The 72,089-nt window shown below is 32.6% G+C and overlaps 2 protein-coding genes and 2 pseudogenes across 2 annotated transcripts; 3 read left to right on the top strand and 1 right to left on the bottom strand.

The window, feature by feature from the left end:
* Positions 1–3,401: 3,401 nt before the first annotated feature.
* LOC124913748 lies at positions 3,402–5,601 on the bottom strand (annotated as a pseudogene).
* A 16,830-nt stretch (positions 5,602–22,431) lies between these two features.
* LOC124914229 (guanine nucleotide exchange factor SPIKE 1) lies at positions 22,432–44,260 on the top strand. Its single transcript, XM_047454738.1, has 31 exons — positions 22,432–22,959; positions 23,814–23,899; positions 24,765–24,927; positions 25,065–25,192; positions 25,323–25,435; positions 25,533–25,588; positions 25,689–25,786; positions 25,955–26,092; positions 26,647–26,958; positions 27,482–27,763; positions 27,914–28,075; positions 28,171–28,362; positions 28,506–28,549; positions 28,989–29,058; positions 29,325–29,486; positions 30,958–31,065; positions 31,248–31,285; positions 32,590–32,734; positions 33,077–33,203; positions 33,707–33,900; positions 34,550–34,680; positions 36,201–36,276; positions 36,399–36,509; positions 37,155–37,337; positions 38,983–39,126; positions 39,275–39,448; positions 40,087–40,434; positions 40,694–41,026; positions 41,120–41,305; positions 41,867–42,841; positions 43,783–44,260. Exons 2-31 carry the CDS (start codon positions 23,816–23,818, stop codon positions 44,035–44,037), a joined length of 5,532 nt encoding a protein of 1,843 aa, XP_047310694.1. The 5' UTR covers positions 22,432–22,959; positions 23,814–23,815; the 3' UTR covers positions 44,038–44,260.
* Positions 44,261–44,944: 684 nt separating this feature from the next.
* LOC124915234 (dihydroorotate dehydrogenase (quinone), mitochondrial) lies at positions 44,945–50,711 on the top strand. Its single transcript, XM_047455911.1, has 11 exons — positions 44,945–45,325; positions 45,634–45,716; positions 46,891–47,214; positions 47,564–47,816; positions 48,294–48,374; positions 48,820–48,927; positions 49,062–49,091; positions 49,156–49,293; positions 49,681–49,718; positions 49,805–49,904; positions 50,269–50,711. Exons 1-11 carry the CDS (start codon positions 45,164–45,166, stop codon positions 50,341–50,343), a joined length of 1,392 nt encoding a protein of 463 aa, XP_047311867.1. The 5' UTR covers positions 44,945–45,163; the 3' UTR covers positions 50,344–50,711.
* Positions 50,712–50,980: 269 nt separating this feature from the next.
* On the top strand, positions 50,981–52,643 carry LOC124916777 (annotated as a pseudogene).
* The last annotated feature ends 19,446 nt before the right edge of the window (positions 52,644–72,089 follow it).

The following is a 72,089-nucleotide window of genomic DNA, read 5'->3' as shown; positions in this document are numbered from 1 at the left end:
AACACCAATTTCAATCAGATTTAAACACCTCTTATTCCTCGTAAAACCAACTACCAATTTCAATCACAGTTTTACATACCTCTTATCTTTCAACAAACTAACCACCAATCTCAATCGACATTTAATCTCGTGACCTCAAGATCATTTGTTACCGACCTCTTATCTATTTATAAACCACATCACAATCACATTTTCACACATCTCTTATCTCAATGAACACAAACCACCAATCTCAGTCGATATTTAATCACGTAACTTTACAATTCTTTGTTACCGACATATTTATCCAATGGAAAATCAACCACCAATCCTAATGTAACCGACCTCTTATTCCTTAGAAAACCAACAACGAATCAAAATCACACTTTCACACGCCTCTTATTCTCTGGCAACCCAATCACCAATCTGAATCACACATTCACACACCTCTTATCCATCGAGAAACTAACTATTAATCTCAATTGACCTCTAATCTCGTCACCTCGTGCTCATTTATCCCTTGGTAAACCACATCTCAATCACACTTTCACAAGCCTCTTATCCCTTGACAAACCAACCATCAATTTCAATCACACTTTTACAAATTTCTTATCTGTCGGTAAATCAACCACCAAATCCAATCATATTTTCATACGCCTCTTAACCCTCGGCAAACCAACTACCAATCATAATCACATTTTCAAACACCTCTTGTTCCTCGGAAAATTAACCACCAATCTCAATCACAATTTTGTATGCCTCTTATATTTCTACAAACCAACCACCAATCTCAATTGACCTCTAATCTCGTGACCTCACGATCAATTGTTACCAACCTCTTATCTCTCGACAAACCACAACAAAGTCACAATTTCACACGTCTCTTATACCTAAGAAAACAAACCACCAAACTCAATTGACATTTAACCTCGTGACGTCAATCAAATATTTGATTCATATTTTTTAACCACTCTCAATTGTTACAAGTCTATTATCCCTCAGCAAACCACATCTCAATCACACTTGATTAAAGGGATATACTTATTTTGTTAGGTTGCAAATTCAAAACATACATATATATAACAATTTTAATTTTAATTTTTAACCGTTCAAGTTTATGGGCAGGTTCACTCACGATCCGACCAAATATTCATTTACTATCACAAATATATCCAAATTAACCACAACTCTCGACCTAGCAAATCAAGAAAATTCAAATTAAGCATTATTATTATTATATATATATATATATATAGATTAGTCATTTAAAAACTGAACTTATATTGTTAAGAATGTCTCACGTTTATCAAATTTGATGTTGAATTTAAAATGTAAAGTCTTATTAACTTAGTTGGTTAAAAGATTATACTTATTTTATTACGTTGCAAATTCAAAATATACCGATAACATTTTTTTTTATTTTTAACCGTTTCAAATTTATGGGAGGGTCGACCCACGATCCGACCCAAGTATCTATTTACTCTCACATATATATTCAAATTAACCATAACTCTCGACCCGACAAACCAAACAAATTCAAATTAAGCATTATTATATATATATATTTAAATTATTATGTTCGAAAAATAAAATATAATAAATATTTTACCTACTCAATATATAAATTTTAAAATAATTATTTTGAATAAATAAAATCAAAATAATTAAAAGTATAACCAAAACATGATAAATAATTGGGATAATTGTTGTAATTAAATCTCAATTAATTAAAATGATGGCGAAGAAAAATAAATAAAATAATTTAGAATAAATGTTTATACTCAATTTATCTTAATTTTTTTTAAATAAATGTTATTAAAAAATAATTTAGGATAAACGTTGTATCCATTTTATCACAAATATATTATTTATTAAACCCTAAAAATATAAATAAAATATTTTTTAGAACCCGATTATAACGTTTCTGTTATTCATGAATCGATTTCTCTTGTTCGATTAGTCCTTACCTTTCTAATTATCTCGACCTATTCCTCTCTCTTCAAGGCATTTTGGTACTCATACCTAATTTTTCTCTCTATATATATTAAAAAGGAAACAAAAGAAATAAAAAAGATTTAACCTTTTTGTTGAATTTCAAGGAAAGAAAACTATGGGTATCTTGAATTCTTGCAATTTCATGTGTTTTTATTGACGTTGAAGATGTGAACATAATACCTTTCTTCCGTTGATATGCATATTTGCATTCTATGGTATATGAGAAGGGGGTTAAATGAGATTATATGTTTGATTATCAAGAGAGATTCCTGATCTAGCCATCTTAGAGAAGTGAAATGGTCAAGAGAATGTTGAAATTATCATTGAAATTTTGCTTGAAAAGTGTTTCATGAATTTTGAAGAAACTAATGAACATGAGAGGCGTCACTAATAATCATTCCTATTGAGATTTTCATATGGACATTGTTTGATGATGATATACATAAATATTTACTTTTAATTTTATTTTTGTAATGATAAGTACGTTTTAAAATGAAATATTTGATTATAAATATAAAGTATAAAAATAATAGGTGGATATGATACGTGAATGTGAATGACATTTGTATTATATTTCAAGAGGTTTTCGTTAGATTCAATAAATTTAACATTTTTTTCACAAGTTTGTATAGATAAATTGTTTTTTTCACCTTTTGATATTTTCACTTCTGATCGTACTCTTCACTTACCTCTAAAATTACTTATTTATCCTATCACTTTTATATATTTATCTTTTTTATTTTATTTATTTTATTTAATTATTAAGTTTTTTTATCATTAAATATAATTAATTAATTAATTTTTAATATATTTTTTCTAATTTATTTATTTAATTAAAAATACAAAATATTATTATTTTTATATTATAATTGTTTAAAATATATAAAATATTGAAGTGTGTACTAATTTAATAAAATATAAATATTTAATATTTTATTATATTAATTATATTTATATATTAAAATACTTATACAAAAATGATTCAAATTTTTTTTTAAATTAATTTTAAATATTATATATTAATAATAAAATCATAATAAATTAATTAAAATAAAATAACAATTTTATATAAAATAAATATTTAAAAAATATTTAAAAAAAATAAATATGAAATATATTAATAAAAAATATTATGAAGTAAAATAAATATATAAAAGTGATATGAATAAATAAGTAATTTTGAAGGTAATAGAGAAGTGGACCTAATGGAAATATTGGAAAAAGTACCTAATCCTGTATATAGGATATATATATATAAATAAAATTTTACAACTTAATAAATATTTTCAAAATCTTTCAAAACTTATTAATAAAATACAATTTTTTTTCCAAAATATGAAGGGATAGCTCAAGACAAAAATAAGAAGAGGAGAAGGCGAAAGGAATTAATGATATTAAAATAGTAAGATTTATAAAGTATTTTATTTTATTTTATTTTATTTGATTGTATTGAATGTTTTCTTAATAATGTCATCTACAAAACGGCCAACCGCAATGTAAGACGAACCGCCTTCCACCACAGCTTTCCTACTTTTCTCACTCATCTCTTTCATCCTCTTCCTCATCTCCAAACACTCCTCACTACTCCTATCCATCAACCGCCTTATCGCGCTTTCAATTACCACCGCCGGCACAATCGTATCTTCTCCAAATCTATTCAACCGGCCTTGCCTATAATCCATCTTAACATCCACAGACAATCCCACCTCCTTCACCATAAAAAAAGCATTCATATTCTGCTCCGCCTGAATCGGCCAAGTCGCCGTTGGTACTCCGCACCACACTGCTTCCAGCGTCGAGTTCCAACCGCAATGAGACACGAAACCCCCAACCGCCTCGTGAGACAATACCTCCACCTGCGGGGCCCAACCGATCACTCTTCCAATCTCGGCCGTTCGTTCTAGGAAACTGTTAGGGTCTAAAATCAAGGCCTCGGTCCTAAAATAAATTTCAGCAACCTTTCTCGGCACCCGGTCTCGGTCCTAGTGTGCACATGAGCCAGATTTCTGTTTTGTTGTTTTATTATTTTGTTTTGCTTTCTTTTTCTATTTTACAAACCGAATTCTGTTATTCTTTTAAAGTTGTTGTAACCGAATATTATGGGGCAAGACATCACCTATATAAGGCTGAGCTTTCTTCCCCAAGGACCCATGAATAGAATAATGAAGATATGAACTTCTGTCATATTCATCTATTATTATTTACTATGGACTGTTTGGTATAGACCAACAGTATTTCTCTTCGCACCCTTGATTCTTCTATTCCCTCCCCCCAAATATTCTATTAAAAACCTTCCGCTGCCCTTTGATTGTAGAATTTCACCGGTCTTATAGATCAAGAACGTGATTCTTGAACCCAAAACACACCTTACGAAACAAGTCGTAACAGAAACCTTCCGGCAAGACCTGACCCGGGTCTTCGTAATCGCTCGTTACCCACGACATCTTCTTGTCGGTAGACGTCGGCCGCCTAAGCGACCAGATAAATCGGTTTCCTATGTTCTCTAGCGCGTAGGCGATCTCTTTCACTTGTGCCTCCGTGAAGGATCCCATGCTCCCAAAACAAAGAAAAATAACTGACGACGTAGGTTGACCGTCTAACCATCGTTTAATGTCGGTATCGCTTTCTTTCTTTAGCTTCAGGATCGGACCCACTGGGAAAATCGGTGGATTCTTATCGTCATTGGATAAGATTCTGATGGCGTGTGATTCTAGCTCCACGAAAGTATTAACTGCAATACCGTCCACCTGTAATCGGAAATATCTCAATAGAATGACAGTAAATTTGGGAGAGTGAATGGGACAGTGAATGACTTCACTGGTTAGAAAATAGGTAAAGTGCGAAAAAAGAAAAAATTTGTTAATTTTTCAACGAATAAAATTAGTATTCACTCTCCCAAATTCACCCTATTTATCGTTTCTCTATCTCAATAATTCAGTATATATTAATTATATATAGAAATTTTCATTTTAATTAAAACTACCTCTCTTAACATCTTAGCTAGTTGGTGAATAATCATTGAGCCGCCTTCCTTATCCATAGCGAGCGGCGGAATGACTTTAGCCGGATAACGGTTCTTGAAAACCGGCACATCTAGTTCCACGTCGGTGCCATCAAAATCGACCACATTCTGGTGATGCTCATCTTGAAGGGTCTGCAAATGCCACATGAGACCGATGATGAACATTAAACTCTTTCGCCACGTCTACCATTCCAAAGCAGAACATGTCCAAGATGAACCCTCCGAGCCGACCTGAACCGGAACGGCTTATAATTTCGCGTTGGACGGTTTCCTTGACAATAGGCTTATGGAGATCCAAGAAATTGAGGATGGCACGAGGATCCGCCACCGAATCTTGGTCTTCGTTACTGATTTCGAGGAAGCGAATACGGGTGGAGTCGTAGCTATCGTCGGAACACAGGGAGGTGATTATAGAGGGAAGGTCGACGGTGAGACCGCCCTTCATCTTGATGACGATGAAAGTGGTTGATAGATTTGGGTATCGAGATAGAAGAAGATTTCCCATCTCAACCATGGATATCAAATGGCCTACTCCAAAGAAAGGGATGAAAACCAACTCAATATTCTCCATTACTCTCTTATGTCGAGTAATGACTTATCTTGCCTTGCTTATATAAATAAACAAACAATTGAATAAAGTTCTAGAAATTCCAAGCCTTGTTTTATTGTTTTTTTTATTTATTTGTATTAGAGAAATAAAAATATGTGGTGTTTTGAATCAAGGCATGTCAAATATGCTATTAGTTAATTAATATAATTAACGCCTACTACGGTTGGCCAATAGAGAACCACATAACATTTTTACTACTAATAATGAAAATATCAGATTTATGCTCACTATTTTGTATTTTTATTTATTTATTTATTTTTAGTGTAAATTAACAAGACTTTCTCTTATTTATTTATATTATTTTGTAATGATAATTGAATTTATAATATTTAATATCTTAGAAAAATCTCTTGAATTACTCTGTTGTTTGTCAAGAGAGTATTATTTTAAACATATTTTCTAGTCAATTTTAGTGTGTAAGTCCATTTTAGTCTATGTTCGTTTTCTAAACTTGCACTAAGGCTAGCTTGTCTACTAGTTGACAAACTAGTTTGGGTTTATTAACTTTTAAAAATAATATATTATTATTCATCATTGTTTTGTTAATACTTTTAGAAAATAAATAAATAAAATTGATTTATTTAGAAACTTTTATTTTGTCTAATATTCTTGTACACGTGCACGAATAAAAATATAAACAAAATAAATTCAATAAAAAAATTATATGCTTGTATGCTTGCTATTTATGATATTTTATGGTTGAAAATTCATCCTTAGATGATTTATAAACCATCTACATAGGAAAAAACATATCAATCGATCTAAATAACAAAAACCCAAATTTGAATTTTTTTTAAAAAAATGTTTATGTTCTTGGGTTAATTCGGTTGAATCACAACCCAAAAAGTTTCCCAACATGATTGTAATGATGTTGGACAACTATTTGGATTTTGTTTGATCAATCCCGATCATGTTTGATCAAAATCAAAAGTTTCAAAATAAATTGAAAATTTTGAGTTCTTGAATTGGTAAAAACGAACTGCTAGTGTTCTTGTTTTGGTACCAATCAAGTATATGTGATATAAGTAAGCTATTGGATAGCTCCTTTCACTTCAAAACAATTTTAAAATCAAAAACCCGATTTTGATCTTAAACTGTTTTGAAAAATTGATCATCATCTAGGTCGATCCATAACTTGAGATGATGATCAACGTTCTTGGGAACTTTGTGAAGCTACCTAAGATCTTAGTTCAAAGAATTAGAGCTAAAAAAACTAATTTAAAAAACCTGCACTTTGGAGTTCTCGAGGATCGAGTCTCTTAGCATAGGACCAAGAGATCCGACCGATGATCCTCGGTCCGAACCAAATCCTAGAACCGAGAAAATAGATCTAGGAACGAGACTCCTAGACCTAAGACTAAGAGTTCTAATATTGAGACTGAGAATCCCAAACCTAGGACTAAGAAACCCGACCAAGGATTCTCACTTAAGATCGAAAAGTATGACCTGGGACCGAGACTCCCAAGATTGATGACCTAAAATCCCAGGACCTATGATCGAAAGGTTTGAGTCTAGGACAAAGACTCCCGAGACTAAGGACCGAGAGGCCTAACCTTGGGACCGAGAGTTTCCGAACATAGGACCAAGGGACTTAGCCCAAAACTAGCCCTAGACCGAGAGTTTTATACACATCGATCGAGAAACCTAGCCTCAGGCTAATCTAGGACCGATAAGTTCTTACACCTAGACCGATAAGATTAGCCAATGACCGAGAGTCCTTAGCACCTTGACCAAGGGACTTCGGCACTCAAAATGAGAACTATCAAACCTAGACCAAGGGTGTCCAGACCCCGACCGACAAAAACGAACCCTAAACCTAAAACTCTGATTTTAGGGCCCGTTTGGTTCTATTTTTCAAAATCTATTTTTTTTGTAATTTTGGATTTCAAATCATTTTCTAAAAATCCCAAAAATTTAGTAAATGCATTTTAAATATATTTGAGATATTTCCACAAAAATATTTTGACAAAGACTCGTTTAATCTTTATTTCTAAACCCTAATGACTTTAAAAATTATTGATATTCTTCAAGTATTTCCACCCTAGTTATCATCCACAATAGGTACCAGAATTTTAAATATTGTTGTTTTAATATTTTAAATAATGCTAAAATCTAGAAACATGACTAGGACCGGAAGAATAATCGGTTAAAATTGAAACGTTGTACAACCAATTTTGAAAAAAAAAACTTTATAAGTAGAGACCGTTTTTAAAGAGTATAGAGAATGAAGTGTGAAAGCTCTCTTTCTCGAATATCACCAAACTACTAACTAAAAAATCTTTGGGCAATACGTTTGTATACATAACAACTTTGATTGATTTTCAAAAAAAAATCAATTGGCGACTATTTTTCCATATAAATAATCTTTTAAATTAATTATGTTTAATTAATTTAAACTAAAGAATTTTCTAAAAAAATTAAACTATTATTTGATTATAATAAATTCCAGAATTATTTAAAATTTAACCTCCGAAGTTAATTATTTTTTATTAATTTGGAAAGGCTGTCAGGAATAATTGACATTTTTTAAAATAAAGTCTTATTTTAAAAAAATCCTGAAATGCAAACCAAGGTTGAACTTCTCGAACCTCGAGATTTTCACCGAGACCCATTTTAAAGGTGGATTTTTTCGAGGGGGTTACAAGTACAAAATATTCTAAAATGAGGTAACGAAATTAATAAGTTGAGGTCAATTGTAGAAAATTAGCAGTTTCAAACTTAATTTGGGTGAAAAATTTTTTATTAATTAATTTTTAAATACAAATGATTATTAGTTTTTTTAAAATTATAATTTAACTTTTTTTTATTTAATCATTATTAATATTTTTTTCTATTATAATAAAAATCTAATAATTAAAAGACATTTTAAAAGACCCAAAGATTAATAATAAGCGATGATAATAGTTCAGGTCGAAAAAAGATAATTATATTATTAATGTGAGGTCAATCGGGATTGGTTGTAGTTAAAATTAATAAGTCTAAATTTACTTTTTGGTGAAAACAAAACAATATTAATTTTTAATAAAATATTAGATTTTTAATAAGAAAAAAAATCAATATTAATTTTTAAAAAAATATTAGATTTTTAATAAACTTTTTTAAAAATTAAAAACTGGTTTTTTTGGTTTAAACATTATTTTCTTTATTTCTCTATAGCACAACTTAATGAGATATTTTATAATAAAAATAAAATTGCATTTTAAAGAATAATATTAATATTTAATTATATATATATAATTAATTAATACATAAAATATAATAAATAGAATTTATATATATATATATTCAAATAATAAAAAAATATATTTAAATTTATATATTGACATTTTTTAAATAATTTATAAATATTTGTTATTTTAATTTATAATATTATTATAAATATCTACTTTTTACACAAAATATTATAAAATTGAATTATTTTTATTTTTAATAAAAATATTAATTAACGTTGTTGTTTAAAAAAATAACAATTATATATATAATAACACTTATTTATGTATAGTATATGTAGTTTTGAAACAAAAATTTTATGTTGTTGATATAAAAAAAGATATTTAAGTATTATTTTTTAGACATTGCACATTGTGATCCCCAGAAATATAGGCTCTCCATACGTAGCATATCACACGTCGTAAATGACACGTGGCAATACGGGGAATACATCACAAGGTGACTCGATGTTCAATGTGTTTCGACCTTAGTTTGCGTGCTAAGCATCTTTTAAAATGAAACATTTAGTTTTTACAAGATTTTGATAATGCCTGAAACTTTAAAGATTAATTATATAAAAATAATTAAATTTCATTCAAATTTTAATAATTTGGGGGATAAATAACAATTTAACCCGAACCCGGTTTAAATTAATTAAACAGAGCTAATTTAAAAGATTATTTATTTGAAAATCAGATTCGCTAAGTGATTTTATGAAAATCAATAAAATGATACGTGTATAAACATATTTATACTAGAGTTTCTATAAGGAGTTTAAATTTTAGTTACGCATGAGAAAGGTCTATCGCGTTATGTCTTCTACGCCCGTCAAATGACGATTTTATTATTCAAAATATTCTGTATATTCTAAAGATTTATTTATAACATTTTATTCCATGTTAGTAGTCCAAGGGTCCTAAACAAGGGTAAGTTTAGATTAGGTAAATAATTGTACAAAATTATTAAAAAGGGTATGTACCTGCTGCATTAGTATCAAGTTAACAAAACTTGAAAATGTCAGAGGAAGGTATTAGAATTTAAAAATAAATTCAAATAGGGCCTTAGCTGAAATTTTTGTTTTCGGAGACATCCTTAAAATATTTTATTTTATGACCTCGAGAAACCATTTAAAAATGAAGCGGAAATTCCAAAATTATAAAAAATAATTTTGGATTTAAAAAAGTAGAACCAAATAGGACTTAGGATCAGAATTCTAGGACTTGGGTCCATTTAAATCGATCTAGGCTCGGTCGGACTCGAGAAGCTCGGTTTCGGACTTGGGCTACTTAGTTATGGTCCTAGGTCTTAGGTTAGGTTCCTAGGTCTTGAGTCAAGAGAAGGTTTGGTCCTAGGTCTAAGGTTAGGGTTAAGTCTACATGTCCTAGGCTAAGATGGCGCTCGGTCATATGTCTATGGTTATGGTTAATTTTATCGGTCCTAGGTCATGTTAGGGCTCGGTCTTAAGGTTAGAAACATCAGTTCCAGGATAAGAGGAGGGCTCAGTCCTAATTTTAAAAACTCGATCGGAATCCTCGGTCATAGGTTCGAAAAATCGGTACTAGGTTGGGGGGACTTGGTCCTACGTTAGAAAACTCGGTCCTTGGTCTTGGTCCTAGGTTAAGATTTCTCAGTCGGAATCTTCGGTCCCTACTCAAGAACACCGATCTTGGAATCAAGATCATCGGTCCTTAGTTTCGGACTCGATTTTCTTAATCGAGATCCTCGATCCGGACTAAGTTCCTCGTTCCTTACTCTCGGTCCTAAGCTAAGATATCCGGTCCTTTGCCTGGGATCAAGAGAACTAAGGTGTTCTTTATTTGGTTAAAATTGCAGGTGCTATAACTTTTGATCTAAATTATGAAATCAAGATCTGTAAGTTGCAGTTAGTTCATATGATCCTAAAGAAAAGAAGCCCTAGCATAAATCATGATTATTGAATCTTTAAAAAGATCAATTTCTAAAAACTACTTCTATGTCAAATTTCGAGATCTTTTAAATTACGTCATTTCAAGGTCTGATTTTTGTTCCATTAACTTTGTAATGATGAATATAGTTGAACACAACTAAAACAAGAACATTTTTCAAATATTAAAATATTTTTGAAGATTGAATCAAAATCCAAAATATTTCAAAAATACATTTTGATCAAACATGAATAAAACGATGTTATAATCATTGTGAATTCATCCCAACATGTTTACAAACATGTTTAACAAATAGTTGAATAAAAATACTAGATTAAATTCAAGAACACAAAATTTTACAAAATCAAGTTTTTAAGATTAATTTTTTTAAAACACAGTTTGATCAAACGTTATCAAAATAATGTTAGTCATTGGGAATTCATCCAACATGTTTACAAACACGTTTCGTAACTAATTGAATAAAAAAGATTAAACTCAAGAATACAAAATTTTACAAAATTCAATTTTTCAAGCTTTATTTTTCAAAAATTTTTATTCAAGTTGATTTGATCTGATTTCATTCAACAGAAAGTTCATACATTATATAGGGAATGATTCTAAACAAAGAAATCACATGAACAAGCCCTAGAACAGATCAAACCGATCAAATTGGATTTTTTTTTTAAATTCAAAGTTTTAATTAGAAATTTGTATATAGAGGCTATGGATTCATACCAACACCTAGAGAACATTCCTTAGGTGTGTTAGAAACTATCTAGAAGCCTGGATCGAAGCTGGAATTGTCGGAGATGGTTTTGACAAAAACAAGTTCTTGGCTAAAATCTTCAAACTTTGATTCTTGCTGTAATTTGATGTAATTGTTTGATGATTGTTTGATGTAAGCATTATGGAGTATTTATACTATCCTAAGGTCGGTCTGGGAGGAGCGATTCAAATCGAATTCGTCGATTTTTAATTGTATCCCTAATTCTTATCTATTCATGGCAATTTAGTTCTAGGTCGAGGTGTCTAACCTAAGTATAGGGTTATTGTACATAAGGATAAGACGAATATGTTGGTGAAAAAATTAGAGGATAAGGTGGAGAAATGACGAAGTTAGAGATTCTGGAAGAATTTCCTCTATTTGATTGCAATTCTAGTGAGCATCCGACTTGGCGAAGAAGACGACCCGAAACGACATCTTTCGCGACGCCGTTAGCGTTCTGCTTGGTCCTTTAGCGATTAGACTAACAAGGTTAGCTTATCCTGTTAGTTGATCCGGTGTGGCAGGCGCGCACTAGCTTCACTACACGGATTGTGTGGCGCGTTCTTAAGTGTTGGATGATTCCTGGGCTCTCATCTGATGGCTGAGAATTCTACTACAAAGATTAAACATAATTTTTATGCACTAGATTATCATATTTATTTTTAATAAAAATATTATTTAAAATCGAATTTTAATCATTTTTTTTACGTTTTCTTCATCTAAAATTTTACAAAAATATTTCTAGAATCTTAATAAAATTTATGTTCATATTTTATTTTTGAGTATTTTTGGGAATTTTGAGGTATTTATTTAGTTATTTTTTAAGACATAAATTACATATAATTCATGTTTAAATCTTAATTAAATAATTTTAACCACTTGTTGGGTTTAATTTGGGTAAAATAAATACAATATTTTAACCTTAGATTATTTTTTAGATTTTCTAATTAGGGTCTAATTGTCAAAATAATTAATCATAATTTGATCTTAATCCCTTTTAAGAATATTTTGAATATAAAAATTCAAATATTATTTTAATATTATTAAAAATAATAATATTTATTATAACTTTGGCGTATGTCAAATTTCTATGTCTACATACATATATTTTAATTAATATTTTGATTTTTGTTGAACAATAAACTATTTCTAGAATGTTTGGAAGGTTAGAGTTAAAGCTGAAACAATTATGTACAGAGAAAAAAGACACAAATATATATTTCGTTCAAATATTATTTTCTTCAATTTGAGATGATATGATAATTCACGTTAAAAAATGGAAAAACAAATTATATCAATAGAACGAAAAAAATTAAAATTTTGAATAAAAATGACCATATTTGTAAGAATTTTGTTCAGTTGTCTCAATCTAAAAAAAATCTGTAAAAGATAATTTATAATAAATGTGAGATTAGATATCTTCACACAATATTTTAAAAAATAGAACAGATAAAAGAATATATTAAAATCTTACTTATATATTTCATATAGATAGTGTCTAAGAATTATGGTACTATAAAATTAATGTTAAACACAATATAATTGTAAAATTTATGTAATAAAATTTATATAATTATTAATTTTTTATAATTAATGTGTAAATATGTAAATAAAAAAATAAAACTTAAATGTGTCATTTTTTATATAACTGAAAATTTATATTTATTGTATTTGATTAAAATAAATTTAAACTATTGAATATAGCACCCATGGATATATTATATATTGTGATTCAATTTTTTATATATATAAAATTTAATTATTTTTTTATTTTATGTCTTAATTATTTTACTTATATATTTGTCCGTTTGTATCTCACAAAAATCCTCATAATTTATATAATCTTTGGATACTAATGGACAATTTTTTTAATTCATTTCTAAAATTAAATATTATTGAATAATTTGAAAAAAGATTAACAAATTAATTATTATTTATTTTTAAAAATAATCAATACATTATGGGTATATAAAAATGGTAAAAGTATTTACATAATAAATGCAAGAAAAATCATAAAATTTGAAATTCCATTTAAAACGAACTTAGTTTTTTAGAAATCCTAATTTTTTCATAATATTTGATCTTGTAGATGTTCCAAACAGGGTCGGGTCCTTGTGGTAAGCCTAGCCAGTCCTCGGGCTAAGACTAGTGTTAGGTCTAAAACAGGGCTAGGATAGGGCTGTCCACTCTTTAGGGCAGCCCATTTAATAAAACTTACAAAATATTTAGATAAATTTATGGATTTTTAGACATAAAATGTTATAGCTTAATAATTTAAGATATAAATTTAAAATTTTTATTTGGTTATGAGTTCTAATATCACCATAAATAATTTTTATTATCAATTTTTTAAACTAGACCTACGACAAAAAAAAATAAAATTCAACAGGGTCTAGGGTAGCCCAAAACTCGGGAACGGCTCTAATTCAAAGCTACAATTTTGTCCGTGATTGAAAAACACCATCTAATTTATTCTAACCCTTCATGATTCAATCTATTCGACTATATTATCTATAAGAAACTCAATTTTCTTCGTCTAACTTAATTGGTCTATTTAAGGTTCAGATTAAAAAAAATATTGCTAGAAAATTATATATTTTTCTCAAAAAAAACATTAAAATTAAAGTCAGATAACAAAATTAGTCAAACATACACACAATTACTAGCTAATTCCATTCAAAATAACAAATTTTGAATGAAGTTAGTAAATTCTTGAACCTTCCTTCAAATTAATTTCTTGTTTCTATGTTTGAAACCAATACTTACATTTCTCTAAATTTATCTAAAACAAAAATTGCAAACAAACATTTGTTTGATTTAACAATAAAAATGTTGAGAATGCTGCTAGCAATATTTTTGATAGACTTTTTTTGGTTAGATTTTCAGGTGAACATTATAGGATATATAGCTATTGCATTAGAGATAACAATGAATGATTTGTTTTTTAAAAGCATAAAGTTACTTTAAGTTATAACTTTCTTATGTTTAAAATCGATTTTGAGAAAATTTGTTTTGAATCTTACTTGGGCAGCTATATATTGAATTTAAAAAATAAGTAAAATTTAATTTATTTATTTTTAATTAAGGAGAGCTATCCAACCCCACTTTCAGTTATTTAAAAAACAATTAATAAAAATATAAAAGAAGATTGAACAATTATATGGTGCAAACCCCAATCCAAACAATATGAAATAATTGGAAGACATCTTTTGGAGAAATAATAAATTTTTGACTAGATCAAAGGATACGAACAAAAATATGTTCTTCTATAGTTCAATTAAAATAAATAAACAAATTAACTTATCAGGATAACTTAAATGACAAGATTCGTATCTAAGAGACCAATGTGTCACGACCCATTAGTGTCACGACCCATTTAAAGGGATGTCAAGATTTAAGTCTTGGCCTCACAGTGCGCTTATCTTCCTAGCCCCAAAGGGAGGCCCAGTCGCTTATGTAGGCCCAACCCAAAGAATATTCTAGTGGAAGGAATGCCCTAAAGTAGTATATCATTAATTTGTAGTTAAAAGGCATTCCATATATTAATGTCATTAATTTGTAATTAGAAGGCATTCTCTAAATTAGTGCGGCATAAATCCTATAAATACCTCAAAGGTATTACATGGTAATTATCAAATATTCAAATAATACAATTCTTATTCTCAAACTCTTTCTCTATCTAAGTGTTCTTCTTGCATTGTGTTCTTACTACATTGTTCTAGCTAGAATTTGAGTCAATCTCGTTAAGTGTCACACAAGTCGAATTTCAGCCCGTGAGAAATGGTATTAGAGCAAGGTTGTGATTCCACATTCAAGCTGCAAAAGATGGATTCAAGTGCTACCATCATTAAGGTTTCGACCGACCAACATATGGACAAGGGATCCAAGAAGGATAAGTCCGTTGAGAGAGGTGCTACCTTGGAAGCGCGGGTGACCCATCTTGAAAAAGGCATGCGCGAGCACAAAGAAGCTCTCAAATCGTTTAACACGGTGGCCGATAGAGTGACGGTGTTGGATGAGGTAGGTGAAAAGTTGGAGAATGAGGTCATCGAGATCATTAACAATTTGAATCGTAGAATTCGTGACAATGTGCTGGGATCGGTTTGTGGGTATGTTAATGATATCTGATAGGAAGTACTCAAGACAATCCATGGAGAAGAGCATGCGATGATCGACGCTCTCCGAAGGGAAATGATGGGGAGGCTCGATGCGATGAAAGGTCGGATTGGGTGGAATGGAGGGGAATTTCGAGGTGCGGCACCTCATTGAATGAATGTTTCCAAGACAACTTCGTTCAAAGGCTTGATGAGTGCAAAGAAAGTTGAGGACTTCCTTTGGAACATAGAACGGTATTTTCAGGCATCAAGCATAAATGAAATTAACAACATATTTATAAGGTAAATAATAAAGTAATAAAAACCTAAATAACTTTTGGTTCAAACTCAAACCCAATAAATTTTAATTAACTTATATTGAGTTTATTATAAGAGTAGGCTCCACAACTCGACAAGGAGAACCAAGAACAAAGAGCTTTCTTGTCCCTAGACTCAAAAGTCCTGAGTTTGAGCCCCTATATTTGTTTAGTTCGGCTATCAAAAAACAAATTTAATTATGAATATTAATTTTTTTATAACTAACTTATTTGAGTATGAATTTTCATCAAAGATATCACTCGAATAATAATTTAAAAATTATTTAAAAAAATATATATTCAATTATAAATTAATCCCATTCCTCACCTCATTTTCATCATTCAAATCATCATTTAAACATGGCCACTTCAGCCACCACCACCACCGTCCTCCTCCTTCTCCTCTCCTCCTCCACCCTCAAACTCGACACAACTGACATGTCAATCATAAAAAATGACAACAAAAACCTCTCAAAATTCAAAAGAGATCAAGAAATTATGAATATTTACAAAAAAAAAGTGGATGATAGAGCAAGACAAAGTCTACAATGCGATTGAAGATCTGAAATGCGCTTCAATATCTTTAAGGATAATTTGCTCTTTATAGATGAACATTATTGGTTCTAATTATCAGATCTTCTAAAAATAATTATGAATAAAGGAAAAGTTGGAAAATTGGGAAGGACAATAATATTTATTGAAGAGAAAAAGTATTAAGAGTATTAATTATTGTATATCAACATTCACAAACAACCCTTTTAAAGGAGTAAATTAGTCTAGAAACCCCAAATTACTTATAAATACAAGTCCAAGTGCATTAATAATTAAATAAGTCCTAATTGTATAAAAGACAATAAAAACCAGTAACTTTCAAATTTGCTGACAATTAATGCTTAGACTCATAATCTCCCCCGTAAGCTTGATTTGGTTCGAGATTATTTATGTCGAACAGCTCTCGCATCTCCACGAATTTGACTCTTGTTAGAGCCTTGGTGAGAATGTCCGTACATTTCTCTTTGGTGCTTACAAACTCTACAACGATCTGTCAGTTCTCGACATATTCACGTATGAAGTGTTATCGAGTGTCGATGTGTTTGATGCATCAATGAAACATCGGGTTCTTTTTTTTTTAGGAAAATAGTTTAACACCATTTCATTTAGAAGCCCAAAAATAAGAGGGTCAATAATCAAAAAATAAACAACCCCTAGTTTTGATTGTAAAATGACAAATAAAAGACCCAACAGTTGGTAGTAGTCAAATCACATTAAAAAACACATATTACAATGAACAAAAACTACAATCTAGCTATCCTAACCTATGTTGTCTTCATATCTGCCTATTTGACCATATTGCCTTCTTTTGCGTCCCCTTCTTCTATCATTCTTCATGAAGGAATATTGAATTGAAGCATATGATGATGCATGTCTACTCTCATTGTTTAATCTTTCTCTATATGAACACGTATTAACATAATAAAATATGTTCTTGTTTAGGATTTCAAAGCTTTTGTCAATATTTTTCTCTACATCAGTTTTACGTGTTTGAGGATCAACAACCTTAGTTTCCTCTTTGATTTTCTTTTCTGTATTATATTTGCTTTCATCTTCTGCCTCTTCCTCTTCCTTATTTTTAGGTTTATCTTCTTCATCATCCCATATTTCATCAATTTTATTGATTTCTTTATTATCTAATTCTACCTTCTTTTCTTTCTCTACATCATTATTTTCTTCATTCTCTGATTCTTCCTTGATTTCTTCCTCTGTATTCTTTCCTTGCTGACTGTCTTTAACTTTCCCAATGTGCTCTTTAATCCTTGATTCTTCTGTTTCATTTTTCTATTTTTCTTCTTCTTGGGCTTTCGTGATTTTATGCTCTTCCTCAATTGCTTTTGCGTATTTAGTGTTATTATGTTGAAAAGTATTGCAGAAAACACACATGCCTGACCTCTATTCATATGAGATTTCCATGATTGTAGACTTTCCTTTTCTATCAACTATTGTCATGTTCTTTGGTAGTGTACTTTGAGGATATACTTTAAATGCTTATTATAGCAAAGGTAAGTTGTTCTACTCCTTTTGTAATTGGGTCCATATATAATAGTTTCCCCCAATAAACTTGCAAAGTGACTTAGAGCTTCTGCATTGTACATGTGTTTTGGGATGTTCCAAAGTTTAAACCATATTTGTGTTGTTTCTTTTGGTTTGCTTAGTAGGTTCAATTCTTTAGACCATCTCTCCAACTTTATACAGTTGGATCTAATATAAGTATGCCCATATTTCAGAATATCATCCAAGTTTGATCCCTTCATGAACTACATAAAATAGAGATCATGAATATTTGTAGAAACCTTCTCCAGTCCATTCTACTCCTATTGTTTCATTAAGGCTTCCTTGATGTGTGAGAATGATACTCTATTCTTCCATATGTAGTTTCCAACCACTACATTTTCTCGTTCTTTAACACATTTTTTATCCACCCCGGTTGGTAGTTTAAATTTAAAAAGAGAATTGAGTACCTCCACTTTTGTTTTAACATCGCCTAAGTAGATTTTTCCTTTATAAGCATGATCCTCATCTTTCTTTCCTGCATTATTTTTCCAAACTTCGTTTACTCCCCCCTACGAATAATTCAGGTACATCGTCTCCTTTATGAATATTAGATTCAGGCACATTTCATCGAATGTCTCCTAATATTAACTCATTTGTGTTAGTCAATTATGTTCCATCATCTTCCGTCATGATTGCTGATGGTACTCCAATACCATTAGCAGGATTTGATACATACATATTGTTTTTCTCTCCCACGTGTCTACCATATTCCCCATCATTCTTTAAACCTTGTATTTGTTAGTCAATTGTGTGATTCTAGTGTTTTAGTTTTGTTTACTTCTTCCAATTGTTGTGTTAAAGACTCATAGTCGTAGAAGGTGATTAGGACAGGTCGTAGGAAAAGAGTATTTTATGTTTTGGATTAACTTAAAGTATTAAATGTTGTTGCCTCCAGTATTGACATGTCATCATTTCGTTTGAATCGTTCATCTAGAATTTTACCGTTGGCATTCCCATTTAGGTCATGTTTCTGGATCTCATTTAAAGTTTGTAATGTCTACTGGAGCTTTGGATTGTTTAGAAAGTCATGACATTTCTGATTGTAGTGGTTATAAATTGGCTAGATTTTTAGCATTGCCTTTTTATAAAAGAATTTATTTTTCCACTGTTCCATTTTATCTCGTGCATTCTGATGTGTGGGGACCTTCTCCTATTTCTTTTAAAGGAGGTTCTCGATATTATGTATTGTTTATTGATGACTTCACTCGTTATACTTGGATTCATCTTATGAAACGCATGTCTGAATTTCTTACTTTAGTAACCAATATTTGAGATCTTGTAAGAAACTCAACATTCTTCAATCATTAAATGTTTTAGGTGTAATTGGGAGGAGGTGAATACACTTCTAATGATTTCTCTCAATTATTTGCCTCTGATGGCACCATTCACTAAACTCATGTACCGACATTCCTCAACAAAATGGTGTGTCTAAAAGAAAACATTGTCATCTTATTGAAACAACTCATTCTTTCATACTATCAACTGAGGTTCCTAGTGTGTTTGGGGGAAAGCAGTTCTTACAATTGCTCATGTGATTAATAGAATCCTAATATCTTATAATTCAGGTTTGTCTCCTTTTGAAAAGTTATATGGTCATTTACCTGATTATTCATCATTGTGTATTTTCTATTGTATTTTGTGTCCTTTGACTACATGTTAAACGTAATAAGTTGTCTCCTTGGTCTGTTTTATGTGTTTTTCTAGGTTACGGTCTTAGTCAAAAGGGATATTATTGTTTTGATCTAGTTAGTCAGAAATTGTATGTCTCGCGTCATTTTGTATTTTTATAGCACATTTCATTATTCTATGTTCTTACTAGTTCACATCACATGACCCAAACAAATCTAGTTCGTATTGATCCCTTTGACATTGAGCCCGATGAAGATCTATCTGATACTTTGGTTCATGATACATCCACCTCCCATGTCCCTACTCCTATGACCACCTAATTGTCGGATGAAATTGTGGATCCTCCTTCTCGTCACACCACTCACATTCGTAAGTATACTAAACTTCTTGATTTTAAGTACTCCTTTTATTCTACTTCATTTTCTTTCTTTGTCACTTCCATTCATCGTTTTTCTGAGCCTTCATCCTATATAGAGGTAGTTCGTAATCCCCTTTGGCAGGTTGCTATGGTTGATGAACTTACATCAGACTCATACATTAGATTTAGTTTCACTATCGTCTGGAAAACATGTCGTTGGCTCTCGTTGGGTCTACAAGATTAAAACAAAATTATATGGTTCCATTGAGAAATACAAGACTCAACTTGTTGCTAAAGGATATTCTAAAAAATATGACATGGATTATGAGAAAACATTTGCTCTTATTGCGAAAATGACGACTATTTGCACTTTAATTTTTGTTGCTTCGGTTTGCCAATGGAAAATCTCTCAAATGGACGTGAATAATGTTTTCTTGAATGGTGACCTTCACAAAGAGGTTTATATGATGCCTCCCACGGGTGTTGCTCATCAGCTTGGTGAAGTTTATAAGCTTCACAAAACTCTTTATGGTCTCAAACAAGCACCACATGTCTGGTTTGAAAAATTCTCGATGGTGATCACTTTACTTAGCTTTCTTCTTAGTCACCATGATTTAGCTTTATTTGTCAAGCGTACAACGACATGATATATCCTTCTATCCTTGTATGATGATGAGATGATTATTACAAGTGATGATAATGATGATATTGAATCATTGAAGTCTGAGTTGACACATTCATTCGCTATGAAAGATTTGGGCATTCTATGCTATTTTTTGGGAATTGAGGTAGTTTATTCTCCAAAAGGTCATCTCTTATCTCAATCAAAGTACATTGTTGATTTGTTTGAGCGTGCTCGACTAATTGACAACCGAATTGTTGATACACCCCTTGAGACTAATGCTAGATACTCTCCGTCCAATGACACTCATTTGGAAGATTCTGGTCTTTATTGTATCATTATTGGCAACTTGGTTTATCTTACGTTAACTCGCCCAGAAATTGTGCATGTAGTTCATATGGTTAATCAGATTGTCTTGGCCACCAATTGTTTAGAATATATGATTTATGTCGAAAAAAGGAAGAGAAGGATGATTTTGCTATAGTGGCGCTCTTTCAAGGGATTTCTGGTTGTTCTTTAAGTGTACTAACACTCTAGAGGCGACGCTTCCTTCCGCTCCAGCTGCTGACCGCGCGCTCGATCGAGAAAATGGACCATATTTCATCTCTAACCTACTTTCAGCCAGCGACCGATCACGTGAGAACTAGTCGACTAGTCTTTCTCTCACTAGGTCGCATACAATTTGTTTTTCTTTCCCTTTTTATTTTATGCATGTATTTGAACTTTATTTATTTCCGATTTGGATTTTAGTTGTTTTTTTTGAATTGTTTTAAGTTTGCGATTTATTTAATCATATGTTTTTTTTGGGGGAAAACAGCTTAGTGTCATTTCATTAAAAAAAACCCAAAAGAGAGAAAAAAAATACAAAAATTTAAGATTCTAGATTTGACAATGAAACAATAATTGAATTACAGACAATAACAACAATCAATTAGCGCCTACAGCGTTTTTACTTTTAATCATAGGTTAACATATATATAAAAAATTTAAAGCGTAAAATATTTAAATAAAGGTCAAGATTAATTAGTAGAGACGACATTGTGTGACATAGCTTGTTTTAAAACACTCTTTCTCACACGTAATTAATCGCCGAACTCGAAAAGAATTTCTTAATCGACGTTCATACGTCATAACTTTTACTTGTTTTATAAAAATTAGGTAGTGACTTTCAAATCGCGAGGTTTAATTAAACTAAAATCGATTTTTTTTAAAACAGGCCTATGATGACTTTTTATTAAAATCTCAATCTCTCTCAGATTCGACACGGGATAATAATGAAGTCATCTACAAATCTCGTTTTTCAGTTAAATTTTCGATCACATTAAAAGTAATTTCCCTCACAATTCAAAAAATCGAGCAGAATTAAAATTCTAAACATTCAAATCCCATATTTGCAAACTTGACGACACATTATTATCGCACACACAATAATAAAATATTATTCACTTAATTTTTCATCAGCAAATCAATTAATTTATTAAAAAAATAAAATATTAAAAAATTTCATCAACAAATCAATTAATTTATTAAAAAAATAAAATATTAAAATACTTTTTATTTTTAATTTATTATTATATATTAATATTTAATACTTTTTAAATAATTTTTATAAAAAAAAAATCATTTTGGAATTAAAATCATAACTCTTCCAACATGCCCTTCATGTCGGTCTCTTGGTCTCCTCTCTAAGTCACACTCTCATTAGTTTGACCCGAAAGAAAATGGGTCCAAGTCCATGTGGGTCATGGCATCGTGCTGGCCGGCCAGTAGAAATTCGCAGCGCACCAAGCTACTAAACATCTCCCTCTGTCCGAACCGAGGGTAGCATGAGTAACTGGGGTACTTTGCTTACCAAACGTGTAATATTTTCTTTAGTTTAATCTCGGGTACTTTGCTTACCCTCTTTCCACTTCACATCCCGTCACTGTGACCTGTGTATGCTTACTTTACTTTGAAGTAGGGTTCCATTACTCCAATTTCTCTTTCTCTCTCTCTCTCTCTGTATTTTAGTAGTTTTCCATTTCCCACCCTCAAGTCACTAGAGTGTATTCTACGTGTATTTCAGTTTCGTGGACATTTGTGGGTTTCTTTGAGATTCTTCGATCTTGAATGCACCCTTTTCGCTTAGACATTTTGCATACATTGAGCTGCTTTGCCATTTTTTTTTTATTTTGAGATATGAGCCTCTCTTGTTCGAACTTGACCACTTAGGTCTCTTTATTCGCCACTTTCAAGCTCACTCCCACTCCTCCCGCATGTCTATGGAGCTCACCGGGTAAAATTTGATGCAACTAGGAGAAGAGACTGCAGATCCGACATTTTTGAGGTGCCAACTCTGAACAAGGTAAAGCTACATTTTGCATATTTGTAACTTTTTTCTTTGTTCAGGCATTTTTGTCACTAAAAATATAGCAGGACTCCTTTCCTTACAGAGTTAAGCTTCATTCTTTTACTCAACGGCTTTTCAAATTTGTGCTGTTTTGGTTCGGATGATGATTGTAGTAATAATATCTTTATGTTTAATAAGGAAAAAAAACTAGTTCAGACTCCAGGACTTGAGGTTACACAATGGATCTGGCTTAAGGAAGCTCTCTCATTATAACTGGATTTTTTCTAGGCACTTAGATCTATATACGCTTAGCTGCTAATACAGATACTCATTGCAACAAGTATGCATTTGAAGAACATGCAACAAGAAAAGGGAGCTAACATTTACAAGGCAAACAAAGAAAATAGAAAATTTGAATGTTGAGGATAAATAAGTGAATGTTATTTCTGGATTGAGGCCATGGAATTGCAGATTATTATGTTTTTTGAAAAGTGAGCCTCTTTTCATAGGTCCATGAGAAACGCCAACCAAACATTAACAAAACATGTCATGGCATCAACTGTCATAAGTTAATCAATGCGGGAATAGAGAAAACTTACAGGATCTTGAAAGAACAATAGATAAGAAACAACATCATAGTCAGCTCCATTTTGAGATTATCCAATTAGCTGGAGATCCCTTGCATATATGATTATGCTATTTTTTTTCTTTAGAAAGAGGTTAATTTTTATTATGAAACAACGCAAGGAGAAATGTATTATTCAAAAGTAATGTTTTATTATTCAAACTTGTTGAATCCTGATGGAATATGAATTAATGGATAGATTTAATAGGCATCAAGGACTAACTAGAATTATTTTGTTTCAAGGGTATGGAGAACTTGTCATCAAATGGCAACCGCTTCCGAAGAATACCAAGACAGTCGTTTGCTGCAAATCTAGACTTAGACCCACTGGTAAGTTATGTATCATGCATTAAGGTTTCATATCAATTTTATTTCTTATTACTGTATCCACAAAGCATATGTGAAATCAACTGTATCTTCTTTATGTATGCCTAATGTTGGGAACATACACAGCCTCCACATTTGATACATTTCATGTTTTTTTAAACATCTACAACCAAAGTTAGGTTTTCCTATCTTTGGGAACCCATGAGATTAGAACCTCTACACCGAGCCAGTTCGAAAACAACGTTTTTAGTAAATTTGTATTTGTGGTTGGGTCTAATTGAGAAATCGACAATTTATTTAGAGGAAACAAATACACGTCTATTTAATATAAAGTGTGTTATTTAGTGAGATTACAATCCATATTGATTATTTGATATACAAGCGTTTTATTTAGTGAGATTGCAGTCAAGATTTACCATTTGATATAGCGTATCTGGCTGAGATTACCCCATTTTCGGAAACACCTGGACATTGAGCTGGGTTTGGACGAGAAAACATCAACACATTTATGAATACATGCATACTTAAGTGTTTAGAAAATATCTAGAACATTATTCTCATCTAAATCAACATCCGGATGAGATACATGAAAAAAAAGAAGTATTTCCAAAGAAATTTATCAACATTTTCTTGTCCAAACTCCAAGCTCCAGGTCAGGTGTTTCCAAACATGTAACATTTGGTACAAAAGTGTGGTTGGCTGCTGTGGTGATCACACTGGGATGAACACCTGTTCTAAATGGTTTCTCAATAGATGAGATCACCACTTTTTATACCTACCAAAATAGGACATTATATGTAATTCTTTAGTATAATACAGGAAACTAAAACTGCTTGAAATTAGCAATATATATTTCATTTTTACGCAGCTTGATGAAAACTTGGAGCAGTGGCCGCATTTAAATGAGCTTGTCCAGTGCTACAAAACTGATTGGATAAAGGATGAAAATAAGTATGGTCACTATGACGCTATTAACCCACTTTCCTTCGAGAGTCAGATATTTGAAGGGCCCGACACTGATATTGAAACAGGTAAGCTTGGTAGGCTTGAGAATCTTCCATATTGCTTGCTAGACTTTAAGTCTTATTTGCAAATTAGTATGCGATTTCCTTCTGATATTTTTTTTTTCTGCAAAATCTTGCTTATATGTTTTATTATCACCCCGTAGAAATGCATCTTGCCAATGCTAGGCAGAGTAAACTGGAAGATGCAGCTTGTGATAACACTCCTAGCACCTCAGGGAGGCAAGTTACAGATGACAGATTCTCTGATGTACCACACTCAAATGTTTCAAAGGTTTGTCTTATTTAGAAATCACACAAGCCTGACATAGCAACTATCTTATGAAATCTCAAAAAAATAGAAGTGTATGATATGGCTATAAATAATGTTTCTCAAATGAACCTTATATATGACATATTGGCAGCACTTTGGTGAATCTCCACTGCCTGCTTATGAACCAATTTTTGACTGGGAGAATGAGAGGTCTATGGTATTTGGGAAAAGAGTACCTGAAGGTCAAGCTGCACAATATGGAAGGTTTATTCTCATTTTTTTAGTTTTTTGTTTCTTTCAGTGGTTTTTTGCGCGATGTTTCTTTTATTTAACATATTAATATTTTATTATGTGGTCATAGTGGTTTGAAAATCTCCGTTAAGGTTCTGTCCTTGTCTTTTCAAGCGGGACTAGCTGGTAAGTCCTTAATTTGCATAGTGATGTTGGGTGGGTGGTTGACTAGTTATATACCTTTTGAAGTAAGATATATGGATTGTTTGTTTCCCTTTTTTTACAGAGCCATTCTATGGTACAATTTGCTTATATAATAAAGAGAGAAGAGAAAAGCTGTCTGAGGATTTCATATTCCGCATATTACCAACAGAGACGCAGGAGGTAAAATCCACAAATTTTTAATCACTGTTGATGTAAATTCCATGCCTCTTGGTATGTTTTAGTTCTGTTAACTATCCCATCTTTTCTGTTTCACAATTACACAGTCTTTTGAAGACACATATTACTGTTTAATTGAATCTGTTTCATGATTCTTCTGATGATTGCCAGGTTGGGAGTTCTAGTGAATCCCGTGGTATTTTCTATCTAGATGCTCCATCTGCATCAGTTTGTTTGCTAATCCAGTTAGAGAAGCCAGCTTCTGAAGATGGTGGAGTTACTTCCTCTGCCTATTCACGTAAAGAACCTGTAAGTTAGTGCAATTGTACTTGGGATTGTTTATGTTTCTATAGTTTTCAATGATCACTTGCATAAGAAGCTGTTTGGTAAAATTTTATTGGTAATTATTTTTAATAATGCTGATTTTGATTGTTGAAGGACAGGAACATGAATAAAACTATGTGTACTACTGTAGAAATCAGGCTACCCAGTGCCTCATAGTTCACAGATCTTGAACTTCGTTTTGATACAATTATTTTCCTTGAGAGTTTCTATCACATGAATTTCACATCAATCAGTTTCACTCAAACTCAACCACTTTATATTGCATCTACCATTCCTCCACAAATCCAAATAAAAACTTAAGTATGATTAAGCTTTTCTGCCAAATAAGGACCCAAGCCTTTACTTGGGCCAGCTATACCATGAGGTTCTACCACATGCTTGATAAATGGGATGAATCTTGTCCGGATCTCCATCCTTCTTCACTGTGTATTTAATCCCTTTGTAGATTAATTTCTTTCCAGACTTTTGAAATCTTTCAAGCAATTGCACATCTCATCTCAGTATTTTCTACTTAACAGGCTCACCTGACAGAGAGAGAAAAGCAGAGGCTACAAGTGTGGTCTCGTATCATGCCCTACAGAGAGTCATTTGCCTGGGTCATTGTGCCTTTGTTTGATAATAATATTGGTATGGCTTCTGGTGGATCAGCTTCCCCTGGCAGTCCCTTGGCCCCTAGCATCTCCGCCTCAAATTCCCATGAGACTACTTCCAAGTCTAGTGCAAAGATCACATTGGATGGTAAACCTGGTTATTCTGCTGGAAGCTCTGTTGTTGTTGAAGTATCCAACTTGAACAAAGTTAAAGAAGGTTATACAGAGGATTCACTCCAGGTGCCTCAGTCTTTTCATAATGCATACTGCATTTGTTTGTTTTTTGATGCTCCGTGGTCTTTTTCTTTTACTTTCACCAGTTCCACCCTCTTTCTTAGTAATTGATACAATGCTGTCTAGCTTGTAAGTTCAGAGGATGCCTTTTCTTTTAATATTATTAGTAATTTGTTGACATTGTCTGTTATATGAGAAATTGGATAAACGAAAAATTCATAGTTTATTTTCTGCTAAGAATCGTTTTAGCACTTCTGGTGGATCTCTTATTAATGTTGATTTTGGAGTTTAAATGTGTCTGTACTTTGGTAGTCGTTCTGTTCCTATGCTCAGTTGATCTTCCTTTTCTGTTGAATTTTCTTTCTGTAAGTACAAGTGTTAATCTTCTTCCATCTGTTCTAGGCTGCAATTTTCTATGAATATCTTGTTCCTCAATCTTTATTGTCCATGAATGCAGATTTTCTTCTATGAATTATTTCTTCCTCAATCTTGTCATCCATGAATTGGGATTTTTCTGACTCATTTATAGGACCCAAAGCGAAAAGTTCATAAACCAGTAAAAGGTGTTCTGAGATTGGAAATTGAAAAGCTACAAGCTGGTCCAATTGACTATGATAATTTATCTGAAAATGGAAGTCTGTCAAATGAGCATGTTGATCCCATGGATCGTGTAGCTGAGGTTGGAAAATTCCCTAGTAATAACCACAAGGTGCCTCAAGCAGGACATTCCAAATGGATCTCTGCTGATGGAAAAGAGACTCAACTAAATGGATCACCTGCTCAAGCAAATCCTGACCCCAGTACTTATGTTGTAAGTATCATATATTATTTATTGTGTTCTGATTAAATTGATTTCTCCAAGAGACTTCTGCATTTAAATGTTCAGTATACCATTTTTCACAGTTTGACTTCTACTTTTAGTCAAGGAAATTCATCATTAATGGCACATTTGCATTTTCAGGCTTTTGATTTCCGCACCATGACAAGGAATGAGCCTTTCTTGCAGCTTTTCCATTGTCTCTATGTCTATCCCTTGACAGTTAATTTGAGTCGTAAGAAAAATTTATTCATAAGGGTTGAACTTAGAAAGGATGATGCAGACATTCGTAGACAGCCCTTGGAGGTAATTTGTTGCTGTAAAATTAATTGGAAAATGAAATTCTATCATAATTAATTATAGGCATTATTATAAATTTGGTCACAATGTGTTTTGACTAGGCAATGCATCCAAGGGAACCAGGTGCATCACTTCAGAAATGGGCTCATACACAAGTAGCCCTTGGGACTAGAGTGGCCTCTTATCATGACGAGCTTAAAGTGTCTCTCCCTGCTATTTGGACTCCATCTCATCATCTGTTGTTCACATTCTTTCATGTAGACCTCCAAACAAAGCTGGAAGCACCTAAGCCTGTGAGTTCTATGCTGTTGTAATGTTAATGGATATTGTGTGAAATGTTTCACTTGTTTCAGCTTCAGTTATAGTATTTGGAGGCTAATACTTTTTTAATTCTGCATGCAAGATCTTGTCACTGAAAGTGCCACTGTTTATGCAGGTTGTAATAGGATATGCTGCTCTCCCATTATCAACACTTGCTCAGTATGTATTATCTGGTGAAATCTATGTTCAGTGAATTTAATGCTTCCCTGGAGGCAGATATTTCATTCTCTATATTAACCCATTAGAGTAGCTCAAAGGGCAAGGGTCTTGCCTACGAGACCAAAGATCTTGCGTTCGATTCCCACTAAGAACACCTTAAATTGAAGTGGGGTGGGAAGGGGGGCATGACTGTGGGGGGTCGTGCTAGTTTCCTAAACTATTATATATATATATATATATATATATATATATATATATATATATATATATATATATATATATATATATATATATATATATATTATTACCTGATTTTGTTCAAATTTGAAGTACATGAATTTAGCAAAATATGACAGCTTGTAGATTTTAGTTTAAAGAAAATCTGCAATCCAGTATTATGTTTTGAAACTCAACATCTTTAGTGGCTTGACTTGTTCAGGTTAAGAGCTGAAATCTCTTTACCAATTATAAGGGAGTTGGTTCAACATTATCTTCAAGATTCAGTGAAGGTACACATTCTTGAAATGTTAAACCGTTTTTTATTTCTCCAATTCTTTCTGTAAATTCCCATATTTGTCTTCTTGAAGATTTGACTTAAGACATTGTTCTCCATTGTTCTCTAATTGAGTTCCTCCCCTGTTTTTGTGCTCTACACTACTTTAAGTTTTAGCTGCTGACAGACTGCTATTATAAAAACGTTTTCCTCATGCTTTCTCTTGTTTTATTTATTTGCTAGTCATGATTTAAGGTGTTTGTATGTCTTTTACTCCAATAGGAGAGAATGGATTACTTGGAGGATGGACAAAGTATCTTCAGATTGCGGTTAAGATTGTGCTCATCATTATATGCTATCAGTGAGCGCATTAGAGACTTTTTTCTAGAGTATGATAGACACATTCTTCGAACCAGCCCACCTTGGGGATCTGAACTTCTTGAGGTATTTTTTTTTAATATTTATTTACATTTTGTTATCATCATTCTTGTTTTTCTTCTGTTTCTTAGTTTGTGCATATGAAAGTTACTTTATTTGTAAACAGAAAATTTCAATAGAACTCTGTAAACCGCATCATCAGTAGAAATGATACCACCAATAGAACACAAAATAAGATGATCAATGAAAAAGATAAGGGGTGAGGGAAAATAAAAAAAAGCAATATGCTTACTCCCCATATCAATGTCGCTAAATTAAGCATAGATCAAAAGAAAAAATCAACTACCTCGTCATCATAACTAGAAAAAGATGTGTCCATCTACTACGCGTTGTGCTTGAGATAATTGTCCACATCCAACTGCATATGGGGACTTGTATCACCTTGCCTCCTCTGTTTGTATACTTCTGTGAGAAACGCCATTCATATGTTATTCCACTTCCATTGTTCTTTCTCTTATAATGATTTAGTTTTAGTTTTTTCCCTTTTACTTAATGATACCTGTTACATCTTCGTGGTGTTGTCAATCATCATCACATTTTCCAATGATTCTTCTTCTATACGAGGCCCCAAGCTAAAGAGAGACACAAAGCTTCTTATGGGTCTAAAATTCTCAATTTAAGGATGACCCTTGTCCTCAATTTAGACTGGGGACTCTCTAACTAGAATCATTTGCAAGGGGTAATCAAGAGGGAGTTATGTAAGTCCCCCGTCGTGCAGATCTAAAGATTATCCTTGAGTGGAAACTCCTCTATATAGTAAAAGAAAGGTACTTCCGTGTTCCTTAATAGGGGTCCCCTGACAATACAGATCATCCAACTCGACCCTTGAATCAAATAGAGTTATTAACATGTTGTTGTTCAAGGTAACCATCCCCTGATCATTGGCATGGGAAGCATGTTCCTCGTACAAATGCCTCTGATCCGAAACAAAGGGAATCATTCATCCTCATGCACTCCTTGTGTCCCTGCCTGAGGACTCTTTCCAATTTCAAAAGATTTTAGCGGTACATTTGGAGAGTCCATTCCCTTGTGCTTTGGTCTCCATTTCCCGTTTGTACCCTTCTTGATATGGTTATGCTTTAATTGCTTTCGAAAAAAGTATATGCACTTAAATTTCGTACCAACAAAACAACAGTGCCTTTTCGTCTTAAAGCCCTAACCGTCGGCTCAAGTGAGAACCTCGCTCCTCACTGCCTAATGGGAGTGCCCATCCCATCCTCCGTGAGGAATGTAGAGAATGTTTTGCTGTCCACAGCCACCACACCGCATTAAAGTGAAAATACTTTCCTTCAAAGTTGATAACAGGGGTATCTCTGGCACTACATCTTGCCATACTACTCTATACTAAGCTTGTCCTCCATTTCATTAATTATGAAATTTGTGATGTTCTTTTAAACATGTAATACATTACAATGAGTTTTTCTCACACTTAATCTATGGGAAACATGACTACATATTTGATCGATTTATCTTGCAGGCCATTAATAGTTTGAAGAATGTCGACTCCACTGCTTTACTTCAGTTTCTTCAGCCAATCCTGAATATGCTTTTCCATCTTATAGGCAATGGTGGAGAAACACTACAGGTTCTGTTTTTACGGTCTTCAGATTATGCCTTTCATGTTTTATATACATATTAAAGTTATGACTACTTATGCTCAATTTCAATCTATTTGATGCTTGACTGCCAGGTCAAACCTAATTTAATTGCTTTAGATAAAGCCATTTCTTGTTTGGAAATAATCCTTATACTCTCTTCCCTTTCCAGGTTGCAGCTTTCAGGGCCATGGTTAATATCTTAACCCGGTAGGTTTTACTGTAAGATTATGGGCGATATATAGCACACAGAGTGTCTTGTACAAATTCATAAGCTTTTGTGCTGACGTTTTTGACAAATTGAAGTGGCATTGGTTAAATTGAATCATTTTAAACTTTTAGTGTTTATACAGTTATCTTCTAGTGAATTTGTTGGGCGTTAAAAGTCTATTATGTGAAATTTTGTATGAATTATTCAGCAGCATCTTTTAGCCCAAGTTACAAGTAAGATTGATGCTTCATCTTTTGATCAAATTGTGTGTGGAGTGCTCAGAATATTTTGGGGGTTTGGAAGTGATTATGAGGTTGTTTAAGCCTCACAAGACAAATTCTATGTTTGACTTCACATTCCTCTTTTGAGGACAATGGATGATTGGTGGTTGTAGCAAGTTGGGTTGCTATGATGCTTAATATCATGTGATTGACTACAAGTGTAGAGTATTCTGGGCCCATTTGAAAACATCTTCCAGATTTGGGTCTGAATCTAGACGAGAAACCGTTTATAAATTTCAGAATTGGTATGTGACTAAGTACTATTTCCAAATGTGATCTCATCTGGATCCACATCCAGAGAAGATGCATGTAAAAAAAATTGTTTCCAAATAAAATTGTTGACAGTTGCTCATCTAGAGTGAGACCCATATCAAAAAAGTGTTTCCAAATGAGTTCTACATTTATTTACTGATTTTGAAATGTTAAAGTTCACACTAAATAGAATTGTTGCAAAGGCGACATAATAGTACAAAGAAGGACTATACCAATTCTTGAACACGCAACCTCAGCGCCGTTCATTGAATAACTCAAACATCAAGTCTCACTGAATTGATCTATATTTTCTTTATTTTTACCTTCCTAAATAGTTCTACATTCCTTAAATAGATTAGGCTATCTTCCTTAAAGAGATTTGTTTATCTTCCGTAAATAGATTAGTCTACCTTCATTAAATAGACTTGAATGATTGAAAAGAAGGAAGGTTTCTTGTATATATTCCTTACATGTATAATTGTAAGTTCATTAAATTCAAGAATACAGTGTATTCTTCTTTCTTTTCACAAACTTTCAAAAAATTATCATTGTCTTTCGTTTTGAATAATGACACTTTAGCTTATGTAACTTGTAAGATTTGATGTTATCTATATATCAAGGAAAATATGGAGGCCGTATCTGGACATTTTTCTTGGTATAGTCACACTAATGCTATATACATATCCATTTACATTAAATGTTAATACTTTGTTTTATCCTAAGGCCTGCCCAATCAATATTGTGATGGTTTAAATGAATCCATTCTTCAGAGTGCAGCAGGAGTCAGTTGATGAAGCTGAAAGAAATCGGTTTCTTGTGAATTATGTTGATTATGCCTTTGATGACTTTGCTGGTCGTCAGCCACCAGTTTATCCTGGTTTATCTACAGTATGGGGAAGTCTGGCTCGCAGCAAGGTATCCATCAATCCACTCCTTCTACCATTTGTATTCAGCTTCATTTTGTTTCTGCTAATATTTAATTCTTTTCTTTTCAGATTTTGGACAATAGGCAATGTATTACTTTTTTACTTTTCAGTACTCTTATTAACAGAAGGGTTTTAAACTTCACTTAAATTGATCATAATAGAGGGATCCTCAGTTGAATCTGGATAGTCTGTCCCCAGAAATGTTTGTTTTATTATTGCATCTATGATGTCATTGATCATGATTTATGTTAGTGTAAATTCTTTATTTGAAATGCATCCATACTAATGTTGAACCCTAGCTAATGTTATTCTCATACTATGACTATTTCAGGCCAAGGGTTACCGTGTGGGGCCTGTGTATGATGATGTCTTGGCGATGGCTTGGTTTTTTCTTGAATTAATTGTCAAGTCAATGACATTGGAGCAAACTCGTCTTTACTACCTTAACATTCCACTTGGTAAGATTCAATTCAGAAGAGCTTACTCCATTAATAACAAAAAAGTCTATTTTTATGTTTTCAGTAGACGTACCAAGTTAATTGGGCTAGATAATGCTTATGTGAGATAATTCTGACATGAAAGCAAACTAATGTATGTTTTTGTGCTCAATGTGTATCCTACTAAATTGAAATATTTTTCTCCATTCAGTTAATATCCTAAACTTATAATACACTGGTACTTTTAGCTAGAAATTTACATTTCTCTGCATTATGAAGAAAACATGCTGCAAGCTAAGCCAATAACTGTTATAAATCAACAATAAATCACATGTCATTCTACTACATATTTTACACATATGGAGTGTTCTAATTTGACCAATAATTACTTGCATTGCTTTTTGTCGTTGAAGGGCTGAATAATTTCACTGATCTTTTCCTTCACAATTGATGCTCTACACGTACGCCTCTTCTTTTTCTTCCTGCCTGCATAGTGCTAAGATTATTTCTGAATTATGCATCAGGTGAAGATATTCCCCCAATGCAGCTGAAAGAAGGTGTTTTCAGATGTATAATGCAATTATATGATTGTCTACTAACAGAAGTACATGAGCGCTGCAAGAAGGGATTGAGCTTGGCCAAACAATTGAATAGTAGTTTGGCCTTCTTTTGTTATGATCTTCTTTCTGTTGTGGAACCTCGACAAGTTTTTGAATTGGTTAGTATCATACATCACTATTATTTCATGAAACCTTTGTGATGTTTTCCTTGCTTCATGTTGCATTACACATTGATGTCAATATGCATTTTTTCTTTTCTGTGGGTGAGTTTTTGTGTTGGGAAGAATCATAAAAAAAGCTTGAAAGGTAATACATGTAGTCAAGACCTTGGAGGCTTTTTAAGATAAATGTTCATCAACACATAGAAATAGGATATAGTGTTGATTCTTCTTTGTACATGGATGTCAAAATACTGGTGTAACAAATACTTCTCTTCATTAGTGTGTTTTGGGACTTCAGAGATACTATTTTTTCTTGTTCTTTCTTTCAAGTTAATTACTCATCACCTATATGTATATGCGTTTGAAAGTAGGTGCTACTTTTTTTTGTAGATGAAAGTAGCTTATGCTTCTCAAGGTCATAACTTTTGATTATCTTATCTATCTGCTGCGTTGCATTGCTATCAGCCCTGGATGTATATAAATTTTTGTTTACCCAATTTATCACTGTTTCTCGTTTCCATTTTTCTAGTTGAATTATGTTACTGTTTGTTACAAAAATATCATCTTGGTGATGCTTATATTTTCTTATTATGGACTATAGTTTTGAACTTATTGTTTTTGTAATGAAAATTCGTCCTTCATGCAGGTGTCTCTGTACTTGGATAAATTTTCTGGGATATGTCAACAAGTTCTACATGACTGCAAGTTATCATTTCTGCAAATTTTGTGTGATCATGACTTGTTTGTGGAAATGCCTGGACGAGACCCTTCAGACAGGTACTCACTAAATCAATTTTATAATCTTATACATGGCAACAAACTTTTTTTGCTTCATCGTCTTCATTATTTTAATTTCTTCTTTTTTTCTTTGGGCTAAATGGCTTAGGAGAAGGCTTCTCCATTGTTGACTCCAACTTACATTTCTAGATTAATGAAAGATAGTATTATTGTAGAATCTTGTGGAGACTCATAACTTAGTGGTAGAGCACAAAAACTCATGTCCTTAAGATAGTGTGTTCAAGTCTTCACACCCGGACCATTTACAAAAGAAAAAAAGTATTATTGTGGAATCTTGTCCTTAATTTATCTTGGAGTGGGTCTAATGCTATTAAGTTGAAGTGTTGAACATTCCATAAGTTTCACCCAGTAAAAAATAGAACTAGTTATTTGTTCCTTCAGACATTTTTTCTTGTTATGTTGAGACTTGCAGACAATTTCATCAACAAATCTCAGTCTCCTTCGATAATTTTGTTTTTTGCAGTATATTTTAGAATACTAAGTAACAAAATCTTTCTCAAGATGTTCTATTATATCTCTTGAGAATAACAAGTGGAAGTTTGAGCATAGATCAATTATTTCATCTGTGCATTGATATGTTTTTTTGAATGAATTAAATACTATTACAATCTATGATTATATACACAAGACCTACCATGATTGACCCTCACTTTAGCACCCCTCTGAATAATTCAGTTGTATTGCTTCCTATCCAGCCCATGTATGTAATCTTTGCAACTTTATACATTTCAGTACCTGTAACTATCTGATTCCATGTAGAGCTCATGATCTCCTCAACTTTATCATCATTCGTCCAGAAATTAAAGAACTTAAAAAAGGATTCTTCCTTTTTAGGAGTAATCTTCCTTCAATATGAGCTGTCAATGATCAGACAGATCTGGGCTAAGAATCTGAATATGATATGATGGCATAACCTTGAATCAAGCCTCATTTGAAAGTCCTTTATCAATTCTACTCACTCAAATGTCTAAACCAAGTGAATCTGCCTCAGAAGTGCTAAGCTCCAGTAGTTGTGTGTCCCTTATCATCTCATTGAAGCCTTCAAATCTAATTAAAATCCCCCATAACCTTTCAAGTATCATCAGAATTAACAAAGGATCTGATGCGAGCCCACAAGGTTCTTCTTTTTCATTGGAAATTGCTCGCATAGACTACAAGGAATGTGTTTGAGAATCCTTATTTTAATCTACAGTTCTACACAATGATAAGATGTGGATCTATAATCAAAATGTCCACCACCACAGAAGAATTATCCCAATGTCAAACAAATTCACCCTTTGATGCTCCATTGTTATGGGTCATTGTCCAATTCTTACTGAAACTATTGTAAAAAAAATTGTCTCAAAATTGCGGTCATTAACCTTGGTCTCCAGAATACCCAAACACATTTTGTAAGTGGAAGTAAGTATGGTAATTTCCTATCACTTAAGAGGCGGATACACCATACATGTGGATACTTTGAACCATGCCATTGTATCATTTATTCTTCATATTTTCAGGAATTACCTCTCATCTATCTTGATACAAGAGCTTTTTCTGACATGGGACCATGATGATCTAACACAACGAACAAAGGTGAGGAGGCTGTTGCAGTTGATTATTTCAAGTACTATTATTTTTTGCCAGAGGCATTATCTTTATTTCTGGCCTGCATGTGGGATTTATGGTTGAACTTTATATGATGATTGTTTTTGCAGGCAGCTAGGATCCTGGTATTCCTCTTGTCTAAACATGAATTTGATGCTCGATACCAAAAGCCGGAGGACAAGTTATATATTGCTCAGTTATATTTTCCACTTATTGGCCAGGTACAGCTGTTTCTAGCAAATATTCTCTTTTGTTTTGGGGGGAAAGCAGCATATTGTTACTTGTCTACTGTTAATTAGATATTCTCTGTGTAGAAATATGCATATTTATTTGACACAATCTTATCTGCCAAGCTGTAACAATATTTTTTCAAAATATTTATGCACAAATCGATTAAAAGTGAATATTAGTTCAATTTTGATGGGTATATCATATGATACTCTCTAGTATCGCTAACTCAGACTTGATGTGCTAGGTCAACTTGGGTAATCAATCTCAATTTTGTTGGTTATCTTGGTAAATGATCAAAAATATCTTGCAACATTCCTTATGAATATATATTCCACTTTGAGATTGAATGTCTTTTTCTCTGTTTTTTGGGTCAAAATTATTGGTGGTAGTAGGTTTATGGAGATTAGTTCTTATGGAACCAGTGGAAAACAGGGATGAGCATAGGAGTTGACTTGTGATACCCATAGGCACAACCTACTCAGCTGTTTATTAGTAATTATATGAGACTGACTACTTACTCTAGTCATTTGTAGCTCAAATTTTCACTAACATATCAAACCTATATAACATTAGTTATAAAGAAAAACAAGTGTACTCAGTTTTGACATTTTTTTTATTTGAATATTTTTGTTCAGATTCTTGATGAAATGCCGGTATTTTACAATCTCAATGCTGTTGAAAAGCGTGAGGTCTTGATTGTTGTTTTACAAATTCTGCGCAATCTGGATGATGCTTCTCTTATCAAAGCTTGGCAGCTGAACATAGCTAGAACGAGGTTGTTTTTCAAACTCCTGGAGGAATGCTTGGTACTATTTGAGGTTTGAAACTATTTCTCTTTTGAACCAACTCATTGCTTGGATATGGTTTACTTAATCTGCTATAAGTTTTGGATAATTTTACCATTTGTCTGTTTGAGATGGATGCTATCATAGTTGTCAATAGCGTATAGCGCTAAATAGCGTCAAAGCTGCTCATAGCTATAGCGTAAAGCGAATAGCGTAGCGAGGGCTATTTGAAAATAATGCGTTAAAAACATGTAAATATCAAAAATAAAAAACATCACAAAAATAAAAGTTCAAAACAAAAAACCATCAATTCTTAAACTAGAAAAAGTTCAAAACATAATCTAAAATTCATTGTCATCATTTTCTTCATCAAGATCGAGATCATCTTCTTCATTTGAAATTGCATAATGTTTGGCATCATTCTCTTCTTCACTTTTTTCATTGTAATCAAATTCATCTAAAATATCAGATGTGTTAGATGTTTCTATTGGTCTTTTCCCCCTTGATTTAGATGTGATTGCCTTCAAGCTTCTTAAATGTGTTGATGAAGAGAAAATAAGAGAATGAAGGATAAGAAAAGACTAGAGAAGAGAAAGATAAGAAAAGGCTAGAGAAAAAATGTAGAAATAAGATTAGAGGAAAGAAGAGAAAATAATTGGAAAAACTAGAGAGGAAAAAATAATAAGAGAATAAAAGAAGAGTGCAAAGAAGAGGAAGAGTCAAAAAAAAATTGAAATTTAAAAAATTTGGGGAGATGAAAAGTCATAATTAATATTAATTTTGTAAAAGCGTCTCTACAAAAGCGGGGCTATTTGAAAGTGCGTAGCCTATAGCCCCTTGTAGCTACAAGGGGGCGCTACGCTACGCTATTCGCTATAGCTAGCGCTACGGGCGCTATTGACAACTATGGATGCTATAGTATGTATAAATTATTATTTTTATTTTTTATTTTACTGTTTTTTATAGTATGTATATTGATTTCATTGCCAAAATCAGCATAATGACACTTATGTTCAGTGAGTGAAATTTGGTTTATTATAATGCTAATATTGTTGCTGAATTTTGATGAAAGGTAGTTTTTTCCTTTGCTGGAAAAGTGGTACATGCACATCTAGACAAGAAAGTAATTGATGGGTGTGTGCGTACCTTGGTAAAAAGCACTTGCCCTACACAAAAGGGGAAGGGAAGGAGTAAAATAAACTTATAAAATGACCATTAATCAAAACCTCATGCAGGATTCTTTGATTTCCTACATGCATTTGTCAAAGGGATGTACATTCTTTTTTCTTGGCATGTATAATATTTCTTACAAAATTTTGAACCTGTTTGGAAGCTAGTATTTTTTCACACAATCTATGTCACAATCACAAGTTCAATGGAAAATTGTCAAAGTTGAAATTGGATGTGATTTTTTTATTTCGTTCTAGTATAAGATTTTTATTGTATTTGTCTAGATCATGATCCAAACTAGTGTAGTGTTTTGCATCATTTGGTATAAATTTTCTGGATCATGATCAGATGATTTTTTAGATCATTGTGACTTTTAGCAAGCATACAAAATGTAGATTTTTCAGATCATGATCAACATTACAAAACTTGGTAACACAATGACTCACTATTTTGCATCTCATGCTGCCAACTATCAGTAATTATTATATTTAAATTTTCCATTAAACAGCATAGAAAACCAGCTGATACAATGCTGATAGGAAGTAATTCCCGCAGTCCTGTTGGAGATCCGCCTGCATCTCCAAAGTACTCTGATAGGCTCTCTCCTGGAATAAACCATTATCTTACTGAAGCATCACGACAAGAAGTCCAAGTGAGCAGCCCACCTTATCTTGTGTTCTTTCCAGTCTAATGTTTTTGGTGTTTTTTTTATGATGGACTTATCTTGTATTTTAGAACTTTGTAGTGGTGACTTTTTCCATGAAATATCTTATCTGAACCATTTGATCTTTCTAATGCAGCCTCCTTTGACACCAGAGAACAACCACTTGTGGCAGAGAGTTAACTCTCAGCTTAGCTCTCCTAGCCAGCCATATTCCTTGAGGGAAGCTCTTGCTCAGGCACAATCATCTAGAATTGGCGCTTCTGTACAAGCACTTAGAGAATCTCTACATCCAATCTTGAGGCAGAAGCTGGTATGAAGGCTTAGAAGCAATTACTTAGGAAGTGTTTGATTACACAACATATCACATAATCTAAATAATTAAGTGCTTGTTTATATTAAGTTCATTGGTAACTTAATTTTAGATTTAACTCAAATAAAACTAAAAAAATGAAGCTAAAATTTTACTTATTTCGGTAAATTATGAACGACTTAACTCAGTATTATACTAAAACTGTACGAAAGACAACTTTAATCCCTTCAAATTAAATAAATTACATCACTATGGGTAAAATAGTCTTCAATTATTTTCCCAACATCAGTTCCACATTTTATCAAATCAACTAAGATATCAAATACATAAAATTCAGATATTTCCATTTGGTTTATTCAAGACATTTATTTTGCAAACACATAACTAATTTCAATCTTAAATTTCAGTATTGAGCATTCAACACTTAATTTTCAGTTTTGTCAAACAGACTTATTTTTGGATTTTTCTTTTTCTTTTTATTGTTCTTCCATGGTTTTGTATTCATTGTTCTTATCTGGATGGATGAAAAAAGGAGGAATGCCAGACTGGGGAAGACATTCAGCTATTCATTTTTGTAATGATCCATGTAGTTCGCATTTCCAGTCATTTTAGTTTGATAATGTCTACTTTAACTTCAGGAGCTGTGGGAAGAAAACTTGAGTACTGCAGTCAGTCTTCAAGTCTTGGAAATAACTGAAAAGTTTTCTACTGCTGCAGCTTCCCGTGGCATTGCCACGGATTATGGAAAACTAGATTGTATCACTTCTATATTTACCAGTTTCTTTTCACGAAGTCAACCCTTAGCCTTTTGGAAAGCTTTATTTCCCGTGTTCTACTCTGTGTTTGATCTTCATGGTGGAACACTATTGGCTCGAGAAAATGATCGCTTCTTAAAACAAATTGCTTTCCATCTTCTTCGGCTTGCAGTTTTTAGAAATGACAATATCAGGAAAAGGGCCGTTATTGGGCTTCAGATACTAGTTAAGGTATTATTCTATATTTCTCAAATAAGCAAAACCCTTATTTGAGTAAACTTCTCCATTTGGAAACACTTGTAATATCCATTTTTGTATCCGGATCCAGATGGGAACGACCTATAAATTTTTTAATGTGTCTGACTAGATTCCAAATGTATGAGTATGTGTATGTGTGTCTCGATCCAGATACAAAAACAAAATTAAAAAGTGTTTCCAAAATCTTATTTGTTTTGTTGGCTTCTGAGATGTATTATGTTCCTATTTGCAGAGTTCTTTTAGTTATTTCGCGCAGACTGCAAGATTAAGGGTCATGCTTACCATCACATTATCTGAATTATTGTCTGATGTTCAAGTAACTCAAATGAAGTCTGATGGAACCTTAGAAGAGAGTGGTGAAGCAAAGCGTCTTCGCAAGTCTTTGACAGAAATGGCTGATGAAGCTACAAGCCAATGTCTATTAAGGGACTGTGGACTTTCTGAAAATTCATTAACTGCAATCCCAGAGAAATCATCAGAGAATAGATGGTCATGGTCTGATGTTAAATACCTCTCTGAAAGCTTACTCTTAGCTCTTGATGCTAGTCTTGAACATGCCCTTCTGGTAATTATTTCATACATGCAGTAGTAATCTTGTCAGAGATATCTAATTTTGACAGCTGAAAACTCACCATCCTGCTCTCAATTTTGGAAACAGGCGTCTGTCATGAACATGGATAGATATGCAGCTGCAGAGAGCTTTTATAAACTAGGCATGGCATTTGCTCCGGTTCCAGATCTTCATATCATGTGGCTGTTGCATCTCTGTGATGCTCACCAAGAGATGCAGTCCTGGGCTGAAGCAGCGGAGTGTGCTGTAGCTGTGGCAGGTGTCGTGATGCAGGTAAACTCTATATATCATATATATTTATTTTGTAATATAGTTTAATATAATATAATTTTATTCCAATAATATAATTTCATTACTAATAAAAAGATATTTACAATTAGTAGTATAAACTATTCATATTGTTATTATTTAAATTATTACTATTATCATTTTGTTAAAATTATTATTATTATTCTATTTTATTTTCATACGAATAAGTAATAATATTTTAACTATTTAAAAAAATATAGATTTTTACATTATACAATCAGATTTTGTATATTAAATTTAAATATAATTAATTATTTAAAATTTTATAATTAAGAATAGTAAATGATGATAATAACATGGTAATTTCCTATCATCACTTTAATTGAAAAGGGCAATATCTTGTAATCTTTATTCTACATTCTTATACCCAATTCCAAATATAAAATTATAAAATATATACAACTTATATCCTTTGTTATACATCAAGCAACACAATAATAACTTGTACCATTTACATCTCCTTACAGTTTATACCCTCATATAATTCATCTTATACAACCCTTAATATAAATAAATTTATTACAGGCCCTTGTAAGCAGAAATGATGGTGTGTGGAGCAGTGATCATGTAACTTCCTTGCGTAAAATATGCCCAATGGTTAGCAGTGAGATAACTTCTGAAGCATCGGCAGCAGAGGTAGAAGGATATGGTGCTTCAAAAGTTACAGTGGATTCTGCTGTTAAATATTTACAGCTTGCGAATAAGCTATTTTCTCAGGCCGAGCTTCATCATTTTTGTGCAAACATTCTTGAACTGGTAATTCCAGTGTATAAAAGCAGGAAGGCGTATGGGCAGTTAGCCAAATGCCATACCATGCTTACAAACATTTATGAATCCATTCTTGAACAAGAAACAAGCCCAATTCCATTCATCGACGCAACATACTATCGCGTTGGATTTTATGGTGAAAAGTTCGGGAAGCTTGACAGGAAAGAATATGTATATAGAGAGCCACGTGATGTAAGGCTAGGCGATATAATGGAGAAGCTGAGTCATATATACGAATCGAGGATGGATGGAAATCATACCTTGCATATTATTCCTGATTCTAGACAAGTCAAGGCAGATGAACTGCAACAGGGAGTTTGTTACCTTCAAATAACTGCTGTGGATCCAGTTATGGAAGATGAAGATTTGGAAAGCAGGAGAGAGAGAATTTTCTCTCTCTCGACAGGGAGTGTTCGTGCACGTGTCTTCGACAGGTTCTTGTTTGATACCCCTTTTACTAAAAATGGGAAGACACAGGGCGGATTAGAGGATCAATGGAAGAGACGGACTGTCCTTCAGACTGAGGGATCCTTCCCTGCCTTGGTGAATCGACTTGTAGTTACGAAATCTGAATCTCTTGAGTTCTCTCCTGTTGAGAATGCGATTGGAATGATTGAGACTCGGACCGCTGCTCTGAGAAATGAACTTGAGGAGCCTCGCAGTTCTGAGGGTGATCAACTGCCTCGCCTACAGAGTCTACAAAGAATCCTTCAAGGATCAGTTGCAGTTCAAGTGAGTTTCATATATCTACTACATCTTCTGATCTGTACTTTCTTAGAATTAATAACATGGAATGGTAACAATTCCTTATTTTGTGCTTGATAAAAAGAAAGGAGAATATTTCGAGCTTCATTCTTAAAGGTTTTGAAAATTGATTGCTCCACTTAGTTTTTTATTTTTATTAAACCAATGATTTCATAAAACCACAGAAAACTAGAGTTATTAATTAATAAAATAAGGGGGAAAATGAGTATCACCCTGGGTAAGGGGGGTTGGGGGACTTGTTCCATCTATCCCAATTAGAAATCACACAACTCATGTGATGATCGAAATTTCTCAGATCTACTTGAATATTGACAGTCCCTCAATAGTTGTGGCCATATCACATTTTGCATTCGCCTTTTTTCCTCGGTTGTTAACACCACAGTGCATCCGTTTCTATCCCAATTTTTTAGTCGATCTTTGATTTAACAATCAACTCCTTGTCAATTCTTCATTTGGTTGCCTTTGTCAATACCACCCGAATAGAGTGACCCAAATCTTCTCACTGAGACACTGTAACAGCTAGAAGGGGATGAGAAGATAGTGTTAGAGGAGGAGGTGAGACTTAGATAGAAAATAGGTGAGATAACCGAGTTTCTTGGTACATCATTCATCATCATTAAACACTAACCCCTATTCTCCCCTTATATATACTATACCCCCACTTTCATATCTAAGTGGGGTTACAATACCCAAACCAAAAGATATCAAATAATTACAATAAATAGCTCATTGGCCTTGATTGAAAAATAATAACATGAGACAGACACCCTTAGTTTTTTTTTCCTAATATGTAGAATACTCTTTATTTTAATAACAATTCATACTTGTTCAATTGTGTTTGTGGTAGAAATTAAAGAGAGTTGATTGTTCTTCTGAAATGTTTTTCTTTATTTTCTTTAATAATGCAGGTAAACAGTGGAGTGTTGAGTGTTTGCACAGCATTTCTATCTGGTGAACCAGCGACGAGGCTGCGTTCACAAGAACTCCAGCAACTGATAGCTGCACTACTAGAGTTTATGGCAGTTTGCAAACGTGCCATCAGAGTTCATTTCAGGTTGATCGGCGAAGAAGATCAGGAGTTCCACACGCAGCTGGTGAATGGGTTTCAATCTCTCACAGCAGAGCTCTCTCACTACATTCCTGCCATTCTCTCTGAGCTCTAACAATGCTCAGGCCAGGTTGTACTAATTGATGGTGTGTTGTGTTCATATATGATTTTGTGTTAGGAAAAGTTGTACAAGTGAGACATAGATCTTGTTTCATTATTATTGCTTCTCTATTCTTTCTTTGTATCCATTCTATTCCAATCCTGACTTTTAGGTTCTTGTTGATAATCTATATTATTATTTAGTTTGCTTGCTGTCAAGTTATGCTCTTTGTTTCTTCTGGTTGATAGTCCATTCAGTATTTTCATATATGCAAATTGTTTAGCTGATTTCAAACTTATGACCTTGAAATTCATCAATTTTAAGAGCTTTTCATGGCCAAGGTTGACATTTATTATTTTAAATAATCACCTACAAAAATATTTATTTATTATTTAAATCAAAATTGAGAGTTTACATATATATATATAATTGTTTGATGCTTATAAATATAAACTCGAAATCAAAATGGAATCGTAATATAGTTTACTCTAAAATATATATATATATATAAATATATTCATAAAAGTTTATATATAAAATTGAGAAATGATACATATCATGACACAATCCTTGATTAGGGACCCTTTGTGCAAAATGGACAATGGACAAAGTCTCGCGTGAATCATATTTTTTTTCCCAGTCGTGATATATATCATTTTTCATAAAAATTATCATATATAAAATTATAATAATTGTTTATATATATATATATATATTATTATAAAAGTTTATTTAAAAAAAAATTATAATAATTAATTGTATATATATATAATTAAAGTTAAATTATTAATTTACTGTGAATTTTCATTAATCATTACTTTGTATGAAAGTATATATACTGGGTAAATATATATAATATTATATTAAACCCTAGCCGTGGATACCCAGACATAAACACACAGCCGCTCTCTTATGTCTTAAATATTCCGAGTTCTTTCTTTCTTTCCTGAAGATCTAAGCTGTCTTAAATCCTACCATCTTACTTAAGCCATGGGGCATATCTAATCCGATAAATGAGAAAGAAGAATCGTCTGCAACCCTATTCTTCATCTCCAGTTACTTGATCTAAGAATTGTCTTTGTAGATTAGTTTCCATTCGGGGTCGATCATTGAAAGTTTCTGTGAGTGAACTTGGTAGACTATGGCGTCGAGGACTACTCTTAAATTTTTGCGGGACAGTTTGACCCGGAAGTTAAAATCGCAAGTGGGAGTTGGAGTCGGAGGTTGCAGGAACTCTTCTGTATCCCCATTTACTTCTGCTGCCGAAGTTGGGCCATCGAAGCTTCCTCACTCTTCCAAAAAGGTTAGTTTTTATTTGCATGGCGACATCAGTTGTTATCCTCCTTGTTCTGAATTAGGAACGGCTATGATAATTGCAAAAAGTACAATCTTTTTTGCACTTTAAGGAAGTGGGCATGATTAAGTAATTTTATTTGCTCCTTTTCCGGGCTTCTCTTAGAATTATTTGCCGCAGGTTGTTGTCTACTTTACTTCTAAAGCTCTTAATTTTTGTCAGGCTTTGTACATGGTACTGTAAAATCATCTAATTGCTAGTAAAGGAAACTTATTTCAACGCTAAACTCTTGGGTTATATATTGCCATGAACTGCAGGGGAGATTACTCACAGCGGCTGGAATTGGCTTGCTAATATCTGGAGGAGCGTATGCAAGTACCGTGGATGAAGCAACTTTTTGGTATTTGCTACCTTTTCCTTCTCATTTTTTTTAAGTTGTGTTAAGTCGAAGGTAGGCTTATGTATTCCAAACATATCTCCTTGTCTTAACTCGTTGAGAGATGCTTCAATTTGAAACATTTCAGTTGTGTTATCAGTAGCATCCTTGGTCCCTTTTGCAGTTCCATATAGCAAATATTCTTCCCATGAAACCTCATTTGTCATGGAGTTGAATAATCAATACATAATTGTATGGTTACATCTTCCATTCCTCGTAAGTTGAGTCTCCCTTTGCAGGGATGATCTCTTATGTCCAAAACTCATCTTTACCCTTTCCTGGCACAAACATCATAACTATTGGGATCATTGAAGATAATTGATCCCATTCAGTTTCTAACTTGTATTTGTGTTAAGAGGATGGCTTAGCAGTAGCTAGAGATAAGAATGTTGTGCAAACTTCAGATTGGATGAAGTTTGAAAAGACGCTCCATATTCTTCCATAGGTTGAATGTCGATGTTAAAATTAGTGCTAGGGTTTGTATAGAGGTTGAAGTAGAATTTTCAAGTTCGTTTAAGGCTTCTCACAAATGAGGCTCTGACACCATGTAAAAATAATAGTGTTTAATTGTGAGAAATTTTATTCAGGAGTCATGCACTTTAAATACACAACAATTCTAGGATATTATACCCTTTCCTATAATAATATGGAATAACTAATTTTAGTATGATTATCTTTTAACTTATATAGATAATAAAATAACAAGGTCATTATCATTTACATTATATATTAAGAGTAATCCTAATACTTATAATTTATCTCGAATATTCAACACCGAGTATATGTGCACAAGGGGATTTGTTATTTTGAGAAGAGAATATCGTAAAACAGGAGAAGATTTTTTTAGAAGCCCCATTTGTTAAAATCTCACATTAGAAGCCTTGATTGAACTTCTTGGGAGTTATCTTATATTTTGAATAGGGAATTCTTGAGTTTACACATTAAATCTATTTTATATGTGAATTTGTTGAGATGATTCTGTTCTAAACTAATTCTATTCTGGTTCCTCCTGACATTTAATAGACCTTTCTGTTTTCAATTTGATTGAACACTGATATCATGTTCCATGGTGCTTCCGGTTGTCATGAGTTTGTAATAGACCATGTTTTTTCTAAGGAATCCTTTTCGTTTTCTCCAGCGGTTGGCTTTTCTCAGCGACAAAGCTGGTGAACCCATTCTTTGCACTACTTGACGCAGAGGTTGCTCACAGATTAGCAGTCTCAGCTGCTTCTCGTGGATGGGTTCCTAAGGAGACAAGGACCGATCCATCAATATTAGGGATTGAAGTCTGGGGTAGAAGATTTTCAAATCCAATAGGCCTTGCAGCTGGTTTCGATAAAAATGCAGAGGCTGTTGAAGGCTTACTTGGGTTAGGCTTTGGCTTTGTAGAAGTTGGATCAGTGACTCCTATTCCACAAGACGGAAACCCTAAGCCTCGTATATTCAGATTGCGAGAAGAAGGGTACGATTTATTTTAATGCCTTACATACAACACAGTGTGTTGAAACTTCTGCTAATATGATTTGAAAACACTTAAGATTGTTGTTCATGTATCTGAATCCAATTCCAAATACAAAATCACTTGGAAACTAAACATAGTTAGAGATAGATTCAAAAATTTATTTGTTGTTTCTCATCTGGTTCCGGGTACAAAAACAAAAATTATATGTAAAATTAATTGGTTGTTTCTGTATCTCGATACAGATTCAAAATATTTATTGGTTGTTTCTTTGACATTTGAAACCGTAGGTTAATAGTTAGATTGGTTAAAATTAATTTGTACTATAGTTTTGATGAGCTTCTTGTTGCAGAGCTATAATAAACAGGTGTGGCTTCAATAGTGAAGGCATTGTTGTTGTTGCAAAGCGTTTGGGTGCCCAGCATGGTAAAAGAAAACTCGATGAAACTTCGAGCACTTCAACTTTGCCTAGTGATGAAAAACAAGGAGGGAAAGCTGGTCCTGGTATTCTTGGGGTTAATCTTGGCAAGAACAAAATAAGTGAAGATGCATCTGCTGATTACGTACAAGGCGTTCATACATTATCGCAATATGCAGACTATTTGGTATATTTTATCTTCTGCTTATGTTAATGGTACCTACTGTTTGTTACACCGCAAGATATGTGCATTTTGTTGATTGGCCATTTCAACAAATTAGAATGTGATATTAGTGGCCCCATTTGTAAACATATGGATGTAGAAATTCTGGATCAAGAAATCTATCTGGATGAGATTAAGATTATATTGAGAATTTATTGGTTGTTTTCTCTTCTGGATCCTGACACATGAACAAAAACACAAAAACTGTAAGTGTTTCTAAATGAGGTCCACTTATGCATTCCTCTCTTTAGAGATTACCTTTCTTATCATCTGCTCCTTTAATTTTCATTATGGGATGAAATGGATTCAATTCTGTCTTGCAACACCTCTTCCCGCTTTCATCTTTTTTGAGTTACCATTGGTTGTTTTTCTCCTATTTTTTTAGGTTGTTAACTACATATGTGATTAACATTTTCTGTTCCATATCTTACTAATTTGTAGGTTATTAATGTTTCATCGCCTAATACCCCTGGTTTGCGCCAGCTTCAGGGGAGAAAACAGTTAAAAGACCTTGTTAAGAAGGTAAATATTCTACATGACTCTTGGCTACATGTCCTTTAATTAAGCTAATATTATTTTTATTTGATAGTGATGAGAAATAGCTATTTCGGAGGGAAGGTAAATAATAGAATGTAATCTATTTAGCCTGTATGGAAATTAGTATTTTTCATCACAATTGCATTAAAGAATTGCCAAACTTAAATTGAAATTGATTTATTTTTTGTTGGCATAAGATTATTTTTCGGATCATGATCAAAATTATAGTGTGATAGTTTGTTTTAGATAGTATAAAGATTATTTCTGAATCACGATACAAGTTATAATGTGTTTTTTGGCTTTGTTTTGTATATTATTTTGTTGACCATTCTGATCTTGACAAACATAACAAATAAAAAATATTTCGGGATCATGATTCAGTTGAAAAATTTGCATATCACACCGCCTACTAATTTCACCTTTACTGAAGGTTCAAGCTGCTCGAGATGAAATGCAATGGGGGGAGGAGGGCCCACCTCCTATGCTTGTGAAAATTGCTCCTGACTTGTCTAAACAGGACCTTGAAGATATTGCTGTGGTGCGTAAGCTCTCATGCTTCTAAATCTTTTGTGACCAAATTTGATGGAGAATAAGGATGTTCAGGCATATAGCTGAATCCAATTCATTAGTAATGGCTAATTGACTGTCTTATGCTTTAATTTTTTCTTGTAGGTAGCTCTGGCACTTCGTGTGGATGGACTGGTACGGTGTTATCTTAGACTTGTCCTAATCTTAATGGTAATTTTATTTTTCTTGAAATCATCAGATTATATCGAATACAACCATTTCAAGACCAGATCCTGCGAGTAAAAACCCTTTGGCCGAAGAATCCGGTGGCCTGAGTGGGAAACCCCTCTTGGATATGTCCACCAATATCCTGAAGCAGATGTATGTCTTAACCAAGGTGAGTGCTATTTGTCTTATAATTGATGTTAACCAAGGATAGCTTATAAAACTTCATTGTATTTTATAAAAGTTTAGTTTTAATCTTTACTAAAATTATCAGGCTAAAAATATTACTTTAGATTAGTTTATAAAATTTATGCAAGGTTTAATTTGAATAAACTGGTATACAATTATAAATTGAATTGAAATAAAGTTTTAAGAATTATTTATTTTTAAAAAAGAAGTCAAAGAGTCAATTTTTTATACATATGCTTAAAGACATATAAGTTCTAGCATACTTGATGTATTCCACTTTTGTAAATAAAAAAGAACTTTCGCTGTTTCAAACTTAGTATTTTAAGCCAGGCATCACTTGTTTATACAATTCTAAACTCCTTGTTTGCAGGGAAAGATTCCTTTAATTGGATGTGGAGGAATTAGCAGGTTCTAATTGCTGTCATGATCATATTTGTTTGTTATCTTCATCTATTATTGCATTCATTGATATTATGTGCATATATTTGGTTCAGTGGTGAAGATGCTTATAAGAAAATAAGAGCAGGTGCAACCCTTGTTCAGCTTTATACAGCGTTTGCCTATGGTGGACCTGCTCTTATTCCTGAGATTAAGGTATTCTTCATTCCACTTCTTAAGTTTACAACTCTACTTAAAGCTCAAGCTGTTTCTGCTCAACAATTATATGATACTAAATTAAATAACTCACAAGTTCATGGAAACATTTGAAACTACTTAACCCACTCTCGTCAGTTGAACTATAAGGAGGTCTGATTCTCATTGAAAACACCAGATTAAAGTTGGAGGTCATTGCAATGGTTTTTGTGTGAAAAGCTGACCTGGACACTCGGGTTAAAAAAATAAAAATTGGAACTGCATAAAAGTTTAATGCTTTTTTTTGTTGTGCATTTTGTGAATGTGAGGATGACAAAATTTGTTACCAAAAGTGTTTCTACTGAACATATTTTTGTTTTCCTAGGCTGAACTGGCTAAATGCTTAGAAAAGGATGGTTTCAAGTCTGTTTATGAGGCAATTGGAGCTGATTTCAGATAGTTTTACTGACTGAATGGACAATCAATCAGCTGCAGAGTTTGTTTATGAAGCAGTTTTGAACAATTCTTTTAGTTATGACAGAAGCCAAAGCACTGCCCCTTTCAGATTTGTGTCAAAATAACCCTTTGCGGAAACAGAGTACAAAGAACATAAAGGTGGCGGCTAAATCTATTCGACATCTTGATGTTCTCATTGTATATTTACCAATTATTCTCTCAAATTTTGTCAGCTCTCCGCATGTCATGAGACTGTTGGCTTTTAACATTATCATTCTATTTTTCATGTGATATTGGTTTTTCTGTTTACCTGTTACATAAGCATTGAGATTCATATTTGGTTCAAGACAGTTATGCTGCCATTTCTATTTTGTGAATGCTTAACTAAGGACCAAAATTTATTAATTAAAAGAGTTATTAATTAATCAATAAATTAATAATTATTAATTTATATATTAATTAATATTTTATTAATTTATAGTAAAATACTTAGTTTACAAATACCTTTAAGTTTTTACTTAATTATTGTATATAATACATTATATATCAAATGAATAGCTCAATTTGAAATTTGAAAGAAACTTTCAATCTCTCAACTTATTATGCGTTCAATGTATCATTTTATAGATCAAAATACACCCATGGCTTCCCATATTAAAGGTGTGAAAAAACAACAATGACAAACGAGATTTGAAGAACATTAAAGGTGTGAAAAAAACAACAATGACAGACGAGATTTGAAGAACATTATGCAAGCACAACAAGGATAATTCAAGTCTCACTCAAAAGCAATTGCAAGAATGGGTTCATAGTAACTATGGTTTGCAGGTGAGTCAAGCGACAATATCGAATACAATTAAGTGGTCTTTAGAGTATCTCTCACTTGCTCCCGAAAGAGGCGATGTTAAGCGACACAAACCGGCAAAATTTCCTGACCTAGAAAAATCTCTTTATGAATGTATTCTTCAATATCAAGAACATGTGAATATGACAGGTGGACTAATCATCGAGAAGGCAAAAAAGTTCATGAAAGATATGTATCTAGTGGATGCTCCAGACTTTACTTTTTCTATTGGTTGGCTTTGAAAGTTCAAAGCAAGATATGGAATTAACAATTTTCGGCGTTTCGGAGAGAGTGGATATGTTGAAATGGAGGGCATGGAGGACAAATTAAAATCCATAAGAGATAAAGTTGATCAGTTTGAAATGAAAGACATATTTAATATTGTTGAAACATGTTTGTTTTTTATTAACAAAATCAGCCCTGTATTTTATTTTATATTTTGTACTTTAGTGATGTAATTATTTACATGTTTGTTTTTTAGACTTTAACTGGATCATTCCCTTGCAACAATGCAGCTTGAAGGGAAAAAACAAGACAAGGAAAGACTAATTGTTGTTATTTGCTGTAATGAGGATGGTTCGGAAAAACTTCCTTTATGGATTATTGGGAAATATGCTAAACCAAGGTGCTTGAAGAATGTAAACTTGAACAGTCTGAACTGTGAGTACCGTGTTAACAAACGAGCTTGGATGTCTGGTATGTTATTTGAAGAATATGTTCGCCAACTTGATAAAAAAATGGTTGGAAGAAAAATTCTCTTGATTGTGGATAATTGCCCTGCTCATCCAAAAATTATTGAAGGATTACGAAATGTTGAATTATTCTTTTTGCCACCAAACACAACTTCAAAAATTCAACCTTGTGACGCGGGGATCATACGAGCTTTTAAGATGCATTATCGTCGTCGATTTTATAGAAGTCTTTTGAAGGGTTATGAATTAGGGGTTCAAAATTCAGCAAAAATAAATGTGTTAGATGTAATGAATCTTGCAATTTCAGCATAGACTATGGATGTTCGTGCAAATATAATTGCAAACTGCTTTCGTCATTGTAAACTTCGATCAACAGATAACGTGAGTTTTGAGAACTCAAATGAAGGTGGCGAAAACACTCAAGAACTCCAAAATTTGATCAAAGAGTTGGGTTATCGCAATGCAATGGATGTCGAAGATGTTCTGACTTACCCATAAAAAAATGTAGTTGCACAATTGTTGACTGATGAAGAAATTATTGAAAGCGTTATTGGAATTAATAAAGATGATATAGATGAAGAAGATGATGAAAGTTCTACAATGGAGCCCCCTTCGCGAAACGAAGCTATTAAAACGACAATCACATTGAACAATTTCTTGTTGAGATATGAGAAAACAACACCAGAAGTTCTTACCATGTTAAGGAAAATTAGAGACAACATTCAAGAGGAAATTGATTTTAACAAAAAACAAAAGACAATTGAGTCATTTTTCAAGAAACCTTCATAAATCATTCATGTAATATGCTATATATAAGAAATTATTAATTTATATTTTATATGGGTTTAAAGAAATTATTAAAAATGTATTATCTTATAATTTTAGCGAATTATTAATTTAGCACTCTATCCTCGAGTTGGGAACGACCAAAAATATTATCTTAGAGAGTTTATTAAATAATTGAGTATTAATTTATCGAGTTTCTATTATAATACATTTTCATTGATACCTATTTTTGCTGCTTAAAATTGTAGACTGATTGACTAATCCATGAACCAAGCAATAATATGATTGAACAGACAAGGATTCATATAATCAACTAACTCTTTTTGGATATCTTAACTTTTGGAAGTAAGTTTTTATGTTTATAATTTGTTTAAAAAGTTTAAAACTAATGATTAATATGTTAATGCATAATTATTACTTCACTAAAATAATGATTAATATGTTAATGCATAATTATAACTTCACTAAAATTGTTAATTCTTTATACCATAACAACCTTAACAACTTTTAAATCATACTTCAAACATTTATGAACGGTTCTACTTGAGAAAAAGCCTAAGAACAATCACCAAAAATTTAAAACTTTTGAACTAAAATTTGAGTTTTTTTTATGTTAGGGAAGAATGAAAAATTTAACAAATTATAAGGTTTTTATGAAGTATGATAAGAGTTTCTACATCACAATTTCGAAGAAGGTAACTTAGAACATTAATTATACACTAACTTAAAATAATAAAAGTTAAATTTGATTAAAATAGTAGATTATAAGAAGGATGAAGGTTTATTAAAGGTGAAAAGTCTTAAAAAAATAAATTCAAAAAGCAAGAAATGGCAATTCCTACTATAACGATTCCTTTTCTCTACAATATCTGCGTCTCGAAACCTAATTTTACCCGTAGAAGCTAAATTTTAGATTTCCCCCCTTTTGCCCCAGAAAATAATCTGGACAAATTCTTCTTTTGTGTTGAAGGGTATTGTTTGATTAGTTTACCCTAGCGGTTAGATTTCCTAAGTTAGATAGAGTCTAGTTAGGAAGAGACTAGGTCATGATTAACCTCAAACCTTAACCTTTGATCTTCATCGGAATCGGCAAGAAGTCACGCTCCAAACGAACTCTGAGTTCATCTCAGAATGCAGTAAGGTCTTCTCTAAAGCTTACGGTCACCAAGAAAATATTGTGGATGGACAAATTATAAGTGCCTTTAACGAACGTCGGAATACAGAAAGAAACTATCCATCGGAATCTCAATCTACAAGGAATTTCTAATTCCATTTTTTTGAACGCTGAGTTTTGCTTCTCCATTGGACTACGACTAATCTCACGGATTAAGCACATAGCCCGCAAACACACTTAACTATTTAACTAGGCGTAAAACTTGTCGTCTGACGAGCTCAAACCCATGACCTTAGGGAGGCTCTGTTGTTGCCGCTAAGCTAGAAAAAGAGATAAATGTGGCCACAGGGGGTTAAGCACATAACTCGCAAACCCACTTAACCATTTAACCAGGTGAAGAACTTGCCGTCTGACAGACTCGAATCCAAGACCTCTCAAGGAGGCTGAGATATCCACATCTTTTTGCCGTTAAACTAGAAGAAATGATAATTCCATTTATTAATCCATTCATTTATTGTGAACTGCGATCTCAAGATACTGCATTTAGCGTCATGGTGAGCCTCTGCAGCGACGAGCTCCAACAGAAGCGAAGGCAAAGCGATATGAAACTCCATCAGAAAATCAACATCCAAATTGAGGAAACAAAGCTCTACTCTCGACTTCTCTGTGGGATTCTACTTGCATTTAGACAAGCAGTAGACCATGAACTCTAGAAGTGTCTTCCAAGTAGGCGAAGTCAGAAGCATCTTGTCGCAGTAGGCATCTTTGGAAATTGGCGATTACAGAAGAAATCGGGAACATCCAAGGAGGAAGAGGATGAACTTTTCGAGTTCACTTTCCCATAATTCCTTATTTTTGATTTCCTAAAGATTTTAGGTGAATTCACTTTGTCCCTCAACACCTTTAATTCCTTAAAATTTATCCTTTTACCTTGTGCAATTAACAGAAAAATTTCAATTTTGAATTATTTTCAATGAATATGGAGTAATTTGATCATTGGACTATTGTTCACGTCTAATTCGACCCCAAACTTTATATTTGTCTAATTTTGGATATAAAGTTTCAATTTTCATATTTTTGGGAAATCCTTTAGGCTTGTTTCGTTTTTTTTACACCAACAACCTTGTTTAATCAATTGGAACCTCTAAATCATTTTAAAAAAATTCCAAAAATTCAAGGATGGTCAAAAATATTATTTTTCCATAATCTTTTGGGCTAATTTAAAAAACGGCTTATTTTGAAACGCTTATTTCTTGAGCTCTATGGCCCGAAAATTATGAATTTTTTGCAACAGGTTCAAAAAATTGTTTTTGACCTTCTTGAAACTTTTTAGAATTTTCGAATTTCAGAAGAAAAAAAACACTCATTTTAGGGAGTCATATTGATAGTCTCATAACCCTGAAAAGTTCCGGATTCAAGTGAAAAGTGTTTCCAAAAATATGTTCGGCACGCACAAAGACTTTTCAAGATTTTCCAATCTTTTGGGAAAATTCATATTTCGATTTTCGCATACTTCGGGACTCCAATTCTTGTATTCGATCTTTAATCCATCTCCTGATACACTCGTAAAATCTTTTGTGTACCAGGATTCACAATTTAGATCAACAAGAAAACTTCCAAGAGAATATGCAAAGTGATGAGTTTACATATTGTTGTTCACATGTACCCAGATAGAGCATTCAAGGTTCTGTTATATCTTCTTATGTCTAGGAAAAACCTAACGAGAGTTTAGAGTCATTTTTGAATTAAGCATATAATATCATGATAAATACACTTAAGACATGATAATAGAAACTTAGAGAATTCTAATGGCTTGATATCAGTCTTTATCAAAATCTAATCAGAATATATATTCATCTTTGAACGATGAGTAGGGATACCCCTTCTAGATCAGATAAAAGGTTAGAATATACATAAGCAAAATAATTCTGAACTCAAAATACAAATGTGTAACATACCTTAATAATCAAATGGCCAACTACATTCGAGTAGAGACTATCCCACGGGATATGCGTATATGACATAGTTGCTACGATCCTGTCCTCATGCGTAACCAAGCATCAGACCCTTAATCATACTCCAATTTTTTTTTCTTTAGTTTCTTTGTGAAGTAAACAAAGTGGCGACTCTTAAAGTCAACCGAATTACTAAGTTTTATACAATACTAACCTGGAACCTATATGGACTAAGCGAGAAAGGTTTATGATATACAACTCCACTTTGGTTCCTCATCTTAAACAGATAAGACAACATTTTATATGGATAGTCTTCTTATCTACATTTTGCGAGATTTGAGAGGAAGGTAAGCCATAGGGTTCTATAGCATAACTTTCATTGAAAAAATCTTTCTTTCTAAAAGTGTATGAATCATGTTTACCATTCAATTCCTGCGTTGCATCCCCTTCGTGGACATATCACTCAAAAGGATAGCTAAGGTATGTGACCAACCAATTTCGGATCGCACAAACCGCTCTTAAAGACGGAACATTCAAATGGATGGATCTACTATTAGGAACATATCATTTCATTCCCTAAAATAAAAGACATTAGACGAACCCTAAAATTGGTAGACGCTATAGGAAACCCGCGTATCAGAAATCATTTGGTAGATGTTCAGGAAGGAGAGGCGAAATAAACTCATACAATTTAGAATTTTTTAAATCCTTAAGTTTCGTTTGATTTCTTATTTCACCAAACAACTTTGTTTATTTGATTTATACCTCTAAATTATTTGAGAAAAATCTTAAAAAAATATAAAGTGGTGAAGAATATTATTTTTGACAATATTAAAAAATTTCCAAAATTTTTAGTAAATGCTTGGAAATATTTTTAACTTTGTGATACCATAACTCAAGTTTCATAACTCTAAAAATCACAAAATTAATTCTCCATGGTCTTGAAAATATTCTTAACCACCACAAAAAATTCTAAAGTTTTGGAGCACATTTGGGAAAGCACCTATCTTCATAGTGTCATAAATAGTTTTATAACTTTGAAAATTTTAAACAAAATCCTTGCATTCGTCTAAAAATATTCTTGAATACAGAATAGTTTTCATTACTTTTGGAATTCTTTTAAAAAATCACTCTATTTAGTAGTGTCATAAATGGAGTTTCATAAATCCAAAAATTTCCAAAGAAATTCGAGAATGTTTCTAAAATTTTCTCCCACGAACTGTGCAAATGAATCTTGATTTTTTTCCTTTCTTGTTTGAGCTCTCATTCTTGATTAGGAAATGTGCGTAATTCATTTACATTTAACCTTGTCTGTAACATATGTATTTTTATATTCATTTTAGGAAAGGAATAGGGTTAGCTCTTCTTAGACACTAGTTAAGATACTCATAATAACACAATAGTTCTGAACTCAAAACACAAGTGTAACAATGCTTCAAAATATTCAAATGGACAACTATTTCGGAGTAGAGACCGTCCGTTTAGGATGTACCTGTGAGTCATACTACCGATACCCTTTCCCACACATAACCAATCACTGAAGACTTAAAAATGAATTCTCTATTTTTTTCCATTAGTTTCTTTAAGAAGAAAACTAAGTTGGTCACCCTAAAGTTAATTACATCAATTTTTCAATGTGCGTGTCAATCTAAAACTTGTACGTGCCAAGTACAAACACTCCTGTTAGAAAAATCCTATTTTCGATACCTCATCTCATTTAAGATGAGACAACTCCCGAGAGAGTGGTCTTCTCGTCTACTATTACGTGAATTGAAAGGAAGGTAAGTCAATGAATTATCTAACAAAGAAAACATTCGAAATTATTTTTCTAAAATAGTACACGGATCAAGCACGCTATAAATACCCCTCGTACTCTTACCAGTGGGAGCATACGAGTGGAAGGTAAGGCATGTGACTCAAACAAACTTTGGGATACGAACCTCCCTTAAGGATTGGACTTTGAAAGTGAAATTTTGAAAAAAAAATTCCATCCATTCCTTAGAAGGGGAAATAATAGACGAACCGATAAATGCGTACACCCATGCATATAATGGTCACGAGTTCATCCTAATCGCAATTGACTACTGTATTTCACTAAATAGGTAAAGACAACTTCATATAATGCTCTCAAATCATCCCATGTAGCCAAGTTTATTCAAAATAACATCATCAATATATATGGCACCCCCCACGCTATGATATTTAATAATGACATATAATTTCATGGTGAGGTGCTCAAGCTCGTAGAAAAATTGAAGATTGAACATCACAAGTCTTTTCCCTATCAACCTTAAATCAATGGAGCAATTGAAGACACAAACAAGAATGGATAACCATCCTTAAGAAAACCACACATACATATAAGTACTGGCATGAAAAGTTTAATTACGCGTCATGGGGTTACCGAATGACTATTAGGACAACAATATGTGAGATGACTTATTCTTTGGTTTATGGTGGAGGTTGTTCAACCCATCGAAATTAAACTCCCCATCTCGAGAGTGCTTCTCGAAAGTCATGTCACTAAAGAAGACTAAACTCGGTCTCACTATGATAACTTGTGTTCATGGAAGATAGAAGGATCAGTGATATGTGCAAGATGCAAGCCTACGAACGATGAATGTCCAAGGCGTTCAACAAGAAGACTTGAGAGCTTCAAGTCCTAAGAGGGAAATTATAGCTGCAATCAGAAGGACCCTACATCATCAAACACATATTTTATGGAGATAGTTTATTTGGCAACTCTTGATGACGACAATTCTCTTCTCCGTTCAATCTCGATACTCTCATGAAGTAATATGTCTAAGACAAGATAACTAAATCAAGACATGGACATCTCTCAAGATCGATGACGGGCATTTAAAATCTTTCATTAAAAATTGAGAATAATTAATGAGTGTCTAAACACTTTACCCAAAGATAAACCGGAATATGTTTACCAAAGAAATACAAATTTTCCTCCATCTTGAGACATCTCTCAAACGCATACATTAAGACCCCTAGTCCAAACTAGGGACATTTTTATCAAGATCATGCATAGAACCCTTAATTTAGACTAAGAACATTTTTAAAATTCTCATCAAAAAATCCTTTAGCTTAAATGTTAAGGTAATTTCTAATATTTCTCATCCTAAAACCCAAGATAAGACATCTTATCTTATAGGTTCAGTCATATTCATTAAAATCCTTTTCGTTTTTTGAATTAGAGCGGATTGCAATCCATATTTGTCAAAAATAAACAAGGATCGCGAAACTAGTAAACTTTATGACCAACTCTTAGACGAAGAACTATTTTAGATGCGTAGTTCAAAAATCTATAAAATTCACATAGATGAACATCTATCTTAGATTTCCTTCTGTATCTTGCGATCATTAATTTTTTTGGATCCAAAGAAGCTCATTAAGATCGAAACATGTCCCTAAGATAAGTGGACTAGGAGAATCGTATGGCTTTCAAAAAAACATTCGAAAGAGAGATTAATTTGAATCTCCTAGCAACCGAGTAAAAAAATAAATGAGGTAAAGTATCCATCAAAGGTTGAGACATTGAAATCACCATCGGATAATTCACTAGGTGTACCGATTCTATAAGATATATTGATGATACTATAAAAAAAGAGTAAGAGAAAAAAATAATACTTCCGTGTAGGTTGATGCATTGAAATTACCACTAGGTATTAGCTCGATTACAAAATAAAATACATACTCCCAAAGGTTGAGATATTGAAATCATTATTTGTGCCTCCTACAAAAAATTTTCTTCAAACAATAATGTATCGATTCTATTGGCTCACTCATGCTGTTAGTTTTAATATTCTCTCGAAAAAAACAACAGAAGTCGACGAGATTTTGAACACTCGGCCCAAGGCAATTACCTTATTGAAAAAATAAAATTCCATCATGAGCCAAAATCCAATCACTAGATAACCAATTCAAAGCGATCCCTCACGAACGATTGAGAATCCACTATTAATGACCTTTATTTGGTGAGAAAAAGTAAAGGCGAGTAAAACAAATCTCCTCTAAAATAATTCAAAACTTTTCACGAGTTTTAAAATGTTGAAAACGTTTCGATCTGGAGTTATCAATGCGACGAAGGGATTAAAGTCTTTATGCATTTGCGCATCACGAAATTAAAACGACATAGTCATACTAGGGGTATTTTTCAAGTATACGTTTAATTTCCCTAACACTATAGTTGGAGGCATTTTTTTATCATGCATTAATCTCCCTAGCCTAGGCTAGCGGCACATTCACGCACCATGCACCCAAATGCCCTAGTAATAATATGGGCATTTTTCGAGCATTCATTCAACCGCTCTAGCTCAAGCTAGTGGTACATCTACGCATCATGAATTCAAAACGTCCTAGTTGTACTAATGAAAAATTACCCAATTTTTTCTTCGTTTCGCTTCCATTTTTCCTCTTAATGAAAACTATCCTGTCTTTAAGGGCGATTGGTGCGATCCGGAAATTATTGACCACATCACTTACCTTCCTCATGTGCTCCCGTTGTAGGAGATGAAATATTTTTATGGTAGGTTCGACCCGTGTACTGTTTTTTTAAGAGAAAATGTTTTTCATTTTAAGGCGAACTATGTAGAGAACCCTTTGACTTACCTTCCAATGCATCCCGTAAAAGGTGGAAAAGAATGAGGAACCGAAAATGTAGTAATTTAACATAGGCCTTTTGAATTGGCCCTTATAGGTTTTAAATCGATCCACTCACGAATGTATCAATTTAATTGACTTTAAAATTGTCACTTTACTTTTTTTCTCAAAGAAACTAAAGAAAAGAAAATCAGTGATTCGTTTTAAGAGTTTTGTGTTTGGTGACGTATTAAGAAAGGCCTTACATCGCTATATTCTATACGCCTATCTTTATAGACAATCTCTACTCCTAAGTAATTGGCCATTTAATGCTTGAAATATTTTTACGTTTTCGTTCTGAGTTCAGAACTTTTTTGCTTGTGTAAGAATATCTTAATCATTATGTAAAGGGGCTAACCCTATTCATGAAGTACTTGACGAGGATAAAGAAATGAAAAATCATAGAGCACCATTCTCAAGGAAAAAAAGAATCATGATTCTCGGGGGATAACAAATGAGTGTAAACGATGTGGATAAGGATTCGAATCAAAGATTAAAAGTTTGTTCATTTTAAAAGAAGAGAAGAGAATAAACTAATCCAAAGTCCTGAGTGTTTTACTTGAAATTCTTGGACAAGGGCATACTTGTAAATATCCCCAAAGCCTTCTTTTCCCCTTGTTAACTTATCATTAATTCTGAATTCCCTTCTTTTTTCAATTTTATTTTGGTGACTCTCTTTTAAATTAGTCAACACGTCCTCTTTTTCGATCCATTGAGCGTGAAATTTTTATGGCGGATTTATAACTCAAAAATCTTGAATCCTCTTTTTAAATCCCCTTTTTGAATCAACCTAAAAAGTGAATCCTAGATCAATTTACAATTTTCCAAAGTTTCACTTTTATCCACCCTTCAGTTCCTTCACAATTTTGAACCATCAACTTCATAAGCTCGTAACTTTGGACTCAGGACTCTTCACATGATGGGTGAGTAGGCATTGGAAAGGTATGGATCTCTAAAACAATATTTTTGTTTTAGGAAATTTCCAACAAGGTCCGTGTTGATCATAAAAACCGACTGCATAGGGACATGCTATTTCATGCACCCATTTCACTACGGGCGACCTAGGGTGAGTTGTATAGTGAACCAGGAGGTCTACTTGGTATCATTAGAAATATTAATCAAATGTATTTATAATGATAGATCATTCACCCAATATCGTTTTAGTGGTTCGAAAGATATGAATTTTAGAAGTGTATCCTACCTCCAGTTAGCCTCTAGGATCTAGACCTGGAGCATTGACCCTCTTGTGTTGATCAGGCGAGTGCCTTAATCTTCAATCCCAAGGTTCGAGACTAATTCCATTCAAAGGTATGTGGATCAGCTTCCCAAACCAATTTGAATTACCTAAAACCATAAAATACAACTCGAGTTAAGAATTTTTAAGTGGAAGGATGTCCAAGTTGATCTTCATAAGAATACTTTTCATTCATGTCGACATTTCACCAACTTGGGAAAACAATATGGAAATCGGGATGAACTTTCATTAAGGGGAATCTTTTCTATTTCAAAACATCCAAGATGATTGAATTCCATCAAGTATTGAAGCTGGAATGAATTTATTTGTAGCTTGAATGGGCTCCAAATGTGCAAATTCATCTTTTTTTTTCAAATAACCCTTTTCAAATAATACAAATCCTTTTTTAAATGGTGGTCAAACTTTTCCTCCAACTGGTTTACATGTACTTGATCTTTCTTTGACTCAAGTTGACTCACCGATTGGCAGGTTGACTCGTTAGTTTGACCCGTTTCATTGGTTCCTCCTCTTTTGAGCATCTTTTGCACATATTTACAAATAAAAATATTATACTCAAAATTCCAGATTTTTCAAAATGTACAATATGAACGTGTCACGAGTTCCGACAATCAAATCGTTATAAAAAACGATAATTGGACCCATAGTCAGGCTTTAAAATGGCCCTTCGATACATTTTCTCAAGCAATAATATTATACTCAAAATTCACGATTTTTTGTACCGATTATTTTAAAGGTAGAAGATGACTCAGGAATTGAGCATTTTTGAAATTTATCCTACGGATCATCGTTTTTAGACTTTTCTTAGCCAGTTTTCAAAAGATTTTCATGTTTTTTTTATTTTCCCGGTCCAATAAACAAGCATGAGAATTCTATTAGACCGAGTTTTTTTTATTAGATATCTAGAGTGTAAAAAGGGGTGTCTAAAAGGGTACTTTTTTAAAATGCATTCTATTTTCCAAAACCCAGGCTAGTGACACATTCACACCTTGTATTCAAATCGCCTTAATTATACTAGGGACATTTTTAAAACATGCATTTAGTTATCCAAGACTTGTAAAACCATGCATAGCTCTAGTTAGAAGACATTACAACTCTTCATGATATTTTTCCAACATGCATTGAGAGATTATCTTCACTATATATGTAGAATTATAAAGAGAAAAGAGAGAAATTTTATTACTTGTTTATTGGTTGTTTTTCTTACAAAAGACATCTAGTGCTTAAATAGTAAAAATTACATTTGCAGAAAAGGAAATGATAAAATAGTAAAATCATGTAATTGATTTGACAATCAACGTCCAATTAGAAAATCAATTAGTCTAATTGATTGATTTAAAAATCAATTAGTCTAATTGATTGATTTGCTATTGACTTTCTCAACATTCCATTCTTAGTCAATTAGCAACTCAATTAGTCTACTTGATTGATTTGATATTGACTTTCCATATTTGAGATAATTTTACACTCCCCCTCAAGTTGGGTAATAGATGTTGAGATTGCCCAACTTGCCACATACTTCCTCAAATCGAATTAGAAGAGATTTGATGAGAATGTTAGCCACCTAATAGGAAATGCCTTGGGCAGCTATGAGAGTGGAGAGGATGTTGTCGAGGAGATGGAAATGTTGATGACATTCTTTCAATTTGACTGATTCAAATCTATGATTCACTTAGTTAGAGGAGTGACTCTTGGTTCTTGACACTTGGCTCTTACTCTTGGCTTTTGGCTCTTGGCTCTTGGCTCTTGGCTCTTGGCTCTTGGCTCTTGGCTCTTGGCTCTTGGCTCTTGGCTCTTGGCTCTTGGCTCAGCTCTTGAAGTGAAAAGTAATAATTTTTTAAGAGATAAAATGTTGGAAGAAATTTGTCGAGACAAAAGTCGATGCTTGCCAAAAAAAAGAGAAAAAATAAATCTGTCGAGACACGAAGACGATGTTCGTTACAGATTCGACAAAAGTATGAAAAAAAAACGCACTGGGATTTGTGATAAATAATATTTAGAGAAATATGAGATCATAGAATCATTTGAGTTCTCCTCCAATGACTATTTCTACCATTGGAGGAGGCAACAGAAAATTGTGAGTCGGTTTCTTCAAGATGAAAAAACCCACTCTGATAGCATATAGAAATTTAAAGAAAAGATAGAAATTTTATTGCTTGTTTATTGGTTGTTTTTCTTACATAAGACGTCTAGTGATTAAATAGTAAAAATTACATTTGCAGAAAAGGAAATAATTAAATAGTAAAATAATGTAATTGATTTGACAATCAACGGCCAATTAGAAAATCAATTAGTCTAATTAATTGATTTACAAATCAATTAGTCTAATTGATTGATTTGCCACTGATTTTCTCAACATTCCATTCTTAGTCATTTAGCAACTCAATTAGTCTACTTGATTTATTTGCTATTGACTTTCCATATTTGAGATAATTCTACACCCCCTCAAGTTAAGTAATAGATGTTGAGATTTTCCAACTTGCCACATACTTCCTCAAATCGACTTAGAAGAGATTTGATGAGAATGTTAGCCACCTAATAGGAAATGCCTTGGATAGCTATGAGAGTGGAGAGGATGTTGTCGATGAGATGGAAATGTTGATGACATTTTTTCAATTTGACTGATTCTAATCTATGATTCACTTAGTTAGAGGAGTGACTCTTGGTTCTTGACACTTGACTCTTGATCTTGGCTCTTGGCTCTTGGCTCTTGGCTCTTGGCTCTTGGCTCTTGTCTCTTGGTACTTGGCTCTTGGCTCAACTTTTTTGAAAAAACCCGCTCTGATACCATGTAGAATTATAAAGAAAAAATAGAGAAATTTTATTGTTTGTTTATTGGTTGTTTTTCTTACATAAGACGTCTAGTGCTTAAATAGTAAAAATTAAATTTACAAAAAAAGAAATAATTATATAGTAAAATCATGTAATTGATTTGACAATCAACGGCCAATTAGAAAATTAATTAGTCTAATTGATTGATTTACAAATCAATTAGTCTAATTGATTGATTTGCTACTGACTTTATCAACATTCCATTATCAGTCAATTAGCAAATCAATTAGTCTACTTGATTGATTTGCTATTGACTTTCCATATTTGAGATAATTCTACAATATACATACCAACACCCTAATTCACATTAGGGGTATTATTCGAAATTTCAAGGTAAATTCCTCAGCATATCTACTAGGACTCTTGTAAAACCTTATCGTGTAAAACATAGTCCTTGAAAATTGGATAACTCTTATGAATCAAAGTATAAAACCCAGTACATCATCAATAGATCACTTTCTCATATAAACCCTAGCCCAATCATTCTAGGTAACTCTCCAAAATTATCGTGTAAAACCTAATTTTCTAAAACTAAGAAGTAGTTTTCAGATCCACTTTAGTGTAAACCCTATGCTTGTGAAAGTTAGGTCACCCTTTTTAAGTGTAAAACCTAGCTCTAGAGTGTTAGGTCACTCTCTTATATAAACCCTAGCCCACACATTTTAGGCAACTTTTCATCTTTACTCTCGTATCCCTCATCAAGTTTTCTTTAGACTTAAAACGAAAGTTTGGAAGCAACCTCTTTTAGGATAATATACATAAACCAAGAGACCCATGTCCGTGTTGAAAGACACTAAAATCATACATGATTTCTATATTTTGGAGATGCCCTTACTCTAATATTTAATTGGATTAGAAGGCAATTTGCTATCCTATATTTGGAGAACTCCTACCGCAATCACTCTAGTGATCGATAGGCCTTAGATTATATTTTTTCATTGTGATTACACCATGGTGGGTATTCTAACAAAAATACGATATGAAAGACCCCTTACTGTGATCAGTAGACATTCATGTTAATATATTTGGAAAAACCTCTTACACGATCACTCCAATGATCGAAAGACCTTAGGTTATCCCTTTTATTTTTGAATACACCCTGACATGTATTCACATAAAAAATGATTTGAAAGATCCATACTCGATTACTCCGATGATGAGTAAGAATTCAAGTCAATACATTTTGAAAAATCCATTACTCAATCACTATATTGATTTATAGGCCTTATGTTATTCCTTTTCATCGTGAATGTGCCCCGATAGGTATGCACACGAGACCACGATTTCAACAAACCTATTATTGATCATTCCAATAAGTAATAGGCATTTAGGTCAATACATTTAGAAAATCCCTTACTTGATCACTCAGATTAACGGTAGGCCTTATGTCATCCCTTTTGTTTTGAATGCTCCCTAGTGGGTATTCACACAAGAACATGATCTCAACCAACACCTTACTAATTACAGATGTAATTAGTAGGTATTCAGGTCAACATATTTGGAAGAAATCCCTTAATCGACCCTTTTGATGATCGGTAGACTTTACGTTATCCCTTTTCGTTGTGAATAAACCTTAGCGGGTATTCACACTAGAACATGATCTAGATAAACCCTACACAATCACTCTAGTGATTAGTAGACATATAAATTTATACATATTATAATAAACCCCCTATTTTGATCACTCCGATGATCGGTAGGCCTTAAGTTATCCAATTTTGTTGTGAATACACTCTAGTAGGTATAATACATAAGAACACGAACCAACCATTATTTCCTAATGATCAGTAGAACACCGTTTATCATATTTGATTTCTTATGTCGGTTGTCCTCTCTCATTGTGAAATCATCTAGTGGATATTTACATCTAAATAATATTTTACGAACCCTTTACGTTGATCCCATGTAGGATTGTAGGTCATATGTTATCTCTTTTGGTTGAAATACCATCCAATAGATATTCACACGGAAACACATCTAGATAAACATCCTACTTCAATCATTAAACTAATCAAAAGATGATTGGTTATATATTCAATCTTCCATACATAAAGTGCCCATCAAATACCACATCTCTACTGATCACAATTTTCTTTGCAGTTGCATTCCAAAACTTGTATCCCTTAACACTTTTTGTGTAACCTAGAAAGATGCATTTCTTGGACTTTGCATCAAGTTTTGATCTTTCATCACTCGGTACAAGCACATAAGTTGAACATCAAAAAATCTTTAAATTATTAAAGTGAACTACATTACCTATCCACACTTTTTCAGTAACTTTACACCCTAAAGATGCCCGTGGTGATCTATTAATGAGGTAACCCATCATATTCACAAATTCTGCTCATAAACCTTTAGAAAGACCCACATTCAATCTCAAGCACATTCCCTTCTTAGTAATGCATCTCTTCATCCTTTTTGCCACACTATTTTTTTGTGGTGTCTTACGTACTGTGAAGTGCCTCTAAATACCATGTTCCTCGCAAATTTTCTTAAACTGCGTGTTTTTGTACTTTATACCATTACCAGACCTCATATATTTGATTTTTCTACCTGTCTAGTTCTCTACCTCCGCTTTCCATAACTTGAATTTAGAAAAGACTTCAGATTTATGTTTCCAGAAATAAATCCAACCCTTTCTAGAATGATCATCAATGAAAGTCACGTAGTATAAAGCTCTACCCAATGTCGATTCTCTTGTAGGACCCTATACATCGGCATGCACATATTGTGTTTACCAACTGCAAATCTAACTTTAGTCTGTTTTCCAAGAACACAGAATTCGCAGAAGTCTAGCTTGCAGTTATTTACACCTTTCAATATATCTCTTTTATATAATTCAACCATTCCACGCTCGCTCATATGCCCAAGACTCATATGCCATAATTTTGTGCTATCATCATCTAACTAAATAGAATGAACTTCACCTATAATTGTACTCCCAACAATGTGTCGATATTCTATTTGGTTATCTTTCCTTTAATAACAATAAATGCACCTTTACAAAATTTAATGGTTTCCCGATCCGCATTCGTTTTATGAGAATACCCATTTTCATGTAAAGTACTTAACGAGATCAAATTCTTTTTCACTTTAGGTATATGTCTAACATTACAACGAGTTCTAACAGTACGATCATATATCTTTATTTTGACTTCACCCATACCAATAATACTACAATATTTATCGGTACCTAAGTGAACATAATCAAAATTACCTGATTTGTATGAACTGAACCACTCTTTATTAGGCGTTATGTGATGAGAACATCCCGAATTAAGGAGCCATACATCCTTGAGTTGTCTGTTTGTAATTGAAAGTGCATCACCATCATTCTTCTCTAAGTCATCTTTCTAGACAACGTTCACCGACTTGGAAGATTAACCATCATTAATCAATTTTTGAAAATTTTTCTTTAGCTTTCCCGACTCTCTAACGTTATAGAAACGAAACGTCTTTTTGCTTCTTAACTTGGATCTAGATTTTTCTCTTCCAGAATGCTCTTTTTCGTGCATTCTTCCATGACCTTGATTTCTCGTAGCATATAAACTGTCGGATTGAGAATTTTCCCCTACATTCTGCTTCTATTGGTTTTACGCCAACAATGCTATAGTAATTTCTTTAACTTTGATAGTTTCTTTACCATATGTCAGAGTAGTCACCAAGTACTCATAGGAAGACGACAACGATCATAAAAGAATCATTGCTGTATATTCATCATCAATATTCACATCAAGCTGCGCTAGATCCGTAATTATTTGATTGAAATTATTCACATGATGAGCCAAATGTGAACCCTTTTGATGATTGATAGGCTTTAGGTTATCCCTTTTCGCTGTGAAGTATTCACACGAGAACACGATCTAGATAAATCCTACACAATCAATCTAGCGATTAGTAGGAAAATAAATTAATACATATTAGAATAAACCCCCTATTTTGATCACTCATCTGATCGGTAGGCCTTAAGTTATCCATTCTTGTTGTGAATACACTCTAGTAGACATTAACACAAGAACACGAACTAATCCCTTATTTCCTAATGGTCGGTAGATCACTTGTTATCATATTTGATTTCTTATGTCAATTGTTCTCTCTCACTGTAAAACCATCTAGTAGATATTTACATCTAAACAATATTGTACGAACCTTTTACGTTGATCCCATGTAGGATTGTAGGTCATATGTTATCTCTTTTGGTTGAAATACCATCGATAGGTATTCACACAGAAACACATCTAAATAAATCCCTACTTCAATCATTAAACTAATCGAAAGATGATTGGTTATATATTCTGTTAAATATCTTGTCTTGAAATAAATTATAGAAATATATATAAAATGATGTTACAACTAAATGAAATAAAATAAGATATACGAAGAACAATATCACCGTATTTGATGGTTGATTCGAGGCATGTGTTAGACACATTTCCCTTAAAACAGTTCCACCGTCTCCCCATGTGCTAGAGCTTATCACAGATGGCTGTCTCCCAGGGTACAACGAATCTAGTAGTGATTCAGCACCGAAATCACTACACAACGAACTTGATAAAATACCTGAACTATCACCGGGTTTCAACGGAAAAATCGAACACAGAACTCGAAGAACACTCACAAAACAGGAAGAAGACTTTTAGAATTCTAGAGTGAGAAAGAATGAAAAATGAAGAGGTTGTTTTTGATTAGAGATGAGAGGTCTTATATTGTTGAAAGTTAAACCATTAAATAAAATCATCATTTGATCCAACGGTTGGCATTGTCTGCCTCTTCATTACCTTAACGTTTTTCTCTTCATTATAGAGTAATTGTTTGCCAAAACAATTAAGGCATTTACAATTCAATACTAACATTACATGGTTTTCCAATTTGTTAATAATAATATAAATTATCATAACAAATAATAATAATAATAATAACAAACTCATGTAAGTTACACTACAAATTAACAACATTTTGTTAATTGGTCATCAAGGCATTTTAGATCAATTAATTTAAATTAATTGATTTAAATTATACATTTGGATCAAATTTCACCCTTTAATTCACGTTTGAATTTCATGTGAATTTGATTTGATTTTATTATCCATATTCTAATTTCCATTCATTAATGGAATTTATAGAACTAGTTTAAAAATTCCAACAATCCCCCACATTAATGGAAATTTAAAGATTAACCCGGTGAAGGTTCAACAGTTGAATTCTACATAGGATAGGTAGGTGTAACCCTTTGAACCTTCCCTTGTGAAAGCATATAACTTTACTAGCTGATTAGTAGACTCGATGTCCTTGAACTATTCTGCATTTTGTGTAAACGATTACACACTTTCACATAGAATTCTCCCTGATACATGTCAAGCTCTCATGGATGTGTCCATTTTGGCCATGGAACACGCGCCTGGTTCTGTGAGAGGGTCTAGAATTGAGCCGTGCAATTCTTTCGAAGCGGCCCCACTTCTCCCTCACATAGGTGATCTCTTTTCTCACAAAGAATCATTAAAAGCGATATGCTTATCCTCGTCAAAATATATATTGTTTCGTTATAGGATTAATCCTCAACAATAACTTTCCAAGTTAGTACAATTAGGTTGTCCCATTGAACCTAGTTCTTGGGATCTCCAGTCTGCATAGGTTGGGTTTTCCTTCATACCAACTTATAGTAGGCTGATGTCTCATAAGACTTCAAACTATCTCTCTATTCTATAATTTGATTAGTGGATCCACAATGTTATCTTTGACTTACATAGTCAAATTTGATAACTCCATTAGAGAGTATAGTCTAATGACATTATGTCTAAGACGTGTATGTCTAGACTTGTCATTGACTCTAAGTTTATCTAATTTCAAATTATTATTACAATAATTAGAAATTTCTGATAATCTTGGAATGTCTTCTAATAAGAAGCATAGTCATTCGTACATGCTTACCATTTAAACATTTTTTTTTATGAAACTATTATTTACTTGGCTAACTAGTAGACAAAATGTCTTTGAACTATTCTGCCTTCGTGTAAACGATTATATATTTTACATAAAAATATTTTATTTTTCGACATAAGTCAAAATATAGATTATAACGTTTAATCTATACATCATAAGTTTATTAGAAGATTTCCATACGTAGATTGCACTTCTAAGTGTAAACATATTCACTTTAAGACGTAAAGTCTTTCATTTAATAATATCAATATTATCATTTGATAACAAATGATATTTCGTTTAGTGCAATTCATATCCTTTATGGATTTAACCATTTTTATCGTAATTTTCAACGATAAAAATATCGTACAAAAGACACGTAATGAAATAATTTTTCATTGTCTTCATGATATATATAATTGTCACATTCACTTTTTAATAAAAGTATGATCAAATTTTTATATCATTATTATAAAATATGACACGTTTCTTGATTTCAAATCCTCAAATCTAAAATATCGATTTGAACACCAACTCAGCAAATATAAACAAGACATTTTCTTGTTATTTTCTTTCTTTTTGTAAAGTTGCGCAACTTTATCTTTTATAGAGAACATATTTCTCTAACAATAAATTATCTTTTATTTATCATAATATACACAATTATTTTTGTGTTATAATCAATAAAAATATTTGCCCCCACATTCGTGTTGGTACCCTTGTTTAAATCACACACTTATATGATTTAAATCAATGATTTTCTAATCAAGAAATTGTCACACAATCTTTTTACAAATTTCTTTGTTATACTTATCATACAATGAATAAGATAACTATATCATAAATAATTTAATTGAATAAAATATAATTTTCTATACAAGAGATTAGAATATTTATTCATATATAAATCATTCTTCACATAATCTCTCATAAGAAATTAAAATATTTATTCAATTAAATATTTATTTCAACACTTAATTTCTATAAAAGAAATTAGAATATTTAATCAAATAAATATTCACCATATCACATGATTTCTACAAAAGAAATCAGAAATTTTCAAGCATCTTTGACCGAAGTCGCTCAATATTTATTTTCGGTTGCACGTTTGCATCCCATAATATCGGCACGTTTGCCACATTATTCTCAAATGAAACAAGACTTCCTTGTAATTATTTGATTTCAAAATTATCCAATTAAGTAAGTCTTAATGATGCGTTGAACAATGTATATCAAATATATTATATTAAACCAAATTAATATATCCATATATATGATATTGTATATTATTGCTTCATGAATTTTTGTCACCACAACAAAACACCTATAATATATATAGTCAATAACATAGAACGTAATCAAAATAAATATTGTCATATATTATTAAACAAATATATATACAATTTCATTTATCATTAAAAATACGTTTAAAAATAACATGATAATTAATTAGAATATTAATTATTACACTTAATTAGAATGTGATCAATTTATCTTTAATCGAATATAAAACTAACTAATTATAAAATAAATATTCATGTCATCAATTATACGTTTCTTAATTAATTAGATGACCTTTAACATTCTATAACAATTCTTTGTCAATCAAAGAACACAATTTGTGACAAATTTCAAAATTATCTATTAAAATAAAATAGATATACAATAATATTTATTCACGTGTGTATATAAATAACAAGTTAATC

The sequence above is a fragment of the Impatiens glandulifera genome, chromosome 9, assembly GCF_907164915.1.
Source record: "Impatiens glandulifera chromosome 9, dImpGla2.1, whole genome shotgun sequence".
Lineage (NCBI taxonomy): Eukaryota > Viridiplantae > Streptophyta > Magnoliopsida > Ericales > Balsaminaceae > Impatiens > Impatiens glandulifera.
Note: the sequence above shows the minus strand (reverse complement) of the source record. Positions and strands in the feature narration are given on the sequence as shown.

What these genes read in the sequence shown, in the direction of transcription:
- LOC124914229 (XM_047454738.1), top strand. Translation starts at nt 23,816, where the DNA reads ATGGAGAACTTGTCATCAAATGGCAACCGCTTCCGAAGAATACCAAGA. An exon ending in ATACAGAGGATTCACTCCAG is followed by an intron (nt 26,959 to 27,481) that starts GTGCCTCAGTCT and finishes ACTCATTTATAG; the next exon opens with GACCCAAAGCGAAAAGTTCA. An exon ending in GGACGAGACCCTTCAGACAG is followed by an intron (nt 34,681 to 36,200) that starts GTACTCACTAAA and finishes TCATATTTTCAG; the next exon opens with GAATTACCTCTCATCTATCT.
- LOC124915234 (XM_047455911.1), top strand. Translation starts at nt 45,164, where the DNA reads ATGGCGTCGAGGACTACTCTTAAATTTTTGCGGGACAGTTTGACCCGG. An exon ending in TTCAGATTGCGAGAAGAAGG is followed by an intron (nt 47,215 to 47,563) that starts GTACGATTTATT and finishes TTCTTGTTGCAG; the next exon opens with AGCTATAATAAACAGGTGTG. An exon ending in GGATGTGGAGGAATTAGCAG is followed by an intron (nt 49,719 to 49,804) that starts GTTCTAATTGCT and finishes TATTTGGTTCAG; the next exon opens with TGGTGAAGATGCTTATAAGA.